Raw genomic sequence first — 72,089 nt, 5'->3', positions numbered from 1 at the left:
TATTTTAAAATAAAAATCTCCACTCAGTGAACTCTAGGTTCTATTTTACACCACCCCTCCATGAATCTTCCTCACCATTCAAGTCAAAACAGTTTTGTTCTTCTCTGAGTTCTGTTATACACCCAACTCATTTGTTGTTTCCCTTGTTCTGTATTGCATGCCATTCTTCAGGACCTCATATTTTCTAACAAAAAGAACGAAAATTTCTGAAAGGCAGGAAGAGTCCAGCATAGCCCAGAGTCTAGTCCATTGTCTGCAGTAATGGCTCTGCATTGAGCAGAGATTCGCCCAAAAGTTCTTGAGTAAAGGCTATCTATCCTGGCCTGATACTAGAAGGCTTTAAATTTTTTCAAACTTAATTCTGGTGTCAGACTAAAGTCTTTATCATCCTTGACCCGCGAAAGTATGTCAATGACCAAAACACCCTTCAAACAGGGGGAAATCTTCTTTCCCATTCACATCATCTCTAAAAATATCATAATGCGTCTATAGTGTTCATTTAATAGGTGCTTCCAATGTGAATTTAAGATATGCTCGGCTTCTCCATGTCAAAACTTTAATAAACTAGCCAAAACCTTAAAACAGAATAACAGGGAAATACAGGTTGTGGTTTATGTTGGAGGAATTGCCATTAGCCTTACTACAAGGCTAATCTTCAAACATGACTCTAGAGAAAAGGTCAGCAGCCTGAACTCAAACAGAAAAGGTTGTTAACAGATGAATGCAATGATGAGGGCTCTCGTGGGTGGGTCAGCTCCGTGACTTTTGACCACCTCAAAAACACAAGCTGTGAAAACACAAGCATTCCTTCATTTTACTTATCATTTGGATCCTAAGCTCCGATTCACTTTTTTTCAAAACTTATTTTGGAGCCAACAGCGATTGGTAAGTGAAAAGGCTACCTGGGGCTGATTGTCAGCAGCAGCAGGGCCCCGCATCGAGGAGAATTATGGCTCTTGTTCACAAGAGCATGTTTATAATACATCTGAAATTGCCTGGCAGAGGGTCTTTGAGGAGACTGCAGAGCAAGGGTGGAAAGAGATAAGAAAATGGCTTGAAAAAGACACTCTAGTGATTTAGAAAGTTCTTTGGGGGGATATTTTCCCTCTCTTTTCAGTCTTTTCCATTCTTTATCAACTCGATTTTATTTAGTATCTGTATATGAAGTTTAATACTTGCTTTTTAATTTTTTTCTAACTAAATAACTGTGTGCAAGGTCCAGATGATTCTCAGCAGTCACACACTTTGCATTTAATGCCCATTTAGTTACCTGGGGACAACTTGCCTCAGACACCTGGACTTGATGTGGCAGCCCTTTACAAGCCACTACCTGACCAGGCCTGAGGAGTGAAACAGTGTGATAGGCTCAGACAGACCTGGGGTGCTATTCCTCAACTACTAACTGTGTGACATTGTGAAGGACACTTACCTTCTCTGAGCTTGGGCGGCAGAACTAGAAAAGGCCTGGGAGGGGAAGGTGTGACAAGTATTAAAATACAAGTGTCACAAATTACATTTCAGGACTACTTTTAAACTATTCTCACCAAAGAGCATCTTCACGATAGACAAATTTTCAATTCTCACGATGTGGTCACTTACAAATGAAGATTACATATTATTCAACATATTATCACATAGTTCTTTCTGTTTGAAGGGGCCAAAGTCTAGATATAACGTGTAACCCCACTAAATTCTATTCCTGAGAACAAAGGGTAATTTCTGCTCAGCAATCCTCAGTGGGTATGTAAATGAATGCTGCTGAGATATTCAGAAGCTGATACCAATACAAAGTGAAGTGTAATAATCTAAATGTGCCATTGCTTTCCCCTGCTACTAATTACTTGCTTTAGGCTTTTTTCACCAATATTTTGTCTCCCTGACTTTACTGTACAGACTGAATGGACACCCAACTACATAGGATCACTACAATTTCTTAACACAACTTTCAAGCCTTGTTATTATTTTATTGGCTTTTTTGCTACTCTGGCTGTGACCACTTCGCAGAATTGGCTAAAGTGCAAAACGGCCCAAATCACAGTTTGTATGGGCTAAATAACTCTTTGTTGCATGGAAATAGAAATCACTCTGACAACAGGGAACACATTCATTGGTTAAAAGGAAGATCTAAACTACTGCATCTCAGAAGGTATGGTCACCCAAAGACTAACAGATAACCACTGATTTACTAAAAAGTTAGAGGGCACAAAATAAAATTGAATTGTCTCTATGACGCTTGGTAGTATCTTCCCTCTGCATGAAATAATTCTTTCCATTGTTAAGTACAGCCACTCTACCTCCATCCCTGTTTCCTCAGAAAGACTCAGACGTACTGATCAAGCTTAAAGGCAAATCCAAAGGATGTTTACCGTGCTTACTCAGAGACAGCCTCTCCTTTCGTACACAAAGTCCTTGTGTCTAGCAAAAGCTCACTAGCTAGCTTACCCTTCTATCAGAACAAGTTGTGAACTTGAGAGGCTCTTAAGGCTCTCTTGATAATTAGTTCCTTATAGACCTGCTCCTCCAACACTAATTTAATAGACATAAATCCAAAGATTTATTCAGCTTATGCTTGAGCCATACTTGGAGCCACCAATCACTGACCATACAGGTAACTGAGAATAATTTTCCTGTTACTTATTTTACAGGGATTCAATATGATTTTATACCAAAATAATCTGTTTTCGAATGACTCCCGCTACATAAAAGTGATGATAGTAGACGAGGACACGGAGATGTATGAAAAGCCCAGAGCAGCCACCCCAACTCATCCTTTCCCTTACAACCACCTCCCCTTCATTTCAAGAAAAGCAACTTGAAAACTGGACTAAATCATTCTAATCAGAGTCACATTCTCTAAATTATGCATGAGTGTCAGAAATTAGGAGAATTAAAAGAATAAACGAAATTTGGGGAAGCACCTAAATATTAGTATCAACTTACAATTTGTATTATTAATGAAGCAATATAGAACAGAATAATAGAATTTTACAAATATTAATAAACATTGCACCCTGAACACTATGTCTACAACTGTGCTAATAAGCAACATTCCTTACTCATTCTCATTTACTCCTAACAACAATAATTGACAGCTTCATTTTATAGTAGAGAAAAATGAGTCTTGGGAAAGGCTAAATAATTAACCCAAAGTCAACCAAATATTAAATGGAATAGCTAGGATTCAGATACAGGTCTCTAGCCAACTCCAGAGATTTTGATCTCTATTCTTTGCTCCCATTTTCATTGATTCATTCATTTTTTTTATTCTTTCAAAAGATATTTACTGAACATCATCAAGGTTTTGGAGTTGACATTCTGATGTAGACAAGAAACGAGAAAGACAGTTCCTATCTTTAAAAAAATTTATAGTTACCTGGCATACTATCTTTAAAGGACTCAACATGTAAGAAGTGTATCTGAACAATGATATAATTATCCTTGGTTGCATAATAACTTAATTTTTTTCCACTTGACAAACACTAACATCTTGGAAGAGATCCAGAAGGACTAGCAAAGACCCTCCCCCAAAATTATTCTGAATATAGATGCAAAGGAGAAGCAATGGAGGGTAATCCAGAATCAAATTGTACATGCCCTGAATGGCTGGGTAAGTGCTCAACAATTTATGAAACAACCTCAGTTTCTGAGAAAGGGAATTCCGTATTTAATAATGCTAGCTAAAATACAAAATAATTCAAAATTGACTGTTCTATCTTTGTGAAAACACTTGTGGGAATAATCTAGAAGACAGGATGGTATCAGACAAAGAACATAAACTATGGAGCCAAAAAAAATCTGTGTTTGAACCCTGGCTGATCCATGTTCTGGGCAAAATACTTAAATTCTCTGAAACTGTTCTCACATCAGTAAACTAGAGATGATAATAATGTTATCCATCTTAAAGGAGTGCTGTGAAATAATCAAGAAATACTCTACACCAGAGAGAGACTCAGTACATGGTATAGCTTTTAGCACTGCTCTATCTTATGTCCTTTTATCCTCAGGAATAGCATGATATATAGGTCCCCTTGTCTTCTCTCCTTACTGTAGGTGAATTCCTCCTAAAGCCACATATTTGGTCAATGAAAAAAAACTTTATGATTAAAATAAAATGAATTAATTCTAGGACACATGAGGTATTATTCTCCTCTGAGAGACTATTCAAACTCAAACTCAACTCCAAAACACCTATTATCATATTCAGAAAATAGGTTTTTTTTCTCTTCTATTTTTTAAAACCAACCTTATGGCGGTATAATTTAACATACAGTAAAATTTAAATTTTTTTGTGTATAGTTCTATGACTTCTGACAAACACATATAGTCATATAACCACCAAAATCAAAATACAAACTGTTTCACCACCCCCAAATTTCCTCATGCCTATTTGTGGTCCATCCCTCACAACACCCAAAGCCCCTGGCAATTCTGATTTGTTTTTCTGTGCCAATAGTTCTGCCTTCTCAGAATGTCATAACAGAACCATCACGTGTTATAAAGTAGTCTTTCAAACTTGGCTTTCCTTACTGAGCATAATGCACTGATATTCATCCATGTGATTGCATGTACCAGTAGTTGTCCTTTTATTTTACAGTATTTCATTGTAAGGATGCACCATAGTTTGTTCAGTTGAAGGACATTTTGATCTTTACAATTTGGGGCAATTATGAATAAAACCAATACAAACTTTCACTTGCAAGTATTTGTTGAATGCAAGTTTTTTTTTAACAATATAACATTTTTTATTGATTTATAATCATTTTACAGTGTTGTGTCAAATTCCAGTGTAGAACACGATTTTTCAGTTATACATGAACATATATATATTCATTGTCACATTTTTTCCTCTGTGCGCCACCATAAGATCTTGTGTATATTTCCCTGTGCTATACAGAATAGATAAACAAGATTATACTGAATGTAAGTTTTCATTTCTCATAGGTTTTCAAATTCATACTAGGTAAATATCTAGATTTGGAACTGTCAGATTGAATGGTAAATGTAGCTTTACTTTATGAGAAACTGCCAAATGGCTTTCTATAGTAGCTGTACAATTCTGCGTTTGCACCAGTGATATATCAGAATTTCAGCTGTTTCACATCTCCAACAGTACTTTTAAAAAGAGGCATTCTAATCGGTGTGAAGTGATATCTCATGATGGTTTCAATTTGCATTTCACAAATGACAGCTAACTTAAGTTTGGCCAGCACTCTGCCTTCCCTGTTGTTAAATATTTTTCATAACACACCTTTACCCTGTAGACAAAAAATGTTGCCTGCCATTTCAGTAAACAAAGGATGTTACTGTCATAAAACCATCAGCCACTGCAGCCACCCCAACAGTGTACCCTGAAGGGAATTCAAGATGGAGAAAAAAAGGATACTGGCCCTAGGCAGTTAAGAAGTATATCAAAAGAATGATTTCAGTAAGCCCAGAATCTTGCATAGTCTCATACATAGAAAAGCACTAAAATCATTAACTTGAGATGTGTTTTTTGTGAGTAGCAGTAACTTTTTGATGTCGGACTACATTTTTTTTCAGCAAAACTCCTCAATATCCTGGCTCCTTCCTTATCTCTTTGGAACAGTCCCTCAGAGCTGTCTGAGGCTGCTACCCAGGCTACAGTCCTCAATAGGTCCCTAAGTAAAATACACCTTTCAACTTTAAGGTTGTGCTGTTTTTTTTTCAGTCAACAATGCCTTCTCATAATTTAAGGTAATGGGAAATACATTAAGATAATGTAAACCTTTGTGAGACAGACAATATCCCACTGCAGTACTCAACCACACCTCAATATTTGTGTGCACAGATTTTACTATACAATTTTGCCATTCTTTCTATGCTGTTGTGTAGTTTTCTTCTGATTTTTTTTACATCTGAGAACATTATATTTCCCAACTAGCTTGAGTCTTCAAAAAGACAGTAAGTTAATGATCTCTATATTAAACTTTTTTTTTTAAATATGGAACACTTCGTGCATTTCCATGTCATCCTTGTGCCAGGGCCATGCTAGTCTTCTCTGTATTGTTCTAATTTTAGTGTATGTGCTGCTGAAGTGAGCACTATCTTAAATTTGTATTATACTAAGGGCCTTACCCCACAAATGCTTGTGAAGTGAACTGAGAGCATTTAAGTCACAACTTTGTCCTGTCCTTCTCCAAGCTAAACGTCACCACTTGCTGATAGTCAAAAATGAACAGAAGACAAAGAAGGAAGTATTAAGGGCATGGAAACATTTGAGAGCCTAAGAGGGGACTGGTGAGAACTATAAAGAAAGCTGAAGAGAAAATGCAAAGTGAAGTATTATCCAAAGTAAACTAAAAACCACAAAAGTAAGAGGCATTAGAAAAATAAGCAAAGGGAATATTGAAAAATACAAGAAAAGGAAATAATTCAACATATTACAGGGTAGGACTGAAGAAAAGAAATATGACAAAAATACTTATATGCGAATACATCTATTTTGTTGATAATATTTATTTTCTTGGTCTATAAGTTAAATATTTTTAAGTTAAATTAATCCTTCTGATTAAGATGTAGAATGATAAGTAATATATTATTTGCTACATTTCTGGGGATAATGCTTAAACAGATTTTTTTCTATTAACAAATCTCCTGAACTTTTATGAAAATGGAAAACATTAATACAGACTCAAAACAGCCAAGATACTAACATGTAAGTGAGACTGAGGAGATGACAGGAGAGACCTAGTGACCCCCTGATGACCATCATCATAGTACTATGACTTTAAATACTAGTGAACACTGACAACAACCCTTCCACTACTCTGAACTCTGTGTATTCAACTGCTCACACAGTATCTCCCTTTGAATATCAGATACTATGTCTAAATTTTTTCATGGTCAAAACAGGCGTCCTTACATGCTCTTCACATCTGCTCTAACTCCAGTTTCCTCCAACTCAGTCAATGACAACTCTAGTCTTCCACTTGCCAAAACCTTAGTCATTCTTCACTTTTTCTTAAAACCACTCTATTCCATCAACAAGGCCAAAATATACCCAGAATCCTACCACTTCTTATCTCAATAACCAAAGCTACCATCTTCTCACCAGAATTACTGCAACAGCCTTCTAACTGGTCGCCCTGTTTTCACCCTTGTTTCTCTGGGCTTACCTCTTACCAATTCCTGTCTGGCTCATTCTTTTCTACGCACATGTCTTCCTTCCTCTTGGATCATGCCAAGTAAGCTCCCCTCATTGGCCCTTGGTACTTTGTCTTTACTGTCTCTGAAATGTCTTCCCCCCAGATACATACATGCATCTTTCCATCCTTCCTTTCAATCTCTGCTCAAAGGACATCTTCCTTCTCACAAAGGCTTTCTCTGACCATTCTGCAGTTTTCTGCCATCCAAATTATTGATTTACTTTTCTCAAGAGCACTTGCACTACCCAACATTTTTATGTATTTGTTTACTATTTATTCTATCATCATCTGGGTCCCCCAACTAGAACCTAAACTCCATGAGGGATTTAGCCTACTTTGTTCACTTGAATTCCTAGTGCCCAAAAGAATGAGTAGCTCACAAAATGAGGCAATATGGATTTGTTAAACAGATGAATGATTGATTTAGGATCCTAAAGTAAGGTCACAGCAAGTAGCAAGTGGTGGAGTGGGTATATTAATCCAGCACTTTAACTCCAGATCAGTGTCCTTAATCATTCTGCTCTACTAATCTTGGGAATTAGAAGACATAATTTAGGTTAATTTTCCATGACAACATTTGATACATGATTATTACTGAATAAGTGACAAATATCTTTTTATTTCCAGGACTTTCTCAACTTCAATCTCCTCAAAGGTTGGTAAAAGGAGATGAAATCTGTCAACAGTCATATTCTACTTGGTATTTCCCCAAGTTTTAGTAAAGTGGGGTCTCTCCTAGTCATCTGTCACAACATACATATAGTATCCTTCCCTTCCTGATGCTGAATATGAGGGAATAAAAGGTATAGAATACACCAAGAGACAAAGAACATGATAGACAAACAGACAGACAGACAAAAAGAATATCCCATATATCCCTTAGATAGATAGATAGATAGATAGAGATAGATATAGATATAGATAGATCTACCAAGCATGGGTTGCTATCATTTGAACAAGCAAATTTCAGATTCCCTTGGCCTGACTTGAAAGTTCAACAAAATTATATGCCCAGAGCCAAGGCAATGTTGTCTTCAGTTCTGTCTCTTTCCTCAGTGTCCCGATTTTTCCCTCATCCACACTACTGAATGTTTAGTGGGTTCCAGTCAAGGTCAGCAGCAGATGGACAACTGGAACTACTCAGAAATTAACAATATGTAGGTTTTAATACACAAAGAAATTTTTGAAGTAATTTTCTGATCTACAACCTTGGAAATCCCAGATAAAGTAATGGGTCTCAAATGTGTATGCAGAACCCTGAGGTATGGTATAGGAAATCTACTGGGTAGACAAGAAAATATTAGAACTGCTATGTATTTTCATTTCTAATAAAATAAGAAACACTAAGTTTCCATGATAATTAATCCATGGTCCTACAGTAGTAGTATATATAATTTACACATGAACCTTCATATATTGGAGTGCAAGGTAAAATTATTTTACTGCTAGTATTACAGGATCAGGACAGATTCAATTATATCAGTTTTCTTTCTCTGAGTAACTGATTACTACAAACTTAACAGCTTTAAAAAAAAAAAACCCACACATGTATTATCATGCAGTTTCCATGGGTCACGAGTACTGGCATGGTTTAGCTGTTCCCTTATCTGCAGCCTCAACTATAGAAGAATTCTGCTTCCAAGCTCATTCAAGGCTTCTGAAAGAATTTGTTTCCTTGTAGTTTTACGACTGAGGGAGGATCTCAGATCCTAAAGCCATCCTGCCACATAGCCTTCTCCACAGGCAGTTCACATATGGCTGTTTGCTTCTTCACAACCAAAAGGAAACGCTCTCTAGCTCTAGTCTACAAAGGCAAAGTTTCATTTAATAAAATGCAATCACAAGAGTAACAACCCATCATCTTTGCCACATTCTATTGTTTAGGTACAAGCTACAGGTTCTACCTGTACTCAAGGGGAGGGGATTATACAAGGATATGGAACACTGGAGACCACATTCCGGTGGGTCTTCCATGGAGACCACTCAAAAGGAAATCCAAAGATCTTTGTAGTCTCAAAATACTTGGATTTATTTTAATTTTTTAAAAACCTAGCTAAAATATGCCTTTCCTCCCGAAAAATTCATTGCATCAATCCAGTTCAACTCTGGTTACTTCCTACATTGCATTTATTGGTCAATTATATCCTAATTTCAGACTGTATAAAGTCGTACTCTTTCGTGGATGCTAACAAGTGTGTTTATGAAGTCTTGGGACATCAGGAGAAGTCAACTTCTCTTCTAAATAATACCATTGTCAGAGAAGGTAACATTTTTCATCCTTCCTCACTCATTAAACATACCCCTAGTCTGGAAGTGGAAATTCTACATCTACATTAGACAAAATAGAGACAGAGAGACAATGTAATGTGGCTGAAACACAAAGCAGTAGTCACTGATGGAATAAGGATTAAACTTTAACATTTGCAATCCTTTATCCTTTGTTCAATCCATTAGGTCTTACTGTTTCTAATTAACTAGAAGAAATCTTTAAAGGAAAAAATGATCTTCAAAATAAAAATGAAAGCTTTAAGAATGCAGTCAGCACTAAAAGCTTCCAGTGTAACTACCATCTGGATGAATAATTCCATCTGGAGAGGTGGGGCTTCTTTTATTTTTAAATTTTCAGGGTGGGTCTTACAGGGTGGGCCATTACCTTTGTATAAAACTATGCATTAAAGAGTCTAGCTCCCCTGGGTCAGAATTCTCAAGAGAATGGGAAATCAAGCTCAATTTACCAGTGAGTTCTATGCTGTTGCTTAAGCCTCAGAAGCAACGCTTTGAAGTTAATTCAATAGTTGTTTTCAATCTAGTCTGAAAAAGTTAAAAAATAAATTTTAGGTTATATATTAATGCAACTTGATCTGCAATTAATCAATAGAACTCAATTTGTTTGACAACAAAAGCAAATGAATTCATTCTATTCCATCAATTTCTTGACCTTTTCTCTTCATATAATCAGGAGAAAAAAACTGATGAAAAAATAATAAATTGTATGTAACAGATAGGCATGGCTTGTACCACGCCAAGGCAAAGAATTTGAGTAATTTACTGCCAACTAAAAATTGGCACTTGCCATCTGCTTCTGCAAAGATTGAATCATGAGCTGATGCAGCAACTGACCTCCAACACTCCCTGAAAGGAGTTCAGGGTGGAGTTCAGGAATGAGGCACTCTGCTCTGGGAAAACTGGCAGAAGAGGCTTCCTGATAGTTATAGATTTTCAGGAGATTTTATGAGTCCAAGTTCTTGTGTCTCCTCATATCTAGAAAAGCACTAAAATCATTAATGGTGACATCTGCTCCTTGTGACTAGCAGCAAGCCTCTGCCTAAGTATGTGCTTGACTGCATGCACTCCTTTCACTGAAATCACATATAACACTAAGTTCCCCACCTGCCTCTTCAGAGTCCTCAGAGCCATTTGAGATGCTATCTCCCGGGCTATAGTCCTCATTTTGCCCCAAATAAAACTTAACCCACAACTCTCACATTGTGTGATTTTATTTCAGTCGACGTTACTGAATATGGTCCCTTTCCCAGAACAAAAACAGATGACTGCAAATGCTATGAGAATGTATTTCTGAGGCTTCAATAAAATGTTCACATTACTCAAGAAAAATGGTAAAAATTCTGTCATTGCCTCTGCAGAAGATTCTCCCTGGTCCTCAGTCATTGAACTCTAATATCCACAAACATCTGCCTCGACTCCAGCAGGCAGTTCTTCTCTGCTGTGTGCAAACAGCATGGCACAAGAGAAGCTGTGAAGACACAGGGATTACGAATACTAATAGGTGCTGATCAATGAGAAAGAGTGAAATTCTTTACCTCCTTCCTTTTGGTAGATAACAGCAATACAAAGAGCAATATCAGCTCTTTTGTTACAGGCAAATCTCTGACCTGCTGTTGCCACATTGGGTCTGTTTTAAAACTTATTGTCATTTCCATCCACATAAAGCAAAGAATAATAAAGGAAGTTTGCCATTTCTCACTTGATCGGTTATCGAAGAACAAAGTGAATTTCTTCAGTATCACAAGGTTCACATGGTGAACACTAAGAGATCTTTTCAGGAAAACAGAGTGTTAGTTAAGTCCTTTGTTACATTACGAGCACATTTTAAAATAATAAAAATGATCTTTAATCCTGATTTAACATAATTCCTAATAAACTCAAACATATATTTGTTCCTCTTTGAATTTTAATGTCAGTATTTTATAAGTGAAATACCAGTATTTTTCTAATTGGTCCTCAGCTGATTTTTTTAATCATCAACTCTATGATACATTTTGGGAGCTCAGTGTAGGGAGTACACACACATTGCATTCTGTCGGGTTTTTTTTTTTAAGTCTTCCTTAATGAATTCTTAATTACATTATTCAAAAGATCCATTATTCAGCATTCATCTCACTGCTAAATGAAAGTCTACCTGACATGTGAATGAAATGAGTCTAAATGCTTTGCATGCCACCTAGGGATTCTGAATAGACTTTTAGCTTCGCGGCAGTAACAGACTTCATTTCTGTTTTAAATTTGTATGGATTGTTTTTAGAGATGGGTAGCTCTGCAATAGTCTACCAATCTGAGCACCACTTGACTTCCAGTGTGTTCTCAGACTTACCTAGGGCCAGAAAAATGCAAACAAGGTCAGATGATAGCGGAAAGTGGAAGAAATGCCAGACAAGATTTTAGATGACAAAGATTTTAGATGAATGCATGCATCACCTAAAACACAGGTGGATTTCAGATGAGGAGACTGAACTTCCTGAGAGTTCACTGTAAACTTCCCCGTCATTTCTTTATCAAGAAAACAAAAAACAAAAAACAAAAAAACAAAAAAACCCAGGGCTGAGTAGTAGCAAGAGAAATTCAGAGACCCTTCAAAGATAACAAGACTTAAAAAAAAAAAAAAAAAATAGTTTCATTGTTTTCAAGAGACTAACACACAATGCTGGAGGTAAGAAATAGTCTCAGGCTTTATGCCTTTCTTATAGTTATATGTAAAAATGAGCCATAGTTACCACCCTATTTATCAAGCAGTCCCCGAATCTCCAAATGATACCCCAAGAAGTATCTACCAAGAAGATAAGCTGGAGTATAGGATAGTTCTGACTGGGCTCCAGGACTCCCTCTGATTCTGCATAATATAAACAAACCTGCTGGAGATTGTAGGCTTAGTAAAAGCAATATTCATATTCTAAATAACTGAAAGCACCAAATTCAGAATTCTTGCTCTCTCTAGCCCCAGCTTCAGAAAAATAAATAAATAAGTAACAAGAGCATCTAAAAGACAAGTCTTCTTTTGTTTAGCTAGGTTTGGTTTTGTTTTGATTTTTCTAGTGTAAGAAACATGGCTGAAGACACTGTTACCTGTTTTGCTAGGTTTGGGGTATGTCTGTGTGCACGTGTGTGTAAGAGCAAGCCCTATGTCACATTCAGCTATGCAGACCTGAGTGACTAAATGACTTCATATCCTTGCATCTAACACTGAGGTGACAAAAACATTAATGAAATCTTTTGGATCTCCAAAAATATTCTTAGAGAAAGCACAAGTTAATAGTTTATGATTCAGGACTCTCTTTAAAGATAGAAAGAAATACGCCTGGGCAGAAAAACAATACATTTTTCTTCCATGATTCTTTTTATAATAACTGCCATTGAAGCCAAAATTGGAGAACAAATTGTTCTGCAATTGCTGTACAGAGTAAAGAAAGCACATAGAGGAGAAATTTCAACATAAAATTCCTCCAAACACAGGAGGGTTGCTATACCTTCAGGGTAAGACATACGCTAACATTAACTGAATATCCTGAAAATCAATGATAAGTATACACATTTTTAAAGTCAATGTCTACACATTTTTAAACAGAAAAAAGTGGCAGTCTATAATAAAATAACAAGAGGTATTAAAGAAATGGAACATTATTAATTTAGTAGACAACATAAATGGGGACTTCTTTTCAATTTTTGATTAAAATCAAAGTTAAAGATTTTGATTAAGACAATCAAAGTTTAATATTATTCCATCAATGGAGGATCCAATCTTAAAATATATTTCTGATGGGCCAGAGATGACACTAAAGGTGTGGTCTTGGAGCTTCTCAGACTCTAATCCCCTAACTGATTGGAAAGAGAGAAAGGGTTAAGATCTTTAGAATCAGCCTGTGTACCTCTTGCTAGAAAACAATGCCCACTTTAAACTGGTCAGGCATTAGTTAGTGAAACACCTGGTATTTTCTAGCAGGAATGCAAGACTTCCTAGCTAAAAAAAACAAAAAAACAAAAAAAACCCCAGCATCCTTTAGACTACATATGAAATATCATAGGAAAGCCCACATTAATCCTCTCCTGTGATGGGCAATATGTGTGAGTTTAGTTCCTAAGGACTGTAGTCACCCACTCTCACACAATAGGTAGTACCAGTTAGCATCTTCTGCTGAGGCCCCCAGTTAACACCAGCTCCTAGGATTAGGAACAAAGCAAAAGGCAAAATCAATGGAAGACTTCTGGTGTGAGTTAGGCTAGCGACTTTGAAAATTAATCAAATGAGTCTAAACATAACAAAAAATTTGCATAAGGATGAAACCAGTAGGTAACTTAATAGAGCATCTGGGTACTTTCAGCTCCTGAGCCAATGAAATCAAAGTCAGAACAAGTTCTGTTTTCAAAGTTGGTGCTGCATTTGTTAGGAAATAAATTCCATGGTAAAAAATAGGATTCTCTGTCATGAGCACCTCTTTCATTTTACAGAAGAAAACATAGATCAGACTTCTCTCCCAGGGAGGGCTTGTCCCCACAGACTGGCTAGACTGTTTTATGTCTTAGCTGCCTCTATTCCAATGCAGGTGGAAAACAGACCTTAAAATAATAGAAGCAGACAAAGGACTTGCCAAGCTACAGCCCACAACATGCCTGTTTGTAGAAAATAAAAGGTGAGTTTAGGGAGAAATCCAGACTGTTTAAGTGTGCTGAGGCAATGAGTAACCCCTGTCTTGGTGTCTGGCAGTTTACAAGGCTCTGCATAATTATTTTTTCATCTGTACTGCAAAAATCCATATTTATCTCTGCTACTGCCAGATTCTAGTGAAGCTTATGAATAATATTTAAAAGTGAAAGAAGTAACAACTATTTAATTATCTTGTTTCCTACAGTTATAAAAATCAGTATTACTTAAAATCCCAAAAGCTCCTTTCCTACTTTCCTTCAGAGCCATTGTAAACATCAACTATTGTTTACCAGATGTAACTTATTACTTTGGAAATGTCATTCTATTATATTTAAACGAGGTAATTTGCAATTCCCTGTACCATTCATAGCTGTCTCTTTCTGAACCCCTTTAAAAAGAAAATTCATGAAATAATAATACAATGTGTTTTTTATGTGACAATTTCACTTATTTTTAACCAATTCAGGCTGCACTTTAACCTTTTGATTGTTTACCTTTTAAGTATCTATTAGGTAGAGTAACTGCACTATAGAATGTTTTAACTCTCTGTACTGATAATGATAAACAGGATTAAGAAAGAAAATGAGACTTCTTTTAAAAGGGCATTTCTTCACAACATGATTAATGTTTTTTCCTTGTTCAAAATCATAGCAATTTCCTATCTGTCCCTTTCATTTCAATTAAAAAATCCTTAGTGTTTCACATGAGGAGAGGTTTCTTTTATTTCTTTTTTAAATTTGTGCCAATAGCGAGCATTTGAACTTCCTTCTAATTTGATAATGCTGGCCTACAACAGGCTGGTGTACAGCAAACTAACTTCGAAGATCACTTCTTTTTCTTGGCAGCAATTATTCTAAATTGACATATTCCTATATTTAGGGCAGTTAAAATTATTTCAAATAGACTAAATATGGTTAATTAAATGACTTTCCAGATTGTTTCTCAATCTCAATCTCACCACTCTGTGTAGCACCAGAGTACTTACAATCCCTTAAAAATGTCTACTATTCATTCTGAAATTTCTTATGAACTAACTAGGAGTGAGAGTTTCTCACAGTCATTAATGTGTTAAAGGAGATGTACTAGAGGCAATCTTTAAAGTTTAAACTTAGAATTATTGATGGCTATAAAAGCACTAGCTCAAAACCACCTAACCTTCTTAGCTGGTTAAAAGAGTATAATCCTCTCAGTTATCAGAAGACCTTTGAAGTGAAACACAGAAACTCAGCCCTTCTGCCTGTTTTTTTTTTTTTCTTTTTTCTTTTTTTTTAATTTTCCTAGACTATAGTCTAAATCACAGGGCAGTGCGGGCTCAACCCCATCTGCGTGGTAAGCAGCGAATTACTTTACTTGAACTTTGCTCCAGTCAGGACATTTTAGGGCTTATAAATCTTGAATCCATCTAAGTTCACCTTAAATTAGCCTTGCAAAAACACACACTAAACTCCAGTTGTCAGACTGGTGGCTTTTGGCCAGATGCCACTCAGCAGCTAAAACACTGATTGTCATCTTCTCTCTCTTTTTTTGTCTTAGATACAATTTTTAAGGGAAAAAAAAGAATATGCAAGCTAATATGATGTGGAGAACAACATAGCTGAATAATGGTACTGTTAGCAGGTAGATTTTATATTTAAAATATATGTGATGAAAACAGAGGGCTAGGCAGTCTGGCTGTGTGTACAATAATGCCATCTACGGCACAGGAATCTGGGACTGGGCCAGGGATTTGGCTAAGCCGTGCCAAGATATAACAGATTTTTCAATTTTCCAGCAAATAGAAACAAAATACTAGTTTCAGAAGGTGTACTCAACAAACACTTCCCAATGTGTTTCTGATTTGTGGTCAGAATGTTTTTACTGCTGGTGCCCTGCACTTTTGAGACATTTATTTCCTAAAAGAAAGATTCCTTTCTATAAACCTCAACTGTCTGTTTTTCAAAGCAATTTAAAATCAAACACACAAATAAAATTCTTAACATATGGAACCCTTCATATAGGGCCTTACGTATTCAGAGTTAAAATTGTTTTATAAACTGTAATGCTTTGCAGATGAAAATACAGAGAGGATGACTGTTTTTAGCACTAATGCTTTTTGACAGCGTTAAACCTTGTTTTAGTAATTGACATCAAAATGTTTGGTGGTTTTAAATGAACCATTAATAAAAATGGCATGTTTTAAGTTTTTTAGAAATTGTGCTTAATACTGTGAAGTGGGATAAAATTGCAAATGTAATACTGTATTTTTATTATTTAAAAAAAATTCTTTAACAAAACAACCTCATTCTACCCCCATGTCTCTAGAGGAACTTCTGAAGCTCAAAGGGAGAAAACATTTCCTTTCATATATCCTCAGAAAATCTATAGAAATGGACCTTTTGCCAGTTCCCAGTTTGGATAAAGACAAGATAACTAAACAAAACAAAAACAAAAACAAAATTGGCATGTTCTGCCTCTAGGACTTTAAAAGCCTACTGAATCCAAAAGAATCCCATGGAACCACGAAAATGTAACAGAAGGTCTCTACCATGAACTGGGAAGTATATATTAGAAGACATGAATTTTGGTACTACCTCTGTCACAAATGTGGCATCCAGAAAACCATACAAAATTCTCTGAGCCTCAACAAACCTATCTGCAAAATGGGAATAGTAATGTTTACACTACCAAAGTAGAAAGACTATTGGGACAGCTCATAAAATACTTTGGGTGAAAAATCTTTGTAGCAGAAGGCAAAATTATTCAGTTCCACTTAATTCAACAAGCATTTACTAAGCAACTATTAGCGCTCATCCATAATGTATGGAAGAGAAGAAATGGACATGGAAGTTACAGATCTTATCCTTGTGGAAATTATAAAGAATCAATTGAATGAAGATAGAAAATGGGATGATGTTGGGGCTAGACAGGCATTTGGTTCAGAGAGAACAATCTGAGAAATGAAATGAAGGTAGGAAATCGGCACAACCTGTTTCTGGTACTTCAAATGATCCAGCACTGCAACGTGAGGATTGACTGGTAAACAAAAACAAATATGTTTGGGCTGATAGTATGTAAAGGAACACTGTAAAAGGTTGTCATTCCTTTGTTCATTCAACAAATATTTACTGATTGTCTGTCATGGGCTATACTAGTAAGTAGGTAAACAGAGGTGGAACAGAGACCTACAGGATAGGCCCCAACTTCACTTACTGAGTCTCGAGTTAGAAATTTTGGACCTGATTAAGAGAATTAGCAAGCTGTAATTTACAATTTACTGAGACCATTCTGCCATTCGTGTAGGAGGAGGGTTCCAGGGGATGAGAAATGGAGAATTATGTTGCTGCACGAGCCTTTCTTTCCACTGCCTCTGGGTCTCTTCCTGCCCCCTTCTTACTTGGATCTTAAGCTTGTGATTATGTTAATGAGAACAACAAGGAGACAAATCTGCCACAGTGGATGTGATAAAGACGACAAAGAGGATTTGCTTTGGAAAGGGCTAGAACTGTTAGGTAGCTCTACAGGAGGGAGGGGAGAAGCAAGGTGTTAAGAAGTATTGGGTTATATTTTGAGAAGTTCAAGTTAGCAACTCAGGTAAGGGCAAGGACAAAATTTGAGGGTGAGTAGCTGCCATCCCAGAAAGAATATTGAGAACAGAAGAGATGAAAAATAAATTATCACTGGAATGAAGAAATGCAAACAGTCTCCCTGATTATTCTTGAAATTTTACCAGAAAAACAAAGGAATACTGTGGAGGCAATGTTAACATTGGAATTTTGACTTGTGGGAAAACATACAGCTCAGGAATTATTTTTCAGACTGAGACCCAGAGGTATGTGTTCACTGAAATGAAAAGAAAGACCAAAAAATGTCCTTAAGACTTTACATCAGTCAACAAACACTGAGGTACTTCAGAGATACAAACAGGATCCTGTTCTCAAGAAGCCTGCATTTTAACAGGACTGGTAGATGTAACATGTTTGTAAAAATATAAAATAATTGCAAGTACTATTAAGTAAACAAAACAGGAAAGTAAGAGACTCCTCTAGCTAAAGTAGTTGGAGAAGACTTCTCTGAAGACACGCTTCCTGAACTAAGTGTTGAATGATAGGAAGCCACAGACAGCAAAACATCCCACATAGAAGGACAAAGGCTGAGATAGGAGAACCTTAAAATACTGTATATTTGAGGAACACAAGGAAGGCTTATATGACCAGAATGTACTGAATAAAAGAGAAAACAGAAGAAAATGAGGTCAAAGATGCAGGCAACGGGCCGACAGTACAATCTCAGAGGCCATAAAAAGAGTTTGGATTTCCTTCTGGCTATGTGATTCATTAGAGGGTTTTACGTGAGAAATGACATCTATTTTATGCTTTAGAAAGATAACTCTGGCTGCTATGTGGATAAGCTTTTGATGGTAGTGGTTAGGGAGGCAGGTAGGGATTGTGGAAACAGAGCAAACGGTCAGGAGGCCATTCAGTCAGTACACGCTGCTGGTGGCTCCAAGAATGAGCATGTGTTTGATGAGGGAGGAGGAGGTATGAGGTCGGGAAGCCAGAGTTTCGTGTTGGCCATGACAAATCGATATGCCTGTTAGACATTCATATGAGATTACAACCAAAGGGGAAGATCTGGAGAGAGATATAAATTTGAACATCATCTGCACAGCGATGTTATTTGAAGCCAGACTACAGAAAGAGAAAGGAGAAGGTGAAGAACAGAGCCCTGGGCAATTCTAACATGTAGAGTCTTGGTGGAGAAAGAGAAACAAGGGAAGAAAATCGAGGAAAAGCCACCCTGAATTAAAAAAAATGTACTGAATAAAGGAGTAGTCAAATAGTTAATATACTAGTGAAAGGTCAGTAAAAATAAAAACAAAAATTACCAGTTTGGCAAGATGAAATTGGTGACTTTGATAAAAGTCATTTAATACTTTGATGGGGATGAATGAAACAGGCTGAGGGGATGGCAGAAAAAGTAGTGACATCGAATATAATTCTCTAATTAAAAGGGGTTTTCCTCCATTCTAAGGGAAATTCTTCCCCTTAACATGTCCCTGGATGCCATCCCCCCTCATCTTCTCTTGGACTTTGTTCCTGAAGTATTTCCCTTTCACTTCTGGAACTTCTCATTGTTATAATTAAACTTATCATTACAATTAAACCTTCCTATCAGCAGAATGTGGCTTAATTTTCACCAATGTTAAAATATTTCCATTAATCCTACCTCCCCATTCTAGCCACTGTCCAAATTTTCTGCATTCCTTCATATCCAAATTATAAGCTAAAAATTATTTTTTTAAAAAATCAACACTAAATTTATCAAGAAATTAGAATTATCCTTAGAAGGAGGGCAGAAACATGATCTCCTGGAGGCTTTGTATCCACCATGGGAGTCATGCAGGCCACAGAACAACTGGAATAGATTAACAGTCAGCATAAACACGAGATCAGGAATTCACAGGGATCACCATGCCTGAGATCATACCAAAAACAATGCACTTCATGATTAGAACATACTGCTGAAATTCTGTAGGACTGGCAGGCATCAAAGGCAGAGGAATGTTGGCACCTGAAGTAAGCATCCAAAAGACCCAGCACTGGATATTATTCCTGGATTCAAGGCCATCAGAATCTCCATTATGATGGTGGACTGTCCTGCAGTAATTATCATCGGGGTAGAGAATGTCTGAAACTCCTGTGTTAAATTCCTAACTATGCACCAACCAACAAGAAAAATGTTTCACCTTTAAAAAAAAAATCAGTTTTGAAAGACAATCATGGTGGCCCAAACACCAGGGAATCAGAATAGTCTGAAGCAGAGCCTTCTGTGAGGATTTGTAGTAAAAAACTGAACAGTCTTGTCTTTCTTTTTAAAACTGATTAATCCTTAGTTTTCTTGCTACTGCTGAATTTGTTAATCAGCATTGTGGAGGGAAAAAAGACCACCACAGCTCCCCTCGAGAATGGATATGGAATCCTTGAAGAGCTGCAGGTATGCTCTAGCCCCTCAGCAGGAGGGTTTGTAGTATAAATAGTCAGGTGTCTTAGTCCTTTCTAGCTGCTACAGCAAAGTATTATCAACTCAATGGGCTCACAAACAGAAGTATATTTCTCACAGTCTTGGAGGCTGGGACTCTAGGATCAGTGTGTCAGCGTGGTCAGGTTCTGCTGAGAACACTCTTCCAAACTGCAGACTGTTGACTTCTTGTGACTTCACATTGTGAAAAGACAGCAAGAGAGCTCTCTGGAGTCCTTTTATAAGGGCACTCACCCTCTCATGACGGCTCCACCCTCATGACCTAATAATTACCTCCCAAAGGCCTCACTTCCTATACCAACACTGGGGGGTTAAAATTTCAATACTGGAATTTGGGGAGGACACAAACATTCAGTTCATTGCATCAGATTTTTCTTTCTTCGCCAGGACTCCTCCCCTCCCTGCAACCAAACTAAGATGAGTTTGGAGAATGAACCTAGCAATTTTCTTCAAGTGTGGCAGAGTAGGTCACAAGCAGGATGGCAATGACTACAAGTCTAACTCTGGCCCTTCCCAGATATGGGAAGGCCCATAGAGACTGCCCGTATGTACATCACTGTGACAGAGGCACACTGCATAGCTAACTGGAACTTCAGGAAAAAATGACTCAGTGAATGAATCTTATCCCTAGCAGAGATCTATTAAATCAAACAACTGGCGTATTAGCCAGCCAATGGACTGACAGGAATTTGGAAGAATACAAGGCAGATTTAGGCAGTCCACACCAAAAGTAATGCCATTTGACCCATATAAGGAAGTAGGCAGGATGTGTGACCCAATACAATGTGTAGAGAATGACAGGATGCTGACAGTTGGGAATGACAGGATCTTCCAAATAGCAGGAATAGGTGTGTGGCCCTTCATCAGTTCTCTAGAGGAAAATGTGACACTCTTAACAAACTAACACTTTTCCTTGCTCTGCTCTACTTCCCTGATTTCTCCTTTTGCTCTAACTTCTAAGGAAGAGTCTGTCTTCCTGTATAGCACCAGGGCCTTATGAAGGACAATCAGAATAACCGTCAAAAGGATTGTCTTAATAAAAGAAGCTAGAATGTTTAAAAGATTTACACTGGAAAGAGGAGGAATCACAAGAAAGATAAAAGATATAATAAAGTTTAGCTTTGTGAAGGGGTACAGTGGAAGCAGCAGCTGTCATCCACATGGAGGGTGCAGCACAGAGGCAGAGATAGGGTGGGGAAATTTAAAGTACAATCACTGCTCATCAGTAATGTACTTCCTCCCTTTGGGTATTTTTTAAGAGCTAGATTAAAGATTAGAATTTCTTTTGATTCTAGTTTTCCTTTAGATGTTATTTCTTCAAATGTGATTCCACGTGGGGGTGGGGTAAGGCCCCAATGTTATCTGGGTTATAATTTTTGACAATCCAAGCAAGATAAAATAAGGGCCTAAACTAGGTGGTGACACTGGTGATTTTGAGAATGGGACAGAATGAAGAAATATTCAGAATATAGAATTAACAGGATAATTGCCTTGGACATTAAAGGGAGAAGAGGAAGAAATCATCTAGGATGTTTACCAGGCTTAGCTGATTGGGTCAGCAAGAATGCCAACAACTACAGGGGTTAGGGAAGGAAAACAATAACCTACTTTGAAGATAACTAAAATCAGCAATGGGGTATCAGTGTCTGGAGATCAAGGCAGAGTTAGAGCCACAGATTCTCCTGCACGCAGGTGGGTAATAAACTTGTGGGAGGAGATGAGATGTTCTACAGCAGATAAATCAGTCAAGCATCCCAAGAGCATATTAAGATTGTAAAACTGGCCAATTGTTAATGGAAAATCTAAAATGTCAGCCACAACTGATGTTCTTCAGATAATACAGCAATGTGAAAATGGAGGGGAAAAAACATCAACTAGCAACATAAACCGTAGCTGCTACACACTTCACTTCTATAGCAGGTCACAAGGAGCGTGCTGATAATCGAAGCAACTCTGCCGTGATTCTGTGCTCTCTTTATCCTCTGCCAGCCCCTTTAGCCAACAGGGCTTGACTCTGATGGAGTAATCCATACCTTCATTCCTATAGATTCTGAGCCATAGGTGGCCATGCATTCCTTTGACTAGCACATTTTCCAAGGACTGTTTGGTAAGGAAGTAAGTATCAAGAGGTACCCCAGTGATAACTGTGAGTTCTAAATACTAGTCCCTTTTCCTCTATTCTGGAACAGCAACCTAATTTCCTCCTGGTAAGTGTGATAAACCACCCAGAGCATTACTGTGACTTTCACCTTCTCTACCTAATGGTTCAGCAGCATGAGAAACTCAAAATGCCTGGGGAATAGTCTCAGCTTCCAATGTACTGGAAACACGATGATGTTTTCTCATGAAACATCCCTTTCTTAGGCACTATGACCTTCAAATTCATTGACCCATACTCTTGGAGGCAGGATGCAAAAATTCTTCTAGTGCATTAATTAAGACTAATTGAGGGGCCACTCCCACTCCTGGGCCTTCATTCTCAGATCTATTCATTCCATCTACAGAGCCTAAATTTGCAGTGACTGCTGTTTTAAGGCATAGGTCTCATCCGATAGAAATACCACCCTTCTCTCACAAGGTGGTTTCTAATTGTTTGTACTATATCTGAGGCTTTAGTAGGCTGTTTCACTGTTTTGTCAAGCCATCTGCTTCTGGATGAGGCCTGTGGTAAAAATCAGTAAATTCTGAGGTTGTGGGACCACTCTCAAGAAATGTAGCCCTAGGCAAACAAAGTATATACAGAAGAAAATGACAGTTGGTAAGTCATTCCACAAATTCATGAATTACGCTGCTTGTGGAAGCACTGCAGGCCTTGAAGGCAAATTCCTAACCAGAATAAGTTGGACACTCAGCAGTGACAGTAGCCAAATCAGCCTTGGCAGGAAACCTAGGCATATCCTCTACCCCTGATGCTATAGTCATTTTACACATGATACACTGAGCAAGCACTGAGTACCTAAAGAAAGAAAACTGTTATCCATCGGTAGGTCACCTTACCTAACTACCGAGAGCCTCTTCTGTAATAGATTACCTCTGCTGAGCACTACACGAAATACAAATATTGTCACACTCTGTACCTTTCCAGAATTGTCATCCCACATACCCATTCCCGAGATTGTTTCCAATTTTTCAACTTTCCATTAAAAACAGTTTTATTTCCAAGTCCCTGACAAGCCAAGTAACTTGTTAGTCACTACCAACACTATCAGTGTGGATCTGTTTCTCAAGTCATCTTTCCTCCCACATGCAATGGATAACTAGATGGATATATTAAGATGTTTTCTCTTCACCTTGAGTGGGATTGTAGTACGCTATCTATCCAGTTCTTTCCATTCTTGCTCTGAAAAATGGTGTCTGTGCATCGGAATAAGCAGGACTGACCATTACCCAGTCACCAGAGAGTAATATTATAAATTAAATGTTAAAAACTAGAATATTCTAAGCCAGTCCTGGAATTATGTTTTCTTTGCCAGGATAAGAAATGAAATTTTAACTGAGACATAAAAGAATTATGTTTAGGGACTTCTTAAAAATGAGTCCTTCTCCAAAAAAGTTATGTGTAAAAGGAAGAGAACTTTTTTGCCTCTAAATACTGTTGTATGCATGTGACAACTGAATCTGTAACAAATCTCTTGGGAAAATAAAGGATACTAGCTTAAGAGTACAATCTGACAAACTGAGGATAGAACAGCAGGAAGATGGAAAGAACCTGGTTCCCAGAGAGTGTTGCTGAGCCACTGAGTTAACCATTCTTAGCACAGTTAAATGTAAGAGTAACTCTAGACTCTTTGCTACCACCACTGCATCAGCACCATCTGGGATTTCATTAGAATTAGAATCTTTAGCTCTATCCAGTTCTACTTAATCAGAATCTGCATTTCAACAAGATTCCCAAGTGATTCACAAGCACATTAAAATCCAAGAAACATTTTCCAAGACAAAATTTTTGGATGTAGTTATCAGCACATGGAATTGACCAGAAGAAAACAGACTGAAAGCTTATTAAATTCTGAAGGGAAATGTATTTCCATTGGGTTTTCTATTACTTGCTATTGCAGACACATTGATACAGGAGGGATAGTTTTTGAATGGAAAAGGTTTAAACATATTTACAATCTCTTTTTTTCTTTTTTGGTAACATCAATACATTTGGATTATACAATATGAAAACTATAAGCATTAGCATTCAGATTTTGAGCACTGAAATTCTTAAGATGAAGAAACAAGTGTAGAGGCTTTGGAACATATAATATTTAAAAAACTGCTTAAGAAGACAATAAAGTAAATATCACATGAAAGGGGACATGATTAACAAACAAAAGCAATTCAATGTCATGGTCAGGCACTACCCATGTACTAGGGATTAAAAAATATGAATGTCATAATCCTTGGATTAAGGAAACACAGTCTCAGTCCAGGTAAACCAGGTCACAGATTAAAATAAGTAGGCCCAAACAAAGGATACACTTTTGATAGTCTTTGGCACATACACCCCACAACAGTAAGCATAAGTGTCACAGTGGACTTTTTTTTTTTTTTCCTTTCCAGCATACATTCTCCTTCTGCTAACAGCACCACAAACTTCGTTTGAGATGCCACACTCCACCATTATCCATGCATATGGTTCATGTTAAGCTACACCACTGCTCCAGGGTAGAAGCGTGAGATACAGGCTTAGCCAAGCAGAGCTCCTGTAATACACCACAGTATTGTTTCCAGGTATCAACTCCACCCAATTCCCACAAGAAGAGTACATGTATATGCCTTTGCCATAGTAGCTGAGGTGTTGCCCTATGTGTGGAATGTACTAGAGTGGAAGAAATCATTGTCTAGAGTTGTAAGTCTGGGAAACAAGAAAAATGATCCCACTTGTAGTGACAGAAATGTCAGTAAGTGAAGAGCATTTGGGAAGCAAGATGAAGAATTCAATTTTAGATAATGAGATTTAATTTAAAATCATTATTTCTTTTCAATTATAAAAGCAATACTTGCTTTTATAGATAATTTTGAGTATCAGGGAAAATGGAAGGAAGACATTTAAAACAAGCCTGTTAACATTTTGATATATTTCCTTCCAAACTTCTTTTCCCCCTCACACATAAATATATAAAACCAAAGTGGGATCATATTTTATACACATTGTTGGATCTTACTATTTTCACTTAACACTATAAGTATTTCAATGTAGAAGACAAACACATACAAAAAAAATCCCTGAATATGTAACTCTCCATTCATTAACAGATTTCTATTTTACAGTTACAAATATAACTATAATAAAAATATTTATACTGAAACCTGGATATATGTCTCATAATTTCTTAAGATAAAAGTCTTAGAAATGGAATGATCAGGCCAGAGTATGCACTACCTTAAGATAATGTAGGTATGCACGGCGATTTCTCAAGGTCTTTGAGGTAAAATGTCGTAAGAATACAGGCATGTGCCTATTTCCTCACAGTAAATACTTTCTCAAAAATGACATACACACAGACGTAGACACACACACACACACACACACACACACACACACACATACACACATACATATCAAATTAAGGAAAACTGAGAAACTCCTTTAATCTCTGACGTAACAGTGGAAGGGTAAGCTTTCTGTCAGGGGACAGCCGAAAATCGGCGTGATGAGTTTTCTTTCTGGACTAAGCGGTCACTAGAAGCAGAAGGCCGGCGCAGTGGGGTTTGTAACAAGAAAGCAGAGAAACGCTACTCAACGATATGTAGAGAATATGAAGCCAGAAAAGAGGGCATTTCTTTGAAAACCGAGAGTAAACTTTCTCTCAAGAAAAAAAATTTTTTTTACTCTAAAAACTAGGAGGTTAATTAAACATTCTTACTCAGTCTCAAGAGGCTATTACATCTATAAAACTATAGCATGTAGCAACGAAAAAGAAGCCGCGTCTCGTGAAGGCCAGCTAGAGATTGTAAAACACGCAACCACCGTTAACTCAGTGAAAAGATACAAAGGAGAGACTGAACCTCACATTGGACAGAGCAGGAAATCAAATTAACGAGCTGAAGAACACCCCAAGACAGCAACTTGTAATTTATGAAGAAGTGAAAACCAAGAAAATAAGTATTAAGAGCGCCTCACCAAGGGCTTGGCCGGCGGTCCCAGCTCGAAGTTTCCACGGAGGCCGAGGCCGTGGCGCGGTGCATGCTGGGCCGGCGGTGGGTGTGGCTTGGGCTCCCGTCACAGCGGTGTCCACGGGCTTCTCACTTCTGGCTCTGGGCTGCCCTGCATTTCCTTGCATCTGTGGTCTACGGAGATGAAGAGTGCAAGTTCGGAGACAGCGGTTTGTTGGGAAGCTCAGGTTTGCCTCTTTGGAATTTCCCCTGGATCCAAGAAGTCGGTTCTGGCCACAGAGAAGAATGAGATTGCAGCATTAAATTCTCAGAATCTGGGAAGCTAATTTGGTGCTGTGTTGACAAGGGCTCGGCATAAAGGGATGTGGATGCCCTGCTGCTCCCATTGCTGCATTTGGTGGAGGCCAGATCATGTGTTGGGGGAATAACATCGGGGGCTGAAGTGGGAGATTATTTTGGACAGTGGCAGTTTCTAGGCACTTTGGGCTGGTGGGCTTGAGGTTCTGAAGACCACGCTTGCCCTCCATCACCTCTTCGGTGGGCACCTAAAGTAACCAAAAAAAAAGAGAAGAAAAAGGGGAAGGAGAGAAATATTAGCATTACAGAGAACAGATCTAGATGATTCATTACTTACATAATAGGAATCTTAGATATTAATAAACCAATAAACCAACAAAACAGACTCTCTGGAAAAAATTAACGTTTTTATTTAGAAAATATATCCTTCTTTAGCTGGAAGTGGGAGAATGTTTACAGTCAACTAAGAAATAATTGAATACGTACATTCACATCATACAGTAATTTAATTTTGAGAGAGTCAAATAATGGGGGAAAATACTGCTAAAAGAAAATATACAACACTGAGAATATGTTAGTCTTGTCTGACTTTCTGATTTATCTTGATTCAGTATAGTTAATATTTTCTGAAAACTACCTTTCTTTTCATATTTTGAATAATTTTTGCTTATAACCCATATCTGGTGTCCTGTCCCTCAAAGCATTGTCATTTTCTTGTATTTGGGTTTTATGTCTTTATTAGGTTTGTTAAAGATTCTTTATTCCACCCTTTTTCAAATACTCCTACCCCCTGTATATGTTGAATAGTAGTGGTGATAGTGGGTACCTTTAACTTTTTCTGAACTTCAAACATAATTCTGCAAGATTGAAACATTAAATGTATTGTTTAACATAAAGTTTTCTCTATGGGCTTTTGCTTAATTCAGTTTATTGGGGCTCCTGTGAAATGACTATTTGTCTATCGCTCATTTTTTTATTGAATTGTTTATCTTGTTCTAATTAACTTCTAGGGGTTTTTTGAATATCCTGCATGCAAATCATATCTCAGTGATATAGCTTGGAAATATCTTCTATTTGTAACTTATCTTTTTACTGTCTTCCTTGTATAATCTGATGAAAATAAGTAGAATTCTGATGTAGTTTGTTATCTTCCTCTTTCCTGTTTTGCTTTATGTTTTATTTATCTTGCTTAAGCAATGCTTCCATATCCCAAGATCATCAGTTATTTTGTCCCTTGCCATAATTTACCACTTATATTTAATCCACTTGAAAATGTTTTTGCATTATCAGTGAGGTAAGGGCCAAATTTTATTCTTCCAGATGAATAAACCAATTGTCACAGAATCGTTTGCTGAAAACTCATGCTTTCCCCTAATTGATCTGAAAGGTCATTCTACAATATTAGGACATAAAAATACAATGTTTAACATTGTGTGATGTTTGCTATAGGTAACCTGGTATTTTTTTTTTAATCTGGTATGTATTTTTGATCAGGGTTAAGGAAATTCCCTTCTATGTCTAGGTTACAGAGCTTTATCATGAAAGTACTTTATCAAAAACGTATTTTACATCTTTTGAGGTTAACATATGGTTTTTCACCTTTTAACATTTAATGTGATAAATTACAAACGTTGTTTTTAAAAAAATATTAAAGCAAACTTGAATTGCCTGGACAAACTCCACTTTGTCTTTCTTGCTCTGTCTTTCTTCCTATCTCTCCTTTTCCCCTTCTCCCTCCCTCTTGCTGTTTGTTTACATTATTTGAATTTAATGCCTATTTTTTTTTTAGGAGTTTACATCTATGTTTGAAATTGGCTCATAATTTTCTTTCTCATTCTTGTTAGGCTCTGCTATCAGGATTAAGTCAGCTTCATAAAATGAATTAGGAAATATTCTCTATTTTAAAATATCTTTGGAAGTGTTGGTGTAAAATTATTACATCAATTCATTGAATGTTTGGAAGAACTTATTAGTAAAATTGTTTAGGCCTGAAGTTTTCTTTGTGGAACAATTTTAAACTACACATTTAAACCTGTTGAAGGCTATATACATTTTTACACATCCATTTCTATCCATTCTCATGTACCTTCTCACCATTTACTTCGGTGAGCTATATTTGTGTAGGAATTTGTCCTTTCATATAAGTTTTCAAATTTCTTGTCATAAAGATGTTTCTAGTTTTCTTCTTATCTTTTTATCACTTTATTTTTTGTACATATGTCCCTTTTTACATTATACTAAAGTTGTTTTTGCATCTCTCTCTTCATCTAGAGATTTTCCAGAGGTTTGTGATTTTTACTTTTTTGGGAGAGGGAAAAAGACAATATGTGGCTTGGTTGATTCTTTGGTTTCGTTGATTTTTTTTTCCTTCCTTCAGTTTACTACTATCCTTCTTTAACATGAGTGGATACTTTGCTCATTATCAGCCTTTCTTATTCTGTAATTTAAGTATTTTAAGGCTATGACTATTCTTCTAAATACTGCTTACCTGCATTTTTAAGGGGTAGTATTTTTATTTTTTAAGGGGTAGTATTTTCATTATTGTTATTCTTTATTATTTTTCTTATTTCCATTATAATATTGCCTTTTCTCTATGATTTATTTAGATATGCAATTTATAGCAATTTATAATTTCACAACATATTGGAGCTATTAAGTCATCTTTTTCAGCACACACAAAAGCAAGTTTCCATGCTCTGCTTAACTTTCTAGCTTTCTGCCTTCTCTCAATATTTCGATTTTTTTTATTATTATACAAATTCACTGAAACACCCAAGACAACTTTTCAAATATTTTATATCCAGGACTTTAGATTGTTTTCAGAGGGGTAGTCAATCATATTATACATTTCTTATTTTGTGGTATAGATACTTTAAAATTTTAAATTATTTTCAGTGTAAAATGTGTATTTTGTGATAACATGCTGGCATAGTTTGCTGTGTACTATTGCTATATTTTATAACTTTTCCATGAAAATAAGGCATTTAGTTTGAAGAAAATAAGAAATTCAGAAAACCTTTGTCTAAATAATGATAGATTTTTTGGATGATTGTATTTGATTGTTTAAAGCTAGCAAGTCATTGGAATCACCAAAAAGCCCATTATAATAGAAAAATAAATATTGTTGAAAAAAAATTCTAAGCCCACAATGGAGCTGCTCCTGCTCAGGGTACCACATCAACAAACTGAAAGTTAGATAACTTTTGTGTCCTCCACTTAATCAGAAGTGCAGTATATTCAGTCAGCCAGCTCCCAAAGCCAATCCAGTCCTGGGTCAAGAAGCCAACTCTGGGCCTTCTCACCTCAAGCAAGGTTAACTATATGGCCCCAGCTAATCAGATACTTTTTTGTTTCTTCCTCATTTCTTATTATTTATCCTATAAAAGCTTCTTGCCTCCTGCCTTATTTTGCAGTCTTCCAAAAGGAGACTGTCCACTTCATGAAATGTTAAGTAAACTTTGTTTATATCACCTAAATTGTCTTCTTTAATCATTTATTAACAATTATCTACAAAAAAAAATTTGTTTTATGAGAAATGTAGGTCTTATGACTGCAGAAAATAGATTTTTTTAAATAGTTGGGACTGTTTTTAAGATTGATGGCATGCTTAATATTAAAAACAAATCCCTTTTATGTTTAAAAATAATACAGAAAGCAAAATAGAAAATATTGAAATACTGATTTTTAATTTAAAATTAACATTCAGAAAAATGACAAAATGTTCATGTCAATTATACTCATGTATGAGAGAAAATATCTTGAAAAATTGATATTCTGATATTATATAAACCTGTTTTCTGATTTAGTAAATGCCAACCTTACCAGATGGTACATACCAAATGAAACAGAATTGAATAGTGTCTCACCTGCAAATGTTATGAATAATACCTCCCACTTCCAAATTGTAGGTATCAGGGTCTTTAAGGTCTGAAGCACTTTTTATGGCACAAAGTAAAATATTAAAATAAAATAAAAATACTGAAAAATTGACCAGTGTTAACTGTAGAACTTTTCCTGGTATATAGTTTGCACATTTCTTAATTAAATATTCCTGTGGTAGGTAGGACAGTTGTCCCCTAAAGATGCCTACATCCTAAACTCTGGAACCTGTGATTACATGAAGTTATAAGGCAAAGATGAATTAAGATTACAAATGGAATTACAGTTGTTAATCAACTGACCTTTAAAAAAGGAGATCGTCCTGGATTATCTGAGTGGAGCCATTGTAATAATTGAGGTCCTAAAAAATGTGGAAGTCAGAAAAGGGGCCAGAGTCAGAGAAAGACTTGAAGATATTATGCCGCTGCTTTTGAACATGGGAGAAATGGACCAGAAGCCAAGAAATGTGGTGGCCCCTGGAATCTGGAAATGGGAAGAAAATGGATCCTCCCTATAGCTCCAGAAGGAATGCACAGTTCTGCTCACATTTCGTTTTAGCCCATTGGTACCCATTTCAGAGTTCTGATCTCCCTAACTCTATAATAATAAATTTGTATTGTTCAACCTGTAAATCAGGACCCTATGGGGCCTTCTCAGAACAGACCATTCCCCCATATCCTCTGTTTTAGCTCCTCTCTGAAGTACATAGATAATAGTATCTGATGACCATTTCCTGAGTTGTTTTACAGATGCTAAAACCCCCATGAAATGGAAGACATTAACTATTTGATGACCATGAGCACAGATCCCCCAGGCCTACTGGAGCCTAAGGATTGATAATATCGATTCCTGTGACACCACCCTGTTACCTCACCATCAACCAAGCTGAGAATTGTGCACAAGCTGATCACATACACTGTGACTCCCCTCCCTCATGGTGCCTTTAAAAATGCTTTGCCAAAACCCATCAGGGAGTTTGGGCTTTTTGAGCACCAGCTGCCCCACACTCCTTATTCAGAGCCCTATAATAAGTGCTACACTTTCCTTCACCACAACTGGGTGTCAGCAGGTTGGCTTTATTGCATGCAAGCAAGAAGACCCAAGTTTGGTTTGGTAACAAAACCACTAAGTTTGTGATAAATTGTTACAGCAGCAACAGAAAACTGATACAGTTTAACTTTTTAAAATGTATTAAGATACTTTGCAAAGGCCAGCTGGTATATTCTATCTGAAAAGGTTATAATTAAAGACATTTCAAATTGGTTAATTGGTGTGTAATGGAGGCATCAACTTTCTGCATTCCCACCAAATTGACTTGAGGTCAGATATTGTTTTTATTCTTGATCCATAAATTACTATGTAGGCTCTTTTTCCATATGAAAATCTAGTCAGGAAGAAATATGTATTTTTTAGGCTAATTCCCATGGGAACATCTTAAATGGGTTACTGCTGCTTAAACTGGACACAAGCCCTTTAAAACAAAGTAAGACGAGTACGTCTAAAGAGCTATAATTTTGAGATTTCACTATGAAAATCTGTCATCACTAACAATTCAAATAATATTTTAATATTAAAAAACCCTTTATTTAGTTTAAAATTTCTGAACCACAGACATTACTGCATTACCAGGTTAATACTTTGAGAGGTCAATAAATTATTTTAGGAAAGAGTAAAATGCAGAAAATTATGTTTTAGAAAAGTAAGAAGTAGCAATATAGAAAACAGTTTGATTTCCAGCCAAGATGGTTGTAAGTTCATGCTTTTGGACAATCCCATGCCATGGTTCCAACTACATAGTGATGATACACAAAGTAAAAAATAAATAAATAAATAGAATAAACACTCAGCCTGACACAAAAATAAGATAGTCTTCCCCACTGACCACACAAACAAAGCTAAAGAGTAGGCAGAAGGAATTAGCCTGCTGAATCCAAAGTCCAGAGAAAACAGGTAGCTGGGGTTCTGCTTGTGTAGAGAACTAGGATTAAAATGCTTTACATTTCATAGGAGGATTTCTTGAAACCGGAGAATACTGTGGATTCCAAGATGCTGATGACACAGAGACTGGACCTGTGCCTTATATAAAGCTTCAAGCCTAGAAAGGTAGCTGAAAATACACACATTGTCACAAGAAAACTGAGAAAAATTACATGAGGACTGGTATGCAAGAGCCCCCAAAATACCTTGGTACAGAAGGCATTTCTGCACATGGTAACACAGCAAATAAAAAACCATTCAATGGGAATGAGGAGAGAAATCATGAGAGTGAAAGGAAGAGAGAGGAGGAGAAACAGAAGGAGAATGTGGAGAAGGGGGAGAAACAAAGTAGTAGTGATGGAGGAGGAGAAAGAGAAGAAAAAAGGAGAAAGATGAGAAAGAGAGATGGTACATGTTAAAAAGATAGCCACAAGTATATAACCAGAGGTCAATTCATCAAGATTAAAATAATCAATAAAACAGCATGAAAGCATATTTAAAAAAAAAGTGTAGGATGCTAAAAACATCATTAACATCCATACAAAAATGATTAGCTGAGGATATGAAAAGAACAAATTTTAAATTTTAGATGAAACAGTTATCAAAATATAAACTTTTATACCTAGAATAAACTCCAGATTGAATTTAGAAGGGAAAAAAAAAAGGTGAAACAAAAAGTTTCTGAGGGATTAACTCAGAATAATACTTGGGCAAAAAGAGGAAAAGATATCATAAAAAGGAGAAGGAGGAGGAGAAGAAGAAGAAGGAGAAGAAGAAGAAGAAGGGGAGGGAGGAGGAGGGGAAAAAGAAAAAGGAGAGGGAGAGGGAGAGGGAGAGGGAGAGGGAGAAAGAATATTGCAGGACATGGAGCATAGCCAAGGCCCACAATAAATAACTGTATTCCAGAGTTAGAAAGCAGTCCTGGACTGATGGTGCCCTTGGATGGCAAGCAAAAGCAAATTCAAATCTTTCTAGAGAAACCCATCTCCATCTCCATTCTCACTGAACTACCACAGATAAAATTTCTAGAAAAATAAGCCTACAGTCAAAATCTACAAAACAAACAAGGAAATAAGATACCATGAGCAAAAGAGAGCAGAAACAAAGAGATGACTGAATAAAATTCCAAGTCTTGAGGAATAGAAGTGACCAGGAAACAGAGTACAAGCATATATAAAAGGCATTAGAAATATGAACAAAGATCAAGAGAAAAGAAAATGATCTTATCTGAAAAAGAAATGAAAAGAACTTCTAGAGAGGGGAAAAATATAATTATTTGATTGGAAAATAAATGAGCAAAAGTAATAGCAATTTAGGCATAGATCAATAAAATTAGTGAATGGATAATATAGATGAAGAAATTACCCAGAATATGGCACAGAGCCACAGAGGTAGAAAACATGTAAAAATTGTTGAAAGACACAAAGGATAAAGTGAGAAATACATAGGCTTATAGTGGCAGATGTATGTGTATATATATATTTATCACAAATATTTGTAGGTATATATATATGTATATATATATGCACAAATATATGTATTTATTTATACCAACTTAAGGCAGACAGTGCAACAAATTCCAAGGAGAGTAAATTGAAAAAAAAATTATAATCCATCATAGTGAAATGGCAGAAACTAATGACACACAAAGACCACCTACAGAAAAGAGAGAGATCATCCTCAAAGGAATGGCAAACAAAACCATAAAGAACAGCTTGTATTAGAGTCTTGGGAAAATACATGCCAGCCAGACACTAGCCAAATAAACTAGTTTAGTCATTTTAGTATCTGATAAAATAGAATTTAAGGAAAAAGAAGATACACAATTTCAAACACGTGATAATAAAAAAACAATCTACCAGGAAGTCACAAAAATCTTAAGACTATATGGAACTACAAGGTGGATTTGAGAATGGATTGGAGAAGGGGAAGATTGCAGTGTGAAGCCTGATGAATAAAGTAAGAAAAGATTGTCTGATGAATGTGGTATTAGAGGATGCAGTGGTGATCTTCAAGTGAGCATTGTTACTGAACTGATGGTCAGGTGAACCAGATAAGTAGGAGGAAGAATGAAGAAGAGGTAAGAAAGTGCAGACTTCAAAACTGTGTGTGGGATGTGACAAGAGGAGCAGCTATTTTAGGAGCTGGAGGAGTCGATGGGGCCAAGCGGTTTATTCTTTTTTTTTTCCCCTCATGTGGACATATTTTCAACAAAGGCTTAAGTTTTGTGATTTCTGCTTGACAATATGGAACATTATTATGATACTTTTATTTCTTTGCCCTTTTCCCCTCTGACCATGCGAAAGGAGGAATCATAAAAAGAAGCCCTCTAGGGCCATGCCACTTGTTGGTTGAGTATGAGAGAGAAAGTAGAGAAGATTCTGGAGGAGCACAGCCACAAGCATGGCCTTCTGCCACCCTGTGATGCCGCCTGGCAAAGTGGTTTCATCAGTGTCCTGAGAGCTCAGTGAACAGGTAAGCAGCCCTTTCCTCCTGGGGAAGAGATGGCAAAGAAGTGAGAGGTTGTCATGGACTAATTGTGTCCCCTCCAAATTCATATGTTGAAGTCCTAACTGCCAGTATCTCAGAACATGACTGCATTTAGAGACGGTCTTCAAAATGGTAAGTAATGATGAGGCCCTTAGTTGTGTCCTAATCCAATAGGATTGGTTACTTATAAGTATAGAAAATTACAACACCAGCATACACAGAGGGAGGACCATGTGAAGATATATTGATCTGCAAGGCAAGGAGAAAAACTTCAAAAACACTAACCTTGCTGACACCTTATCTCAGATTTCTCACCTTCAGAATTGTGAGAAAATAAATTTACTGTTCAAGCTATCCAGTCTTTGGCACTTTGTTAGGATGCCCTAGCAAAAATAATACAGGGATAATAGGATGGAATCCTGGACTCATTCCTTCCTTAAATTCCCAAATCTGTTTATTTTTTAAATTAAGATATGATAGGATATTGCAGCCAAGCCCATGGTCAGGCCAGTAATCAAAACTAGAGAGTCAGATCAGTAGATCAGAGAGTGACCCTAAAAGTCCCAAGAAGAATAAAGTGCAAAGCCACTTTTGAACAATTACCCCTTGCTCTATTTCTTAGTCTTGAAGTGTGTTCAGATAACGTTACACAGCTCAATGCACCAGGAATGGTGTATGTTATGCTCAAGTCATCATGTAGCCCAAATGATACAACACTAAGAATTTTTAAATTATCTGGTTGAAGAACAATAATCCCATTCCATTGTTAAGAACCCACAGAAAGTAACTGATGGCCTCAAAGAAATTTAAGTTCACATAGTGAAACTCTGCTCTTGCTATCACAGAGAAGTCTCATGTGTTCAAATCACGAATGTGTAACTTATTAATGGCACAATATTTTGTGAAATACTTTAGTTCTTTGGCTTCCAGTGTTCTCAATGTGCAAAGAAGAATAATAAAGCAAACTGTCCATGATATTGTAAAGATCAAATTAGATAGTTTCTGAGAAACTATTTTGTTAACCTTAAGGCATGCTATTAGGAATATTATCTCATTATTATTTTTTTAATTTACTCTTAAGTAGAAAAGTGGCCATAAGGAATTTTTCTTTCTGAAATTTTTCAGTAAAACCTATTTTTCATATAGGATCTAGAATTAGCATCTCATCTAGAATCTTATGGATTGGTTGCTGTTAACCATGATGCCCTGAATACTATTTGCTGCAAAAATGTCATGAAACCCAATTTTCTCCTTTTCTAGCACCTCAGAGTGCCATGTTTTACCTCTCAACTATGTATTTTTAAAAATAGATAATAGGAAGCGATGGCCATTTTGGCTTACTGAAGCCAGAATTATTCTGTAAAGAGTAGATGCTTATAAAATCCATCCCTCATAGACTAATACAAGGGATCCTTGGAGATCAGCCTCCCTTTCAGGATGTGTCCAACTGAACATAACAACAGGCCAATGGGAAAAAAGAAATCCATTTTTAAAGAGAAAAAAATTCACTTGATTTATCTTTGAACTCAATAATGCATGATAGTATGTTACAAATTGTGCTTAAGGTGGGGGATTTTAAAGTTGGAGCTCTACATACTCCCTCCCCCAAAGATTTGACATCTCCTGTTCTTTTGAGTGTCAACTGGGTAGATAAGGTGTATTACTTCTCTGGAACTTCATGATCTAGGTTTTCCACCCTTTAATATTTATGATGCTATATAAAGGCTGTGTGTACTTGACATTTCCAGTGCCAATTTTTGCAAATGGTCTTAACCCAGCCTTTAAATTTGCAAACACAAATTATTTGGGCAAATATTTCTAATAGTGAGATAAAAATGCAGTGTTTGAGGATATTATTTGATGCACACAATTTTAGACGTCATGCTGGAAGAAGGTAGAATAGGCCCCCTAAAAAAATCCTTGAAAACCTGGAAGTTTAGTTATATCCACAATTTTTTAAAAATCTAAAACAGGAAAAAGCAAGATAGAATTATGAAGTAGTTTATAGTACATACCAAGTGATCTAAAATCTTCACTCAAGTCATTATTATTTGCAATTAGCTTCATAAAAGAAGACAGGTGGCATCGTATCTTCTATTTTATTCCTGGGGATTTGACTCTCATCTCATTTTCCCCATTATAGACGATACAGTAAAATACTAAAAACTAACCAAGAGATTTACAGGGATCAAATAAGTAGGAGGGGTACCTCTCCTCCTCCCAGGTGCATGAATGAAGGGCTCAGGGGAACCTTTTTTCCGTGATTAACTGGCCAAGGTCCTAATTGTCTCTTTCATTTCACTCATTACAACATCAGCTTAATGCAGTCACAAGGCTTCCTTCCAAATTCCAGTAATAAAATCAATATAAAATGGAATTTTCCAATCTGCATTTAATTGTGATTTTCCTTTATTTGTGTTTTTAAAAAACTCTTTTCTAAAGCTCCATAAGTGGTCTGCTCAAAGTGTAAGTGCCTGATTGAGTGACAGATTATTTTAAAACCAGTACTTAGTATTTCTTTTTATTAAGAGCTGAGTGGCTTTTAGAGTAAAAACAATAGGGTAAAGAAAAAGGTCTTTGATCCACTTATTTCAAATAGAAAATCAGAGAGAAAAAAGTTATAAAGTCAGTGATTTTGATAGTATGTGCATTTCTTGCATCATATATTCATTGCTAGTCATAAATTGTTACAAGTGGACACACAATGCAAAAGGAAAAGGTAAGATTTACTGCAGAATTTTAAAGGTACTATGCAGTAGGTGATAATTGATCTTTTCTTAGTACTTAGAAATGAGTTTTAAAATATAAAACTAAAATAAATAGAATGTGGGGATTGTGACTCTAGTGTATATTTTATGAAACCGTAGGAATCAGTGCCTTATATATAAAGGCAGGTACTGCTTTCACCGTTATTCTTTATAATGTTTTCATTTTTCCTTTTAGAATAGTTGGATTCTTTTTAAAACTGTACAAGATTTAGGTGACTTGTAAATTTCTTTTGCTATTCTTTGTCATACATGTATATTCTACATATAGCTTTCCTAGATTACTTCCTGTTTTATTTACCCTTGGTTGATATTTGGGGGAAAAATCCAGTTGGTAGAATTCTTACTTTAAACCCCATGGAACCAGTAAAACCTATCAGCTACATTCTGTTCTCATTGGGTTAATTTTAAACAATTACGAGTTATCTAAGAAAACAGAAACTCTGTATAACTTTTAATGAAAATAAACAAGAAAAAGTTTAGCAGCCTTGAGAAAGATAGGCTTCTGGTTTAAACATAATTTTCAAAAATCAGTCCTTTGAACAAATTTTAATTACCTGATATGGATAGCAACCTAGAACTTAACAATCATATATAATCTGGGCCACTGGTTTATAATGCTTCATGTATTTGATATGTCCATCTAATGTTTGCTAGTCAGCAATGCATGAAACAAAGAGAAGAGATTAAATAAATTACCATGCTATTTGCAGATTACTTGTATCTCTTGTTCATGCCTCTCCAAATGGCAGCTCCTCCAAGAAGGCTATTCAAATGGTAAGGCCTACTTTCTTTCTATGAAGTCTACATGAATGATCACTTCTAATGTGGTGGTGGCTAGAGAGAAGTTTAGTACATTTTGTGACCATTGGGCTCATCAATGGGTTTTAAAAAATTCTGTGGGCAAGTGGGAGAGCTGATCTTAACAAGATGGGTCTAAATTCCATATCACCACATACAACAAACTTTCCACAAACGTAAATTAACATTGTTGGGCTTCACCTTTCAGGCCTTGTAATTGCCCACTGGCAAGACCCAAGAAAGGGCCCAGAAGCAGCGACAGAAACATCAAGGATTGGTTGGATAGGGAATCTTACAAGTTAGAAGCAAAAGTCTTGGAGCAACAGTACACGGCAGATAGCAGGCAGGACACAGCAACAAGCTACACCACTTGAGGGAGGAGGAGGGTACCATTTATAGAGGAAGCTGATGTCAGGTTGGCTCATCAGTTACTAGGGAAACCGGAGGCTGGGGCAGGGGGCAAGCACGTAGGCAGTTCTGATTAAGCCTGATAATTAAGAGGATTTGATAGTCCTGTGAATGAGCAGGGACTGGTTGAGCAGGGGATGTACAGAGAGCAAGAGAACAGCCATCTTGAATGGCCTGACCATACAAACATCCATGACCAAACTGAGCCAACAGACAAGAATAGGAATCAATATGTACAGCTGAGTTTTATTTATTTTTTATTTTTTAGGGTCATTCAAAGAGCTACTTCTAAGCTCATACTGTGAGTGTCTTTAAAATGCTTTTTTTTTTTTTTTTTTTTAGGATTTGTGATTAATTTTAGCCTGAGTAGACTGGGTTAGAGCTCCAAATTTAGGTGATACTGCTGAGCTCTTGAAACTGAATGAGGGAAGTTGTTGAAAGTTTGGCCTAGAAACTAAAGCATGTTACATAAAGACAGGCCACAGCATGAAGGTAACATTGCAGGAGGCAAAACCAAAATGAGTCTGCACCCGAGGAGTTCGGCATACTTTGAGGGGGAAGGGCCGAGTAAATTATGCACCTGCACCAAAACTAGGTTCCTGAATGAAAGAGAGTGATTGATGAACCAAAGTGGGGGCTAAAATCACATTAGTAAGTGGAGGAGGGTGGGGAGATAGGAGATACTCGTGTAAAAGTGTCATTCCATGCTGATTTTTAAACAGAACCCATTTAGAGGCAGGCGATTCCTAACTGCTTCCTGCCTGCCACTCTCCCTTTATTCAGTGTCTGCCCAGCCAACCAAGGCTTTCTGGGCATCCGCCTGTTCTGGAACCCAGTCACCTCAATATGTCTTTATTGTTCTATGCACATTCGTATTTGCCTTTGATGCCTCCTGCTTTTCCCGTGCTTATTCCTTCTTTCCTTTCTAAGGCATCTTACCTGTTCATATTCCTTTTTATCTTTTCCTTATCAATAGTTGTGTTTAGCCACTATTCTGGGTTCTATGACGATCATGTCACTGTGTGTTTGTTTCTTTGATTTGAAAAATCACCCTGTTAAAATTGGGTAGGGCAGGCATACATCCAGTTGTCAAGGGAATTTTTTTTCCATTAATTTTGCACACTATTCAAAGATAGTCTTTTAGAAGGGTTACACTTTCCTTTTTCTTGATTTTGCTTACCTAGGAAGAAATAAATAAAAAGACAGTTAAGAAATAAAAGGAGGTAAATAATAGAATAACCAGAGCTGTCATTCATTGCACCACTACTTTTGGTGCTGGAGAGGTTTTAATAAAGTTCGATATATGCCTACCCTGTGATACAGAAACTCCATTGCTATGTATATCTCCCAAAGGAATGAGTGCTTACGTCCACAAAAAAATTGTACAGGATTATTCATAGAGACTCTAGTCATCATAGGCAAAACTCTGGCAACAATGTAAATGTCTCCCAACGGGAGAATCAATTAATGAACCACATATATGCCCAACAAGATGGGTGAATCTCAAAACAGTTGTATTTAGTGAAAGAAGACAGACATAAATGAGTACATAATATATATTTCCATTTGTCTGATGTCCGAAAATAGGCAAAGACTCACCAATGGTGATAGAAATCAGAACAGAGCTTCCTCTGGGAAGGAGTATGAAGGAGTTTCTGGGGAACGGAAATATTCCAGTTTGCTCTGAATGATGGTTACTTGAATATAAACATACATTAAAATTTTCTAAGCTATACACTTAAGATTTATGCATTTTACTGTATGAAAACTATACCTTATTTAAAAAGAAAAAAGAGGACAGATAAAAGAAGGTGTGGTGAAAAGAGCACAGGTTTATAAATAAAACGAACCTGAATTTAGAATTACAGCTTGAGTTTAATAATTCTATCAGTTTGAGCAACTTACTTCATTATTTTCAACCTCAGATTCGTCATTTGTAAAATAGGAAAATACCACCTACCTTACAGACATGTTAACCACATTAAATTATTTCATGATAGTCAATCAAGAAATATTAGTTCCTTTCACGTCCCCTGCTTCTCTGTTTTGACTAATCATTAGCAGTGGCAAGATTCCTAACAAGTATTCTCCCATTGTGCCACCAGACAGGTTGGTATGTACATTAAGTTTGAGGAACACGGCTCTAGAAGATTCCCAGTGCTTATCCACACATTCAGGGCTCTCATAAATTATGCATTAAGGTAATCTATTTAGCACGGCTTGAAACAACATCTCCTAATCTTATTAGATCAAAGAACTGCCCCCAACAAACATGTATTTTTTAGGGGGGAAGACAACTATTATACCACCACAATATTTTGTTTTAAAGAAAACACCTTGAGAAACATAGAAGTGTAGCACATCTCCCAGTTCTGAATAAAAATTTTTGGTACCCTCTGGCATATTCCAGAAACACTGAGTTCAGGATTAGTCTGCAGGATATAACTGCAGCTCTTAGAACCAATTAATTTGCTGCTTTGACTCTATTAATACATATAGGACAAATAATCCAAGTATGTGATTCTCAAATGTGAATGAAGGGCAAATCAGAATCATATGGTGAATTCTTGAAAATACACATTGATATATCATTTAAATTCTACTTCAGATAAACATGAATGGCAATACAAGCTGGAGGAACTTGAAAATACTGTCCCGGGCCCCCACCTGACATTCTGTGCATTATAGAAGATATCTCCTAGTGATTACACTATGCACCCCCACCCAAGTGAGGACTATTGGTTTAAATAAATGCTTTTCAACTCTGATCACCCATTCGTATCACTCAGGTTTAAAAGCACCAATTCCAAAGCCCATCCCTAACGACTGATTTCATTGGCCTGGGGTTAGACTTGGAGATTGGCATGTTTTAAAGCTTCCCAGGTGATATCAATGTGCAACATGAGCTGAGAACCACTGGTCTGAGAAAAATAATGGTGTTCCTTTGACCCTATTGCCTAAACTACCCATCATTTTGTTCTTAAGTAAAAAATAAAGTCATTTCAGTGATGGATATTAGTCAAAAGAATGTCTATGCTGAAATTCCTTACGCAGGGGCCCTTGTCTGTATATGGAGTACCCGTGAACATCAAAGTGGTATTTCAGAAAGTAGAGGACAGTGAGGCGGTCGAGAATTGCTGCTCTGAGTCATTAAGATAATATGGGGATCTGGGCAGTTTGCACGCTGCCCTCCATCCCTATTCATTCAGAGCTTTAAAACTGGGTATTCCATACAAGCAATTTGTAGACATCTGGGTGTAGAGAATTCTCTAAAAGGCTTTTTTCATTGTCTTTAAAAATAATCATTTTATAATTTAACTTCATTTGAACAATTTTTAAGTAAATGTAGTTATCAGAGTTTTTCCCAAGCCACCTAATTCATACTAAGTAAAGGTCATAGCAAGGCTTTAAAAAATAAGCACTATTCTTCTTGAGAAAGAAACCACCATTAACAAAGATGTTTTTAAAGCTTCCATGCCTAATACACTAAAAACTTTATTTTAATATTTATTAGAAGTCCAAACCAGTATTCAATTAAATGTGTAAGTAGTAAATGACTAAAAAAAAAAACACCTTAGGAATGCCTTATCTAAATTCTAGCCTTGGGGGCCTATTTCTTGTTTACTTGGCTGGCTTGTATATAAATATCCCACTTTTTTACCATTTGGAAATAGAAATAGAGATTCATAAGTATAGGTGGGAGGTTTTGTGGAAAAAGAAATATCTATTTACATAAAATGGACCAATACTATCGAATGGGGGAAGCTTGAATAAGCCTCCTGGGATATGACTTACTGTGATTTTTTTAAACCAACCCTACAAATGGTGTGGGCATGAACCTAACAGAAATCTGGGCATTGATGTGTTTTGTCTTTACTTGCGTTAACTGTATTATTAACACACACACACACACACACAAGCACAACTCTCATTATCAAATGATAGATTATGAATGTTTATGGAAGTATGTAATACTTTTTTTTAGTAATGCTATATATAAATTGAAGCAGTCAGTTCTTTTATCAATTGAAGGTATTATAGTATTGCTATTGATAAAACTTTTCTAGACCTTGCCTTGTATAATTTAAACAGTGCTGGTCACCAAACCTTTGCAAGGTTTAATTGCTCTTCAGGGGAACAGTGTGGAGCAATTATATGAATGATACCAGATCTCAACGATTAAGTTATGTGAAAAGACAGGGAAAGTTGAGCAAATTCTCAGTGGAAAAGAAAAGACTTCGTGTAACCCAATTGAAGTTTTAAAAATTATAAAGTGGATTGATAAAATTGATCCAAGCAAAGTCTTTATGCTTCAAGACCAGAGAAGTGAGTAGATATGATCTGAAAATTAGAAAGTTGGGAGCAAGGAAAAAAAGAAGGCAAAACTCTTTTACACAAAGGATAATAAGCATATGGAATAAATTACTATAAAGGGCCCCTGAAGCAAGGAGCATCATTGAATACAGGAGGGAATGAAATGAATTTCTAAAAGAAAAGGGAAGATAGAGAAGAACAGGAAGAAAATAGGCTAATGGAAATAGGGAAACTTTAAAAAGCAGGTGTGATGAGCAGGGAAACCTTTCATTGGGGTCCCTTCACTCCTTTCTGATAGCACTGTTAAATGGCTTTTGGCATAGCCTGTAATCTAAAATAATGTCATAGCATGGTACTCCATGCTGTCACATTTAACGAAATGCTACATGGCATTTAACATTCGTCTATCTTCAGGGATGTCTAAATACAAACCTGTGTAATGTAATTCTACTCTGCAAATAGGTGACTTGAGAAATACCCATCTTTGTGACCAACAAAGTTAAACTTTTCTATGGATGTCACATATTTAAAGGAATTCCTCCTTAGTTTATTGTTTTTAAAAAATAAATTAAATAGTGCCCATAAGCACCTATAATCTAGTGCATGTCTTAATAATAGATGAGGTGATTTTCAGCAGGACATGCAGAAAATATGAAGGCATATTAACCATTTGTAAACTATTCATAATGGGATTGGTTGTTTCTCCTTAAGCACACTGTCTTCTGTTATATCTGAAAAGAACCCTCTGCTTTCTTAGCTGCAAGCATGAATTTTTTTTTTTAGGAAAGTGCACTGAGGCTGAATACAGGATTTCAAATGATGGATGATTTGAAACATTAATATGTGGTTGCTAGCTAATTATTCAGCAGTTACTTCGGTGACTTAGATGGGGAATAGGTTACCTTTGGGAGACGGGATTCTGCTTTCAAGTGGTGCTAACTAAAGTATTATTACCAAAAATTATATAGTACATGTTACTGCTAACTCTCTCCCAAAAGGTACAGATACATCACTCCCTGGTCTAAAATATGCAATTCTTAATATAGGGCGTAGTCATCGAGTGCTCAGAAGATATCTACTTGGTTAAAACAGACAAGAAAGGAGAATTTCTTTAATTTAGGCTTAATTGTGAATTTTTAATATTCCTTTCATGGGTATAGTCTTTTCTAGACACTTGAGCAGCACATTCTTTTGTTATTTTTCTGAACACCAACAAAAATCACAAGAAATGCAGATCAGGACTATGGCTTATTAATGACTAACCCACAACTTCTTGAACTGCTCAGATATAATGGGGCATTTTCAGATGAAAAGTTCATCAATAAATGCATTGAGACCATTATCAAAGTTTGTTGGCCTAGATGTCTGACTTTGAGATTCGAGGAAGATGTGGGACATGTCCAGTATTCACAGGCAAGGTCAGTATAAAGTAAATTGATGACAGACCATAACTGCCAAAATGCCCAAAGAAGATTATAGTTTTAAGAAATGGAATCTGAAATGCTAAGAGTTTATCTAGAGGCAAATAGGGCAGGTTCCACTAGATTCCTAGATTTGGGCACCAATTCTATAAACTGTAAAAGAGCGGCCAGAACTGGCAGTGTGCAAATTAGGTCTAAACATCGAACGCTTCAGTCAAGGGTGGAGTTGACAAACTCATGGAACTTATCTTACCATTCTCATGTTCTCTGACTCACCTCATCCCAAGCCAAGCCAGCAAAAGGCATTGCTAAATAATCATGGCATTCTTGGTACACAATCTTTCTTAAACCTGTCGTCCCAGGAGATCCTCACAATCTACTGGGCTTGGCATTGGAGATGACACCACTTTAACAATTCTTGCACAGATCCTTACGTAGCTGTAAATTCAGAATAGGGCTGGAAAAATATGTCTATGGAAAGTATCAGAGCGACTGTGAGCAACAGAACAAGCCACTTTCCTATGAAAACAATGTCCTTCCTTTCTGATCTATTTCATAATGAATAATAAAGGGCGTGGTGGGGGGAGGATTTTCAGTGTCAAAGGCACCAAAAGTTAGTTAGGACATATTCGTTTGGTGGAGACGTAATCTCAAAATGGGTTTTCAGTTTTTTCAAAACAAAGACTTTTTGGCTTAATTTGGCCAAAAGTTAGATATAGATTGGTAGGCAGGTAAGTAGCTAGGTGGACATATAGGTACATAAGGAAATAATAGCACTGATTCCTTTCAGTTGACGATGCTTTGAGACAGGTTATTTTGCAAACTGGTTGTGTGTTATAGAAATACAGAGCCAACAATACTGTAGAGAAATATTTGTCCTGTGTTTAAATTTTAGGGGCGCTAAATTTACAGTGTATAGTTAAAACAACACATACTAGTATTTTGTGGATGCTGAGAGGTTGATTTTCAATATGCAATCTCCCTTGGGACATTTATATTCTTCCAATCAGCATGGAACTGTCCATCAAAACTAACGTTATAATTTTTTTTAACATCGCACTCCAAAATGTTTCACGGTTTTCTTTAAAGAGCTCCAGACAGATTAGCAATCTTCCTGTAAAAATGACCTCTGTCACCCTCCCCAGTGCTGGCTAGTTATTTCAATGCAGTGAAATTCAGAGGAGGAGAAGGGTTTCCCCTCTTTTTCTCCCTCTTCCTTTTAGATAATTTTAGAACCATTTGTTTAAGGCATAGAACTTATAGCTATTTTAAGAAAGAACTGATATTTACTTTAAAATGCAACCTGCATTTCGGTTTAAAGTTTATTTCTAATTAGACCAGTAGAAAATAAATAGTTTCCCAAAAGGAAAATACATTTTTTTGCACAAATTGCCTCCCTAATTTTTGAACCCCACTAAGCATTTTTAATAGATATGTGCCCTTAGCTCATCTTTTGCATGCTAACAATTTAATCTGAATACCAATATAGACACAAAATAAACGATTGTTTCCTGCCAGAGGTATCTGCAGAAGAAATCTTGGAGTAAAACATTGTCTTTGCAGCTCATTGTGTCTCTAATTAGAGTGGAAGGAGGCAGAAGCTTGCTGGTGTCAGTCTGTGTTTAGCATGCCCTGGAGCCTCAAACTCCTGTGGGTATCAAAGTGCACTAATTAAATGAGGGGTCCACAATACGGCACTAAACATCAGAGTGCGAGAAAGAGTCCAGTGTCCTCAGTGCCTTTGAGAATCTGTGGCCCACGCTAATTACCCATTGTTGAATTGACTTTCCATTCTGTGAGGAATGAATGGTTCCACTCTCCCTCCCCCCACCCCCTCCCTCTTTCTATTTTACCATCTTTGCTTTGGCCGCCTAATTAATCTTATGGAAATCTCCCGAAGCCAGATTCCAGCAAGGTTGCCCCGATGTTTATAATTTGATTTGTGATGATAAAAGTGAAGGCACCCGGTGATGGAACAGTGTCATTTTCAACACTCTTGAGAATCGAAGAGGCTATCAATCTTTCCCACGTGCATGGCAAACTGATATCCTAGAAAATTAACTTCAATTAATAACAGAAATCCCCAGACACACGAGAAAGCGAAGCTGCTTTGAAAGAGAACCTTCAAAGATGTCTCTGGACTGTCTTTTATATGCAGACCTTTTTTTGTGTAAGAGATCCTCAATGAGGAAATGTGTGTGTGTGTGTGTGTGTGTGTTTGTCTTTTTTTTTTTCACTACTAATTTCAGGGAGGTATGGTATCATTCATACCTAGTGTAAAAGAACTTAACCAGAGTTCTCTAGGCTTAATATCAAAGCATTCCTATCTTAAACTCCAACATTTGGTGCCTTTTTTTTTTCTTTTGATTGGATGAGCAATGCAATTTTAAACATCACTTAAAAACTTTTCTTCTCATCGATAAAGACTTTATGTGGGCAATCAACATCTTAAATGTAATAATAAAGTATATGTGCATGTACACACATATGTACACAGATAAAACTCAATGAAGTTTATGACAGGAAAGGGTTCAGGTGAACCTGTCCAATATAGTAATAATTGGATTGAATAAGGAATAAAAAGCCTCTTTCCCACAAAGTTTTAATATCAAATATTACTTGATTTAGCTCGTCTATTCTCTGTCTAATTATGTGCTCCAATTCTGGATTATACCTTAAAAAAGCAATTATGCTGAGACAGCACAATTTCAGTTTATTGATTAAAAGATTTTAAACATTTGTAATATTTTATCAGAACAACTGGAATGAATGCCCCATCCAGAATAGTCTCTGAGATATACGCCTAATTCCTTCTCTCCCTCTTCTCCTTCAGCTTCTTTCTCTGCTTATATTTCTATTTATTTGTAAAAGCCATTAGGTTATTAAATCATAATTCTTAAAATATTAAAAGAAACCTAATTCCCACCAATAAGCAGTGAGCACCTGTCAGCATTTTATTCAACTTATTAATAGGAAATCAGCAGGATGGCAAAGCTAGTTCAAAAAAATGAGAGGAACTGGGCTTGTGTACAGCCATTGAAACAAAAATGGTGAAATAAGATTAGGAAATTACAAAATCGATTAACCCTGTGGTTCAATGACTATGGAACCTCCTGAGTTAAATTTTCTACTGGATAGAGTTTTATCAAACATTAGTTTTTCAAAGGTTAACTTCTAACTTTTCAGAGTTGTAAAATGCCTAGGATCTAGCCAAGTGTGAATTTTAAGTAAAACAAAGTTTCTTTCCCAGAGGCAATCAGGTGACCCTCAGACAAGGACAGCCCTGTTAGATAATTCTCTTGCATGACATTAAGGAAACAGAAGTTTTGGATAATTTTCTTTGACAAGGTGAATATACTTACCAGCTTTGTAATTTAAATGGATGACCAAAGTTAATACTGTTTTAAAAGTCAAAAAATCAGGAGGACATTGAGGTTCTAAACTGAGCAAAACAAAACAAACAAATAAAAGAAAAAAATCACTTAAGGCCTTGCTACCTGGACCATTTATGTATGCTGTATTTTGATTGGTTGAAACTTTGTTTCTATCCTGGATAGCTAGGACCATGTGTTTAAAAATGTAAAACTGCAGTTCAATTAAAATCGCACATTTTAAAGTAAGCAAATGAGATAGCCACATGCTGACGTTAATATTCTGAGATCTCTAGCAAGTAATTAACAACTACTTTTGCAAAAGAGAAGTAGTAATATCAATCTTAATGCTTTAAATTCCATGCATTAATTGTATGTCCCTTAAGTCATAGCTAAATTAGGTATCAGAATTGAACATTCTTATGTCTTTTCATTTAAAAAGATCATATCCTCCAGAAGTGTGGAAATTCATTGACAAGGAAAAACATTTTCTACCATAACTTACTTATACTCATGTTGTCTTCAGGATGTATAACATCAGCAACATTGATATTCAGAGATGACTTAAGATAAACTTTTTATTTCTTAAAAAATACAAGGTATTTTTAGAGAGATGATTACATTCTTACCACAGAGAAGAATTATTCCTAGCACATTTTTATTGTACACAATTCAATTATAAAACACTGTTTAATCTCACACTATATGGTATGCTAATAATGACAAATAGGATTTTTTCCCTATGAAATAAACATTTTCTTATTATGATTGGTTTTAATAAAGTGGAAAGAACCAAGACTGAGAATAAACCAGAAGTATCATGCAGATTCACGAATACTATTAACTTGATTATGCAAAATCTGCCCATGGACACCCTTCCATAGAAAGAGATGATGAAATATAAGTGTTTATATATGTATTGTTATGATTAACACAAACTTTACCTGAGCAATTGTATTGTGAAAGTCTAAAGGTGATATTTAAATTATCAAAGCATTGTAGAAAATGTCAGGAATGAGAAAACCCAAATTCATGCTGAATGTCAAAAAGATGTTTACTCTGGGTACTATTAGGTCATGCAACAAGACTGTCATATGCCAAGAAAAAATTCTTGCCTATGTGCAGGCGGATGTTTTAAAACATATCTTCACAAAGCTACTCCTTAAAGTTAGCTAGGATTCATTTTTTCTGAATGATAGATGTTTGTGGCTTTACTAACACTCCCCCAAATCCAGCTAAAGATAGGATACACTTTTTTACCAAATATATATATTTTTAAAAAACATTAATTCAGTTTTTGCCAAACTATGTAAAAAAAAACCTAGCATCCCAGATTGAGTTGTATTGTTTTACCGTATTTCCCTGTTAGTACTAAAAGGATCATTTCCAGATCCAGTAGTTTTCCCATTTTGCCAGCACTGGGCTACCTCCACATAGCATGATTAGCTCTCATCTTAGAAATTGTTCAACACATTTCATGTTAAATAAAAAGGAACTGGATGATGTAATAAATGTTTTATATTCAATAAGATAATCATCATATTTCATACATTCATTCTTAGAGAGTGACTGTTTCCATCCTTCAGAAATGACCTGCAAGTAGCCTAGCAATAATGTTAACTCTATATGGACTTTATTCTTTGCTCAGTTAATCACACATTCAATTTACCTATCTTCCTGCCCATGTGCATTATAATGCAAATCAATTCAAGTAGAGATGTGAGAGCTTAGGAAGCCTGGCCTGGCGAGCAAGCTTCCTTTATTTCTTGCCTTAGAGCTAGCCAAGCTCCCGAGATGAAGATGAGCTTAATTAGAATTATAGAAGGATTTAAAAGTCAGTTAAAAAAATAGAAAACTATTCAAACTGAACATTCAATTCGCAACAAAGCAGAAGAAAGCCTTCGCTCCCCACGTCCAAACATATCAAACCCCAAAGGGTCAGAGGACAGTCTTGAAGAGAAAGCGGTCCTTCCCCAGGCAGAAAAGTACCGAACAAGTTCCACGCGTTCGCCACACGGCAGTCAGGCCAGTGAACAGGGCGCACCTTTCACCTGTCTGGCAGCTCCAGCTCTATTCCCTTCAGCCCAGATGTAATCCTGGGCCAGGTACACAACACTCCAGGTTCTAAAGGCCCAAGAGGCCCGGGAGATACAAGCACAAGTGCTGCAGAGTCAAAGTCTTCGAACTAGCTAAAGAAAGCAACCTCTAATCTGACAGTATTGAAATATACTCAAGCCCTGCGCACCAAGAAAATAGTGATGGTTAAGAAATCGCCTCACTCTCGTGTTCTGAGACCACCTTCCCCATATGACTTTCGTAAGACGCACTGATGTGCCCCTGCCTCTGCCTCATCTACCTGTAACAAGGCCAGACACAGACCCTCCAAATTCCAGGGTTTTTGCCTCGTAAATGATTAGCTGAACTGCTTGTTCCCACAGATCCATCAGGACAAGATGCTCGTTAACCAAAATTTGGTTAAGCGTTTCTGCTTCTCTCAGGGCTCTGAATTCTGGCCCACGCTCACCTGGCTCCACTCCTGAGAACAGGCTGGCCCCATGGAAAAACATTCTCTGATCTACTCTCAGACCATGCCTCTCTTTCATCCCACTTCCCCACATCCAGTTCTTTCCAGCCTTGTTTCTCCCTCCTGATAGAACATAGTTTTTGCTGAATTCTTAGATACTTGCAAACCCTGGGGTCACAGGTCCTCCCAATTGCAATTGTCCTTGTCCCTCCTCTTGCAATAAACTTTATGAATAAGGTCTTTCTTTACTACGATTGGATTTGATTATTTGACAAATCTTATCAAGGTCTAGGGATTTTGGAAAGCTTTAGGTCTGCTCCTAACCTGAATCTTCCCAGATTTCTGGCAATAAACCTTTAAAAGATCCTCTAGACCTAAGTTTCTGCAAATTGTACACACGTTTCTGTGGTAAGCTTCATATGGCCAACACTTCCAGAGAATCAGTTTCATCCATGATTTGGCAGAAGGAATTTTTTTGTGTTTTTAAAATCACATTTTCACAAAAGCAAAATCTACAGAATCCTAATCATGCAGGCCTGTCTTAAGAATTTTAATAAAATAATTTAAACATTCTAAAATTTACCTGTATGGAGGAAATGGTCTGTCATAGTGGAAACCAATGATACAAGTATTGCAGCCATTTCAAAGTCAAGGGAGCATCAAAATAGATTCAAATTCCATGACGCTGATGTAAACCTCTCAAGATTGTCCTCATCAAAGGAACTGGGAGCTGGACCAATCTGAGCAGCTGGTATTTGATAACTGAATTTGTAACTCAATAAACCAGTGGTTTTATTCATTTGTTTTGTTTACACACACACATGCACATACATACACACAAAATCACACAATCATTGTCTCCCAAATTAGTTTAACTTCAGCCACAATTGTTCTGAAAGCATAGGAATAGAGTTTCCAAGGTGCCGTATAATTTTAACAGTATAATTTTAACCAATAATTCTATTTATGTAAATGTACTTATATCAGTCTTACTTACCCTATAAAAGGTGTGATAGGTGTAAATTAAATTTCCAACAGTGAACATATATGAGTTCACAAAAACAATATATAGTATGCTTAGTTTATTAAAATGTAAAAAAAGAATGAGAAATTCCAAACAACCGAAAATCTGGGGTTACATCATATCAGATGCTTCCTCTTAGGCTCCCAACAATGAATTTGGCAATGCAGATGAGACTAAATTGCCCTAAGAATTAATTTATTAATAGCAAAGAATTGCTTCAGTTTAAAAAGGTGTAGGATGCACGTAGATACCTATTTAAAATGTGGATTTTTAAAATTGTGGCTAACAGGATGAGACTTTGGTGTTTCTCATGTGAAATCATCTTTAACAATAACAGCATTGAAGTATCCCTCCTTTAAAGGATTTTCAAGTTTAGAAGAAAGATCACTAGAATGTTTTATAACAAAGAGAGAGCTTGAAGGGAGAAATGACATTATAGCGCAATAAAAAATGCAGATAAAGCATTTTTTGACAATCAGCTAGGGAGAGGGTTTTAAAGTTGTAGACAGAGAACACTGGAAACTACCTGGTACAGCTGAGGATGGGGTTGAGGGCGCTGGGGAGAAGGCACAACCCTGAGATGCAGACCCTCAGTGCAGTCCAAAGACTGAGGCTTATGTTAAAAGATTAGAAAATATCCACCTTGAGGGGGAAGAGGCAAGATGGCGGAGTAGAAGGACGCTTGTAAGTCACCCTCTCCCACAAATACACCAAGATCCACATCTACAGACTCACTCAGCCAACCAGAGCACCTGCGGAACTCCGACAGAACATCGCCCTCTTCAAAAGATAGAAAATATCCGCCTTGCCCTACATCCTACCACCAAGCTAAGATTTCAGTAACAATAACAGTTGAACACAGCTAGGAGAACTGTGAAGGGCAGAAGTTTTCTGAGGATCAGCAGAAAAGGAAGCACCAAAACCAAGGAGGGACACGAAAATAAGGTGACAAAGTGATGGCAGGAATTTGAAGCCTCTGATGCTCATAGTTACAATGAACATCTAATACAGCCCGACTATTAGCTGGATTAACATATATCTTCACACTAAACACCTGATTGCCTCAATTTCTACTATCCTATGCACTGTGTTTTGCTTTCTTCAAGAAATTATACAATATGCCAAAAGGAAAGAATAAACACAAGCTGAAGAGACAAAGTAATCAGGGCCATATTCGAATACAATACAGATGGTAGAATAATCAGACAGGGAATTTAAAATTATTATGAATCATATGTTAAAAGCACTAAAGGAATATTTAAAGAGAAACTGAGGCACATAAAAATTTTAAGAGTTTATATGAGCAAAAATCAACTCTGATTGGACATCTCTAAACCGAGAGTGGCTGGGAGCTCTCTACCAAGCAGAAGGGGCAGACTTTCATAGACAAAAGATGGAAGCAAAGCAAGGGAATTATTTGATTGGCTATGTTTCCCTTATTTAGAAAAGCCTCCTCATTTAATTAATTTAACCAGAAAAAATAGCAAGGCTAGATGGGCAATATCAATAAAGAGATGGAAGCTGTAAGAGTCAGAAGTAAATGCCAGCAATTAAAAATATGAAGAGAAAATGAAGAATGCCTTAAGTGGGCACAACAGAGACTCAGCACAGATGAGGAAAGAATGAGTGAGCTTTAAGGTAGATCCATGGAAATTATCTAAACTGAAAGGCAAACAGAAAAACAGTGAAAATAAAAACAAAAGAACATATCTTCAAAAACTGTGGCACAATATCAAATCGTGTAATATTCACATAACTGGGATGCTGGGAGAAGACAGAGAGAACAAGGCAGAAGAAATGGCTGAAGCAAGGAAACTGACCCAATCTAACTTGAAGGTTTCACCATCATGCTTTTCAGCAGATGCTTGGAAAGCTAGATGTTACACCCTTGGCATGGAAATGCAACCTAGCCCGGGTATGATGCTAACCAAGAGAAGGAAGGAATAGTTAGGAAAATCTGAGAAGCCACTCAAGGTTTGTATGTATTCCTGGACCAATCACTGTTGACAGGGGACAGGGACCAGACGATCCATGCCCCGTCACATGTCCCTCCTTGAGTCAGGTGGACTCAGTGCCTCTGGAGGGGAGGCGGGCAGCCCTGCAAGCTGGCAGGTGGTTCTCCCATGGCCCTTGTTCAGATCTCCAAACACATGAATAACTATTTTTTAAAATACTTAACATATATTTATCTATGTAAATTTTTAGTACATATAGCAGTGACTTACCATATTTCTTACTATCTCTATAGAATAGAAAAATGTAAGTACTGTCAAGAACTGTGAAGGGTCTAAGATTTTACTCTACCTGCAAGTTAATAAGTTAGGCTGCCACATTTTCATAGATGCTGGCAGAAGACACTGACCCCTGAACTACAGAAGAAAGATGTTATTACTCAAGGCACAACAAGCAGCATGGGCACCAGCATGTGTCTATCAGCTTCCCTTGCCTCCCAAATCTCACAGGGGTGAAATGGCGCATCCAAGGGGATGTCACACATGCAGAGGGTTCGTGTTACAGCTGAGGAACCCTGAGTCTAGGGAATCACAACCTTTTATAGCAGTCTGCAAGGAAGCAAACATGCCTGACCTTTTCCCAAAGGAAGGCATTAGCTTTATTATATGGACAGTAAACAAATAGCATACCTTTTGCTATGACAGACATTGTCTGTATTCTTCCAAGGTTGTTCATTACACAGACATTCTTGAAAAGATATTCCAGAACAGAGGCTGTTGGTGACTCTGCTCACAAGTCATGTGGAAATACGTGAAACCCTGGAGAACTGTTTCCCAAATAGGATCTACTCATGAAAGAGATCAGATTGTGTTATGTCAATCTAAAACAAGGACATGGACCACACTAAGGGCACCAGCACCTTGATTAGAAGCATTTTTATTTGCACTCTTAGTGTGTTTAATGGAAGAGAAATGTTTGTAAAAAGAAGTTTTTAAAAGTAGTTCAAATAGATATTATAACTATAACTACATAGTTTTAATGAAATAAGAAAGATTTTGAAAATTTGTTCTAGAGCTTTGGAAATCATAATTTTTTCATGAGGAAAAAAGAGGAAAATGTAAAAAAAAATATTGAATGAGTTCATGAAAAAAGATAAAGACTTTCTTTTAAAATTGCTTATTTCAACTTTTAAAGGCTAACCACTTTCAATGCATAGTTAAATAGTAGGCAAAACTCTCGAGTTTTGTGTTCATAATTCAAATAAAAACACATTTTGTTAGTTGAATGCCTAGAGTTTACCATGAAGATTGAGTCATCTAAAATCCTAGTTAATTTTCATGAGATAAAAATGACAATATTTATAATAAGAACACAAAGAATATTAGCAGTTATTCTTCATGGACAATCACTAGGATATTAGAAACCCCTTTCTTTCTACCATCCAACATGGGCAACTTAACCCAGAAATAAAAATATACCTTACCAAAATGTCCACCAACAGCAAATTGAAATAACTCCATGTACCCCTTTGGAAGATCACTTCTCACTATTACATTAAATATCTACATATTGATATGAATTCAGATTCTCATGTGTTTGATACCAACACAGAGAAAAGAAATTGCCTGGATGTTATATCATATCTGATAATATAGTGTCATTTTCCAAAATAAGAGCTTCAAAATCTGTTGAAATCCAAAATGTTTTAACCACAGCAAAAATGGTTTGAAATCATATTCAGGCATACTACTTATCAAGGAAGGACTCTGTAAAAATTAAAACACTGAAAAACTCATTCAAATAAAAGTATAAATGACTGACAGCTGAGCAACCAATCAACACCTATATTTAGCAAGAACTAGTGGGTTGTGGGTACTATGCAAAGAGCTGAACAAAAAAATTTACACTAAAACATTAACCATGTATGAAAGATGTTCTCTTATGCTTCACTTAATATCACTGAGATTCAGTTTTCTCATTCACAGAGTTCAAATTAGAAAAAGAACTCTATGTCTCTTCCAGGTCTAAGGTTCTTTGCATCAGATATCTATTTGGCCTGAGCTTAGGTGCCTTGTTAGTCTGTCTAAATTAGATAAAGTCATCAGTGTTTGTATTAATACCCTTTTGCCTGCCCATTTCCTCTCCTACATTTGGTACTCAAAACCCTTTTCTTCTTTCAGATGTCCAGAGCCAACATGGCCCTGTGTTTCTGTGTTTCTCCAATGCTGTGCAAGTGTTGGGACCATTCCAGTTTCTGGACATGTCTTATACCAGCTTGTGTATTAAAATTTTAAAGTCCAGATTTCCCTTTTTGTTGAATATTTTCTCTTCAACTTGCCAAAGTGATGAAAAATTATGAGAAAATTAGTCCAGCTGTAAGTTTTAATACCTAATATGGAATTTATATATTATACTTCCCAGAGGAACTTTTAGTTTAACAGTGGATTCTTGGAAATACACATTCTAAATCCAAAGGAATGTGAGTCATTTTATCCATTATTATCGTCTATCTGAATATAAGGAAACTTTTGTAAAATTTCCAATATAACAAGGTAAAGAAAAGATACGTTTGAATTTCATAATGTATAGACAGCTGCCTTTGTGCTCAGGATTGAGTCATCATAAGATGATTATTCCCCCCACTAAATAAACTCTGCTGGGAGCTGGTATTCCTTTTAAGAGGCAGAATGAATCCTACTTAATTATAGGCAACAATAAACCCAAGCAGTGCTCTATAGTAGAAAAATCATGGAATTAAAAAAAAAAAAACACCTCAACAAATACCATTAACTATCAGTATGCCTTAAATCTTACTTGTTTTTACCCTTCTCTCTCCCATTTCTCTAATAAGTAAAATTTATAAAGGAATGATACTTGGCCTATTATGTGAATCAAATATGATAATCTGGTACATCATACAAAAGTCCATGGGAGTAGATAAGCATGTATTACAAAGGAGAAGAAATCTGGAGATAAAAACACAGGGTACGGTTTAAAAAAAAAGACAAAAAGTGCTAAAAAAGAAGTCAAAAGAAAATATTTTCCAAATTTATTTTCCCTAAAGAGTCGGGAAGCATCAACACTCTTATTCGAACTTCTCATTACAGCGATTTTTAGCCAAAGGTGCCCCTCAGCATCACTTGGGAGTTTTTCTAAAATGTGCACCCTGTTGAAGAACAGCCATGGGGCACATCATCAATATTAACTCAAGGGTTGCTGCAGTACATCTGTCTCCAGTCGTACCTGTCCCCTGCTGTACGCACAGCCCAGGAGACGAGAGCGGTACTGGCAGCAACGTGAAACCTCAGGGAGGAAAATTCCTAGCAAACTTTGAATCTGCTTCCCATGGATTCAGTATGGTTCAAGTCACAATACACGTCAAAGGCCTGACTGACTAATGGACAACAAAGTATACATAGGAATTGGTGCTTCATTAAAAAGAGTATCACAAATGTTAACAATATATTTTTTTTGAAATCCGATTTCACTCCCTCCATCCAAAGTAAATCTTTCATTGAAATATTGCTCCTACCGTAAAGAACTTTGCTCGTAGGAATCATATCATGTGGGATATTAACTTCTCATGGGTACAATTTACTAAACCACTCAATTGCAAAGACAGTCACTTCACTGTCCAATAATTCTGGCTTTTCCTATTCCACATATAGTTGATGGTTTACTTTCAGAATGTGAATTGTTCACCTTTTGTCTCCAGCAGGTACAGCTGTTGAATTTTCCATTATAATCTAAACCTAAAGGACCAATTTTTAAAAAATTCTTAATATCCCAAGGCACCTTGCTGCTTTAGACATGAATATTAAATAGGGTGAAGGCTTAAAACCCGCGGTGGCAAGTCCCGTCAAGAGAGGCCACATGAGGACATTCAAAATACAACTAGCCAACTCACATTCTATTGTGGGATTAATTAGCCGTGAGCTACAGAGTCAGTGTTGTAGTAAAGGTACTTTCCCATAGAGCTTTTGACACATGCTTCTGCCACGTCCACTTATTTTTTTCTCTCAGTCTCAAGTCATAGTTTGAGGAAAAAGCAGCTGGACGTGGTGGAAGGAGCAGGAGACAGAGGAGGAGGGTTCTGGAGGATCCCACTCTCTTTACATTACGCTTTGCCCAGACAGCAACTCACTAGTGACTTCCTCTGAGCAAGTCTTTCTCTTTTTCCAGATTGACACCATTAGAGGAAGCTATTCTTAACCCCCGGATCAAGTAAGCTGGCTAAAAATGAAAGTGAAATCTTTTAAGTTAAAAAATTTTATATCGTTGTCAGTTCGGTAAGACGAAAGAAAGAAAAAAATACTCTCCATCTAGCAGAGAAAAAAAATCTCTTCTTTTCAAAGTCGTATGATGTTTTTCCAGTATGTTGCTCAGAATTGAAGAAAGGGCTCATTTCTTAACTATCACCATGATTTTCACTGAGATTTATGTTCAATGACGCCTGAAGATTACACGTAAACCCTGACAGCAGTGGAGGCTAGATCCTGCCGCCTGAACTATAAAAAAGGATGATTGTAGATGCATCAGAAGGCTGATTAGAAAGTCTTACTCCTCTGCTCAGCCAGCTACTCTTGCTTTCAGTTACTTCCTCTGAGGGTGGACATCTTCCTTTTTCGTTCTACCTCTTGCTATAGTTTATAAAATGTTGAAAATTTAAAATGCATTTTCTCCCAAATAAAATTAGGTAATAAAAGTGAGATGATTGAAGAACTATGTGTTTTCTGAGCCACCAATTAGCATTATTATTTTTGAATTGGCACATTTCTATCAGACCATTCCAATTAGGACGATTATACTGTGTTTCAAATCTTTCAGTAAAACTAATACTTAAAACTTTTTCTCCTTTGGTTAAGAGATTTAAATGTGTGGGTTTTGGGCTCCATAAATCTCTACATGTTCTGATTTTGTTTGCTATAGAGTACATTATTTCCCAGGAGTCTTTAAATATTATCTAACTCCTAAATGGCTATACTCATTGCAGATGTTGTGGGGGTTTGTCATAACCTTTTCAAGCAGGCATTTGACTCTAAAATTCGTGTAGCTTCAAAAATGTACAGTGATAAGAATATGTGATTCAATTGTATGATTCACTGACAAAGAATCAAGCCAATCTATATTGTCATTTAATTGAATATATTATAATGGCTAAATTATGGTCATCATGTAGCATAAAATTATTGATTAAAATACAATCACAATGATCATGAAAATTGCCTTTTTGCTTTCTGAAATTTTTTTACTGAGACTAATGTGTTTAACTATTGGCTTTGAAAGATATAATCTATTCTGTGAATATATCTACATTGACCCCTTTTCTCTGAAGAGGAAGTTGTATATGAGTCAAAACTGCCTTCACAACTCTCTCTCCCTCTAGTGTTTTGAAGGCAACTAAGACACCTATAATAATTTGAATACTTCACTTTGTGAAAGGAATATTCAGAAATAATAGCAGGTAGATAAGAAAAGGAGTTGGTTTGGTCAGACTTGAGAAGCGCCAATTTGCCAAATAAAAAACACAAGAGATATTTAAAGGAAAAAAGCAAGGTTAGCAAGTTTACGTTAGTTTGTTCATTGTGCAAAAAAAGAGCTATATTTTCTCTCATTATTATGTATTCAAAAAATAATGGCATATCCTCTGACAACAGCATTGTAAAAGTCAGTGATAACGTTTTTATTATGATAGCAGTAATTTGCAGAAAATGCTTAAGGTTTCATTTAATTTGGGGACTAGAACTAGATAGTCAATCCTTTTATTTTTTGTTACCTAAAGGTGCAAAGTGTGTGTTTTTTCTGACTGTTGGACATGTGTGTTTCTGTGCCTCCTGCCAAGAGTCAGTCTGCTTCCAAAGACCTCTCACTGTGGGCAAATCTCTGTCCCTAAGGCATGAATTTGACCACACACATTTTTAAAAAATTAATATTATTAATTTGATATTTTATTTGATCAGTTTTATTTACAGGAATTGAGAGATATTAACAAATGACACAAAACTCCTTAATATCTAGCCTTAAAAATGGAACCACAGGATTCTAAAGCTTATGAGTAAAAAACTATCCATGTGGAGAATTTGTAAAATCTTCAGGATTGTAATTTACTGTTATGTATCAGAAATATTTTTTGCCTTTGTAAGCTTATTTACTGAGATCAGGAACCAAGAATCTTCAAAATCACATTTACTGGATTCTATCTATAAAATCTATAATCTGTAAAACCTATGACCAATTCTTTCTCAGAGATTCCCAAGTTTGGGAATATTCCTGACCTAGCTATCAAAAGGTAACATTCTTGACTATCTGTGAATATAGGATTGTGTGTGTCACAGAGCAAGACCAAGCCATTTTCCTGGCAGAACATTATAGGCATAAATATACAACAAGAGTAGCAAAAATGGTAGGTCTTGTAAGTTTCTTATATTATACGTGAAATAGTATAAAATTAATTCAAGTTAGACTGTAATAAATTAAATATGTACGTTATTACCTCCAGAGGCTAAAAGCTAAAACAAAGACTTACTCTTTAGTATCTAAATAGGAGATGAGTGGAAAATACTGAAGCATACTCAACTAATACCAAAGGAGGGAGGAAAAGAGAAATTAAAAAGATGGGGAAAATAGTAAGCAAAGAGCAAGGTGGAACAAATATTGTCAGATATAAAAGAAGAAATAGATAAATCCAAAACCATAGTCAGAGAACTTAACACTCCATTTTCAACAATTTGTAGGACAAGCAGGGGGAAAATATAATTAATGGTATAGAAGATTTGAACAAATACATAACAAACTTAACCAAATGAAGGACATTTAGATAACACTATACACAACTTCAAAATAACTCTTTCCAAGTGGGTATGCAGAGTAATCACCAAGCTATGCCATGGAACAAGTCTCAATGAATGTCAAAGAACTGAAATCAGAACAAAAGTTGGCAGAAGAAACAAGTGCCACTACTTAGCCTCTGTCACTCTTGTCACCCTGTTGAAATCAGTGCATCTATTTCAATTATTCCTTTTCTCCATTCCTTCCCCAGTGCTCACTCACTTTGGCAAATAGTTGCAACTGAAGGAAGATTTATATATATATATATGATTATATATATTAAAGATTTCATATATATAAAAGATTATGTATAATATATGTATATAGTGTTGGGATATTCCCCTAATGACAACCACTTTTCCAATAATTCACTCCTGGGAATTGCATGGGGGATGGGATATAACTTTCTTTCATGGAACTTAGGGCAAGGTTTTTTCCCACCAAGCCTAAGGTTATATTCACTGAAGAGAGCAAGCAATGCCTTAGTGTACTTTTCATCTATTTCATCTTGGAGACCCCATGATCCATTATCAAATAGCAAAGATTCTCATGGATAAAACAATTCTCACCCCTGTTCCCACATTGTGTCCTTCATAGTAACTCTGCCTTCATTGTCTCTGACAGTAAAACACTACTTTAATGATTTCATAACTCCCATTGAAATGAAGGCAGACAGGATAGTTAGAGGGTGAATGAGTGGACTGCACATGATACACCCCTATCTCCCTATGTATTGGGCTTTCTTCTTGTACATAGTATCAAGGGCTATTCACTTCATTCATTGTAGACCACAGTTGAATTCTGCTTTTAGTTAACCAGTTGGGGAAATGCTCATAACTGCTCAAGCTAGCACACTGAAACTAGCATCTTTGGCAAATATCCCTTATTAATAATTTTGCTGTATTTAAAAATTATTTTTTTCTCCATGGTCCATCTATTACTAAAGAATCCACATGCATATTTCTCAAGTTTTTTATTCTTTTTATCTGACATTTGAATTCTTTCGACATATACATTTCTGTTCTTGGTTTTACTTGGTAATTGACCCCTTGGGCATGCTGAGATCTGACTCTGGCTAGAAGATTGGAGGTTGTCGGGCATGGTAGTGGTAAAGCATAAGAATAACTAGCAATCATCCTTGGTAAAGTTAGTCTAGGCTCTCCAAACAAGGTAAATCAGCCTCTTCAGACTGGAAGATGGAGCTGCTTTTGCTCAGGACAGTTTGGAGATCGGGTACTCAGAATCATTTGAATCCTATCAAATGTCACTATTCTAATTCTCAGAGCCTCATTTTTCAGTTTTTCAAATTGAAACCCTAAACTTCACAGAAAAAATGTAGCAGTAATTCACTCTGTATTGTAGAGTTTCTGACTTGTCAAATCAGGTTCTTTACATAAATTTGAGTTATAAGAGATGGAATGTTCTTTTCCTCTGATGCTGCCTTGAGCTGAGAACATCAAGCCCTGAGCCTGTCATGTTCTTCCTCTAGCTCCCAAGTACAGTTAAACACAGTCAGGCTATCCAAAATTTTTGTACTCTTCATGCTTATCATTCTGTTATGTGGCAGTTACCATGCGGTCTGCCAAAAGTATGCCTTTAATAGACACTTTATTCCAACCAGACATGTTTTCTTAAGGAGCCATTATGCTGCTGGTTGACAAAGACTACTAGTGTTCTGTACTCTGCTTGTAACCAGACCCTCCTGCCTTCAAACCTAATCAGGTCAGATGATCCATTCTTTAATAAATATTTATTGAGGATCTATTATATTCTAAGCATATAAACATAAAAAGAGAGATACCACTCTGACTTCATAGAATTTGCATTCTTTTTTGAATATAGATAAAAAATAGAAAACAAATATATAATACAGTAGAATATGGTATGATAAGAAATATGGCAGGATGTGACACGATGTGATATAATGTAACATAACAAATCATAATATCAGGTAGTAAGATCATTAAACATGTCCTTGGATTCATAAGGATGTCAGGGATACTATTTTTAAATAGAAAAGTTTCTTTTCAAGGCAAAAAAATTCTGAAAGTATATTCCCATTGGTTGCTGATTCTATATGTTTGATTTTCCTTTAAAAAACTGACATTTATAAATATTACTTCATATTTAATTGCTTAAATTATTTCACAGTACACTTAAAGGACCTTAGTGAGTTGTAAAGTCAAACAACTAAGTAGAAAATAAATATCAAGATCTTAAAACAAATTAATAATTTATCCGCATTCCCTGTGAACTTTAAACAGTTAATAATGCTCAGACTCCATGCCTTGTGTCAGAAAGCGCATCCTCCTCTGTGAGGTTGGGCTGGTCATACCACCCACACGCTTTTGATCATTACCTAGATATGCAATGGTCATGTCAGTAGCTAATTGCCCACGTTAGCTTCATCATTTTTCTTGTTAAAGAGGGATTTTTAAAATGAGCTCAATATATCAGCCTTTTTAGCAGAATTATTAATAATACGTAACCCTCATTTATTATTTGGTCTTTTTTTTCCTGAGCTCTTCTTTTTCTGATTAATTTGTAAAGCCTCTGAAAGACTGTTAGGAATCATTTTGCTCTCACTTCACCTTGCTAACACTTTTACCTAAAACTACAACAAATTCATATCTTACAATTTATTCTTTCTTAGTTATTCTGGTTTGAAGTTGGCCTAATTGTCCAAATTTATTCACTTGAATTTTAAACCTTAAAATAAAGCACATTTGACCATAAGCAGAATGAGATAAGATTCTGTAAATGGGTAAAGCATGAAAATGTGAAATAAAAAAAAAATATAAGGATCAACAACAACCCAAAAAATGCAGTGATCTGAGTGGAAACCTGGTTATAAGTTCCTAAAGCAAAGTTCATGAAGGAAACATGAATTTAAAAAAATCACTTTAATTATATTTCCCAAAAGGCATTTTTCTCCTGGTGCTAGAGCCTAAAAGAAATTTCCCATTTAAGCTATTTTATATGAACATTAACTAATATAAGTACATGATTTTCACCAAGTTACTTAACCTTCCCACCTCATCTGCAAAAATGGCTTAAGTTTTTATATCTTGTATATCTTCCAAAGTTGGTGAGACAATGAATTACAAAACTGAATCTTAGTTCAACAAATGTTTTCTATGCTTAGCATCTCAGGCACAGTTCTAGGTATGAATATAAGCAGTGAATCAAAAGTCAATGTCTGCCCTCATGAGTTTATGTTTTACAGGAAAAGGGAGAAAATGAAAAAGGGAGAAAATGAACAAATGAAAAGAGTACAGCATAATGGTAAGTGCTTTGAAGATAATGGTAAGTGCTTTGAAGCAAAACAGTGAGAGCTATGGGGAAGATAGATGTGTATTTTAAATAACCAACTCGGGGGAAAATTCTTCAAGAAGGTGGCATTGGACCAGAGACTTGAATGAAATAAGGGAGGGAGCCACAGAAAGATCTGAGGAAGGAGAATTTCTGCAAGAGGGAATGTCAAGAACAATCTTTCTGAAGTAGGAATGAAACTCGTAGATTTGGGTGAGGGTGAGAATTCTAGTTGACCAAAAAAGAATCAGTGACAAGAAGACTGAACTAGGTTAAGGGGTCAGAGATACAGGCAGGCGTTAAATCAGGTAGACCTTTTGTCTGTGGCAAGGAGTTTGGATTTTATTCTGAATAGAATGGAAACCATTGGTGGGCTTTGAGCTGTCACATGACTTTATTAATTTTTTTAAATAAAAGGTCACCAGGATGTCTCTGTTGAGAACTAACTGCAGTAGAGCAAGAACAGAACTATGGGGTGTCAATAAATCAGCATTTAGAGTAGTTTAAGAGGCTTAGCTTAGGGAAGGGGTTGCGTTTATGCTGTACTTTGAGTATAAACGTGACATCTGATGTTGGTGGGGCAGACATAGTGTGTGATGAGAGGATTCAGGGATGGCTCCATGGAGAAGCAGGTTTCCAGAGGGAAATCCATAGTTCTGGTTTAGACATTTTAATTTATGCATACTCATTATTCATTCAAGTGTAGATGTCATACAGGCGGTTGAATATGCCAATCTGGAGCTCAGGGAGGAGTGAGGGCTATAAGTGGCATCTAAAGCCACAGGATTATACAATAGTAGCTAATGAATAAACATATATAGATACAAGAAGAGGGTGAAGGTCTTAGCATTGGAGCACTTCAACATTTAAAGAACAGAAAGAAAATGGGAAGCCTGAAGAAGTGATTGAAAACTAAGATTCAGTGTAATAAAGGAAAACCAAGGGAGTTAGATATTCTAGAAAACTTGTGAAAAAAACCTAATTAAAAAACAAAGAAGTCATCATTAATGTCAAATGTTGAGATCAAGTAAATACAGGTGAAGAATAGACCTTGGATTTGGCAAGACAGGGATCACTGGTGACCTTGACAGTAAAGTGGTGAGGTTGAAAGCCTGAGTGAAGTAAGTTTAGAACATGAGGGATGAGGAAGTGGAGACACAAAGTATACATAACTCTTGCTGGAAATATCTTCACCCTTCATTTATACTCTCTCAGGTTTACCTACATGTCTTTCCCCTAGATCCCCTTGTTCCTGAGCTTCTGATTTTTCTCCTTCCAGGTCCCTGAACAACCAACTTACGAGTCTGTATGTATTCTCATCTATGTCACATAATTTCCTATATGAAGTGGATGACCAGGTACATCACCTCCAAAGTTCTGCCCATTGGGAGAAGTTCCCCTCACCACTATATTTCAGGGTCATACTTGAGTGGAGCGACAGTCCATACGTAAATTAAGCATGAAATTTATTCTCTCCATCAGCTGGTTCTATGGGACCCTTGCAGCCACATGCATGAGTAATAGGTATAAATGAGTATAAGTACAACAGTGGTGGATACGTGAGGGTCTACTCTTTGGCTCTACTCTTGCCTGATGCCACACATACCACTTCTGTCTTACAATAAATTGCTGGGCCCACTGAAGCTTATGTTTTAGAAAGCCTAACAGAGCCTGGCAAAAGATGGTCAGCTCTGGCTACACGATCAATTCGTGTCCCATGATCAGATGTTCATTTACATTTGTTTTGCAGGGTTGTTAGGTTTATTCATGTATTTATTTATTTATTTAATGGAGGTAATAGGTATTTACCCCAGGACCTCATGGATGCAAAGCACATACTCTCCCAACTGAGCTACACTGGCTCCCACCCTTCATTTGCTATTAGAGCCTGGGAGCATCCAGTTGCTGTTTTTGGAGTGGTGTGAAATTTTCTGCTAAAGATTTTTTTCCCAGAAGTCAACGGGTCTATATTATGTTTATTCGCCTAGGAATGGGGATTCCACGGCTTCTTTATCAACCACAGATATATCTAAAACTAATGTCTATAATCCCCATCTCAAAGGCTGCTTCCTAAAGAGCCCAACTACAATAGGTATCTAATGGCTTTCATCTTTTAAGCAAGTTTTAAAATAACAGATATGCTACAACAAAACCATTATTTTCTTTACATAATAAAAACTAAGCAAGAAGTTGAAAGAACTTTCTAAATCAAATATAAAATTAATATAATGCAGCCTAACCATAATAGTATTAACTTGCTATTATTTGTCACAAATATTACACCACTGAGACTTCATCAATTTGTAGTGTTTAAGAGGTAGGAGTAGATAGGTTATTCTTACAAATGACAATGGTGAACAGTGATAAATAGTTAGAATCTATTCAGTTTAGGGCCACAACAGTCAGCTTTCAGTTATTTTATTGCATTGATTGCTGAGAAATAACCTAAATTATGCTAGCATGAAGATTTGGGTCTGAATCACCTTTTCATTTTTAAAACACATAATCTCAGATCTAGAGTCGGTATGGCCAATTTAAAAAGCAGAGTTCAAAAAGCTGGACCCTCAACCTTGAGATATTTCATATCTCTTCTGGATGGAAAACTATAATCTTTAATTACATCTCAAATCAATTTATTTAATATCATACCATTTTTGCTATAAAATTAATGTGACACAAAGGAAATATTTACAGAGTAAAAGACAGTCATTAAAAGTTTAATTATAGTATCTCTAGACAATATAACTCCAAGACACAATTTAAAATCAAAAGTTTCCAAAGAAAGAATTTTGTGTGAGTACTAATCTACAGAGCTGACCCTCTGAAGTCTTTAAGTTCAAGAAAAATAAGATATTTCACTTCCAGTTAATCAGTAGATTACTGACAGTAAAATTGCTAATGATACCTTGAGCCCTAAAATTGGATTTCTTTATCTGTTAGACAAAGCAATGGTTTCTAAAACGTGCTGTAAAGAGAAGGTAAAAGTACTTGGTCAGGGCCAAATACAACTCCAGCTCTATCTTAGTCTCTATAAACAAAGCAACTCTGCTTTTGCCTACTTCAGATTGTAAGCTTCTAAAAAGAGTACCTTTAGGAGATGATCTTAGGGGGAAAAGGAGTAGTTTGTGTAGCATTGTCTTAAGTCTGCTGCACTATACATACAGCTGAATCAATCTGTGCTGATACTGTAAATTTCGACAAACCTATTCTGCAAGGTTAAAAACCTACATTAAAGGTTTGAGATTTATAATTAATGTCTCTATGTTAGTTGATCCTCTTGATTACATTGATGAGAATGTTTTGGTGTAGGGAAAAAAGAGGTGGGTTTTGTATGCACAGAAAGACTATTTAGAAATTCATTTTGGGAACTAAAGGTTATTACTCAATAAAGTTACACATTCAAAACCCTAGTTTTCCCCTAATTGTTAAGTTTAAGTTGCAAATTTTAATATTGTATTTGTGACATTGTAGATTTTAATAAACATTTTTAAGAAGACTTTGAATAATGTTTGGTTGTATTTACATATATATAATCTCCATATATTCATGTATATATATATATATATATATATATACTGATATATTTCAAGTGACATTTATAAATTTATAAGTTATTTTTATTTTTACATACTTTAACTCAATAAATTAGAGCTTGCTGAAACTGAATATGATTTTATTAATCTAAAAATTAAACTTAAAAAGGTAGTGTGCTTTACATTTTCTTGAAATTCTTGTTCTGTAAAGAAACATAGTATGATTTCAACTTAAAATTATTTTTGAATAAATCGCTCAATTATACATTTTTAAATGGAGTAATAAGGCTTTACTTTAAATGTCAAGATTCTCTTTAATATCAGAGTAAATAAAATGGCAGCCATGCACACATTCTTTTCTAAGAAAATATTTATACTATGTTTTTCATTTCCCTTTATAGTAGATTTTGTGATGAGCTGCTGTGGCAGATTATATTTTCCAAAAATGGTCACAGAGATCTTTCTGGTCACACCTCACTTCCCATCAAATGGCAGAATCTATTTCTCTATCTCCTAAACCTAGGAAAGTTCTTTCCATTGCCTCAAAAAAATAGAATGCAGAAAAAGTGACAATGCCACCTTGTTGTAAGGAAGCCCAGGCCACACAGAGAGGCTACAACTCAATTTCAGGTCTTACCTGATAGCCAGCATCAACCACCAGACGTCAACGAGCAAGTCTTCAGATAATGTTGGCTCCCAGCCTTGAAGCTACTGCAGTTGATGTTGAAGGGAACAGAAAAGAGTTACCTTCACTGAGCTTTGCCCAAATACAAATTTGTGAGCATAATACATGTTGTCATTGTTTTAAGCCACTAAAACAGGGGGGTGTTAAGCAGCAGTAGGTAACTAATTCAGTTGCTCAAAAACCCCCCTTACGACTGTGGCACCCATTTCTCTAGCTGGTGAGGGTGGGAGCAGCTGATGGGGAGGTTTTCAGCTGAGTCACTCTCTGGAAATAGCCCTCAGCTAAAGAGATTTGGCATACAACACCCTAAGTAACTTGTCCTTTTGGGGTCAGCTCATACCAAATGACTGGTTGATGCAGGAATGCTAACGTCCTCTTGTCCTAAACACCATGAAGGTGGAGGAGTTTGAATTATCTGAGCTCCCTATGAGACCTTCTTTGGGATGCATCACACATCAACTCCTCTCTTTTCCCAGTGGTATTTCCTTCACTTCCCACAGGTGTTGATCCTGAGAGCATTCCCCAAAAGAGTTCCTATTCAAATCCCCAACTCAGACTCTGTTTCCCTGGAATCCAACTTAAGATGGCTTTCCGTCTTTAATTTAAAATCTTCCCATAGTTAAAAGATGCACTCTCACTAGTGAAGACAACATCTAAGATTTTAAATGGAAGCTGACTGGATTCTTGTTGGCCATCCTGATGTGACATACTGAACCTTATTTATATTTGCTGTGTCAATAATTTCATTACTCAAAGGAGATGATCCTGTAGTCCAAATCCTTTGATTCAGTACTCAAAGAAGTCTGCAAAACCTACGCAGGTACATTATTCAGAGTCCAATCAGGAGACAGTAACCATAATGGTTACTTGAATTTAATAAAAAGAATTGTTAACTTGTAGAAGGTGGATAAATGGGGTAAAAGACGACTCGAAAACAGCAGATACAAGAAAGCAACTGCTACCTCTAAGCTGAGGGAATGTAGACAATAAAACTAAAACAAAAACAAACTCAAACCAAATAGAAAAATGAAAGACTAGGAGAGCCCTGGCCTCCAGGTTGAGATTCAGACCTCTTCCAATAGGGTGAGCATGGAGACCGCTTGTGGCAAAGCAACTTCCCCAAGGATATGAATGGGAGCTAGTCTGTACAAGTGGCCTGTAGTTGCTTGGTGGGTGTGGCCAGGACAGAGCTGCTCAGAAGTGACCATTGGCAGGAGATCATAACCAAAGGGCACAGCTGGACTGCTTCTGCAGGAGGCTCCTAGGCTCTCTCATTGAATAATAATACTGCAAGAACAGAACCTCAGAGGAAGTATCTTCCTGTTACAGGCTTGTAGTATCTCTCCAGTGCCCTCTGCTGATGATCCTTAAAATTTTGCCAGTTGTCAAAGTAAATATGTTAAGGGGGTCCACTTTCATTATCACAAAGCATGGGAAAGAGATGATTTAGGGCTGAAAGAAAATGATTGATTACTGGCACATCAGGTTAAATATTCAATTGGATGCTGCATTTATTTTGCTCTTTACCTCTATCTAAAAGCTTAAATACCTTTGAACTTGACAGAATTCTGCCCAATTTCAAATTCTCAGTATCATATAATTCCAACTACATTTAAAATGCTATCTGGTTGAATTCTGGTTACCTCACATGGCTTTTTATAACTGGCTTTTGCCCTTTAAGAGATCAGCTTATCCTCATGCTGCATAGTACAGTATTGTTACCTCAATTAACAAGAAATTTATTTCAAGAAAGTACATGAGAATAAGTAATACAGGAAAGGGAATCTCAGCTATGTGATCAATTTTCACAAGAAAGTAGGAAAAAGTCATGTAGTTGGTTGTCTCTGAAATCAGAACACACTTGCAATGGTAGGTAGAAGCAGCCAACGTTGAACTAGTGACTGTATTAGCTGATTGCCCCTCAGTGGTGGAAATAATCCCTTCTTAGTGTAGTATCTTAAGCAGATCTCTATCTTTTCTTTGGCATCTACCAACCAAGTACTTTACTTTTAATCTGTAATGATTTTTCCAACTTAACTGGATATTCTAACTTAGACTTTATCCTTAACTGTAGTTTATTCTCCCTTCTAGCATCTGCATGTTGCCTTTTCTTTGTAGGTACTTTAGCCTCTGTTTCTGCTATGAACATGTTGATGTTCCCCTCATATGACGACTTCAGATTACAAAGAAATAGACTTTGATTGGTTTGGCCAATGAATAATATCTCTTCTTGGAAGTGACTGCATTTCAGGCCATCCCATAATCTCCTTGCCATCCTGTAGATTGGCTCTCATTGAGTTAATGGTCAATCCCTGATCCAATCACCTATAATGGGTGGTATGAGTTCATATGGTAGAAAGTATAGTCACCACCTCTATGTTAGAGATCAAATTGAGTTGCTCTTCTCAGTAAAGTACTGTCCACATGAAAGGGAGATATTTGAATGGTGGAGCAGACCAGAGACTTTGAAAGGTCCTCCCTAGTATAACACTCAAGCTAAAAACCCTGATTAAAGGGAGTTCCCCAAAGAAGTTCCAGTCAATGGTTCCCAACGGTGGCTTTTATCACTTTCTGTCAGCGCCATCAGCTGCTTCTGTTGACCCTGCTAACAACGATAGATTCTCCCATGGGTTTCTCTCTTTGACAGTGCCCTGTGTGCCTTGCCAACAGCTTGCAAACCCCTTGGAGAATGAAGAGTTCACAATTGCCCTCTCAGCATAATTCACAACTGAGCTACTGCTGAGGCACTGCTTTTTCAAGGTTATTTTGTATAGTCACCTACTATTGCAGTTGGAATTGGGCCATTTCTCTGAAGCCTCCTTGGTTCACAGTCAGCTCACGCTCATAAAGCACAATATGTCTTTTTAAGGGGAGAGTTTTGCTGTATGGAGCTCACACACACACATGAATTTTAAAGGATGAAAACTGCAGGGATGGAAGGAGCATGTTGGTTTAATGTAAATCCTACTAATGTGAATTTGGACTTGGCTTTAATTTTTACCCTTGTACAGACTATAAAAAAAGATATTAAACATCGATGCTGGGAGCCTGAAGGACTCCTCTGGATCACATGGTCAATGCCCCTAATTTTACAGATGTAGAAAAAGAAAAAACCAAAAAAAGTTCAGAGGCTTTTTCTCTTTGTCAATAGATAATCTGAGATTAGAACCCAGGCTCCTTGAAGCTGAACTCCATCTCCTTTCTAAATATCATGCTGCCCCCTAGTGTTACCGAGATTTCATAAGAACTTGTGATTTCATTCACAAGAACAAATTTCCATTAGTGTAAAGATTTACAAACCTAAGATGCATGATCCAAATTTAGATTAAATTTAAAATGATCCAAAGAAGATCTAATATAAAGTGCATTTTACAGTATTTTGTTATTTATTAGGATCACTGAGCATACTTGAAAATATGTTTGTCTTATCTTCAAAAATAAGTCTTCTAAGATTAAATTAAAGCCCTAGCAAGTAAAGAACAAAGTTGTGTACTAGGGCAAGGGGGCAGATTCACTTAAAACAACAACAACAACAGCAGGAGCAACAACAACTTTAATTAATTAAACTCAATCTTTCTCAATATACCAACGAGTTCCTTTTCTGTAGTTACAGGTAGGGTTAATTGGCATCCTGAGGCAACTTGGGGGTCTATGAGAAAACTCACAAAATAAAAGGAATCAAAGAACCACTTTTGTAATAGGAGGAATTAATTATCGTGGAAAAATCAGGGGGAAAAAAGCCAAATTAGAGTACCACAGTGAGTTTTACCACATATTTTCTTTCACCCCCTTCCAACAAAAGGCTATATATTTATAAATAGAAGGGCAAAACAAATTGAATGCAAATAAGCAAATAAAAAATACTGACTTGATACATTACCAGAAGAAAAAGAATCAAAAAGTGTGTAACAGATGTAACTGGGTAAGACAGAAACAGAAGAGAAAATAGGGCAACTAATAAATGAGTGGAAGCAAAGAATTAATTATTACACTAAGAAGGCTGATATATTGAGCTCATTTTAAAAATGTCTTTAAGGAAGAATGAAGACGAAAAATTTAAATAAGGGGGAACTAGTGAAGGCAATGAAAATTGCTAATAAAAATGTTGAGAGGGAAAATGTGGAATACACTGTAAAACAGAGAATAGTGATTCAGAGGATCTTAAGCAGAATTATGGGAACTTAAAAAAGAAAACTCTGTGATTGATATACACAGTCAAACATATGAGCACTGTCTTGGATTTAATATGTTTAATTGAATTAGCTATGAAATTCCAAAGAC

General features: G+C 36.4%; 1 long non-coding RNA gene and 1 other non-coding gene across 2 annotated transcripts; one reads left to right on the top strand and one right to left on the bottom strand.

Annotated features, from left to right (window-relative positions):
* Nucleotides 1-5,956: 5,956 nt before the first annotated feature.
* Nucleotides 5,957-6,063, bottom strand: LOC116278827 (U6 spliceosomal RNA). Its single transcript, XR_004188185.1, has one exon. It is a non-coding gene; the product is annotated as a U6 spliceosomal RNA (small nuclear RNA).
* A 19,654-nt stretch (nt 6,064-25,717) lies between these two features.
* LOC140697364 (uncharacterized) lies at nt 25,718-63,565 on the top strand. The gene is made up of 3 exons (XR_012074324.1): nt 25,718-26,453; nt 34,686-34,854; nt 63,505-63,565. It is a non-coding gene; the product is annotated as an uncharacterized lncRNA (long non-coding RNA).
* The last annotated feature ends 8,524 nt before the right edge of the window (nt 63,566-72,089 follow it).

This window comes from Vicugna pacos, chromosome 7 (genome assembly GCF_048564905.1).
Source record: "Vicugna pacos chromosome 7, VicPac4, whole genome shotgun sequence".
Classification (NCBI taxonomy): Eukaryota; Metazoa; Chordata; class Mammalia; order Artiodactyla; family Camelidae; genus Vicugna; species Vicugna pacos.
This window is presented reverse-complemented; position numbering and strand designations above follow the sequence as displayed.